Consider the following 60,948-nt stretch of genomic DNA (forward strand, 5'->3'; position numbering starts at 1 on the left):
TGAAATTCCAAATTGTTTTGGCCAACATGCCAGGAGCCCTGTGTGTAACACTCAAGGTTTAATCAAAGGAATTTAGTTCTCCCAATGTTGGGAACCGCCCTGCCTGGTATCAGAAGCTGTAACCCCAGCCAAGGCTAAGGCTGAGGAAATGACCTTGGACCATAAGCCACCAAGGAGACAAAAGCTTATCTCCCTGGCAGGAGCACTGCTCTGCTCCTTTCACTTCACCCTACCTGGCCCCCAATGCTTGGCCGGTCAGCCAATGATGGGTAAGATTCCCCAAGGGGGGAATGACCTAAGACAGGTACGATCTCATGGGAAGCCCCCAAGGAAGGACTTTGGGGGCTACAGCAAAAGGGGGTGATGGACCCTCGCCCCTCGACTTTGACATAGCCTGAGTCCTCATTGTCTGTGAGAAAATCTCCTAATCTCTTGGCTGCCTTACTTCCCTTGCTCCACCTAAGCCTGAAACAATGACAGAGGGTGGTGCAGCTCTGTGCTGGAAAGGGCGGGTTCCCCTGGTGATCAGGCCTAAGAAAGAATATGTGTAAAATCCTGTGAAACCTGCTTTGTTTAGAATGCTCTCAATTAAATGATAAGGGTCCAAGGAAGAAGTAAGTTTGTTCCTTAAAGTTTTTTTACAGCTCTTTAGCTATCTGTCCCTGACCCAAAATAGGCCCTCAGAGTTTCCTGTTATTTGATCCTTACTTCCCAGCAATGAGTAATGAGCTTTACCTGAATTCCTGTGTAAACAAACCCAATAAAACCTGTTGAGGAAAAGGCTCTTGGTCCTTCCCCTGTGAGAGATCCACTACCTTTCCTCCCCAAGAAGATTATGTCTTGGTAGACTTATGGTCATCCATGGTGAATGGGGGGCTCTGTAGGCAAAGCTCCCCCACACTCCTTGTTGAAAAGAAAAATAGCGAATTTTCTGTGGACATGAGGGGCCAAGTCCCTACCACAATTCAACATTTGAGAATTTGGGTTTTCTAATCTAGAGTGGATGCTCAGTCTTAAATTTGGAAAAATTTTAAATGAGGTTATGGATAAAGTACTGGGAGTTTAGTCTTCTGGAACCCACAGGCTTTATGAGGAGGAGCTAGTAAAAATAGGATTCACTGAACTTCCAAGCTGGTGTTTGGGAACACAGAATCTCCAGGAAAATGGTCCCTTCTGTCTAGACCCACAGGGAAATCATGCAGTTAGAGGTTGGAATAAGAAGACAGAAATGTAAGTAATGAGCAGACATAGGAAGCTGCAAATAGCTCCTCATCTCCAGTCTCTCAGCATGTGTGACCTTGGACTGAATGGGAACTGGTTGTTGCTTTTGGAACTGTATGTTTGTGTATGAGAGCAATGCTTGCCTCCTTCCTGCTGTCTTGTCTGAACAGAGAGCTTCTTCCTCCATTACCATCCATCCAGGAGGCTGGCCTTTCTTCACAGGGAATTCATTCTCTCACAGCTAGATCAGGTGAGGGCAAGGGAGCAGCAGGTGCTCCAGGAAAGGGTCAGTGTGAGCCAAGCCAAGCACATTTACCTGAAGTCTCTTGACAGCCATCAGCTTATGGTTGTTTGCTTCCCTGATTAACTAGTTCGTGATTTGTTTGTGAAAATCAAACAAAAGAGTTCACTTCTGTTTTCCGTTCACTCCCTGAAAAGTGAAGTGAACACTGAAGTCAGCAACACATGGGTTATTGCTCACAACTCACTGTTGGAAGCCCAACTGAGGTGGTAATGTTACAGAACAGAACAAGGGGGGCCTGGGACGATATACTATTATTGAAAGAAGGCCCCGGGTCCGTTATGTCCGCCGCCAGAGGAAAGACATCTCTCAATGCCAGAGATTCGTGAAAAGGAAAGGAAATGTTTATTTAATGCTATACAGACTTCAAAGTAGTGACCTAATGTCTTTATCAAAAATCCCAAAGTCCCTTAAAACACCCACAAACACAGTCACAGTCCTTCCTTCCTTCCCCCTTTGCCCAGTCCAGAGTACCGTAATTCAGAAAGGAAAATGAAGTCCACGGCTCAGGCAGTCCTCTGGCTCTTAGTTAGTCCTCCATCTCGACTGGGAGACCTCCCTGGGTTCCCGGCACCCTCAGCTGAGTCGCCAGGATCTCTGCTAAAGCCAGGTGGTGGTTCCCCTTCTAAAGCTGCGGGAGTCTCCACTCTGTCAAGGCCGCATGGTTCTCTCTCCTAAAGCAGCACGATTCTCCCCCAATGGCTGAGGTCCTCCCCATTCTGCTAAAGCCGCATGGTTCTCTCTCTCAGGGCTGCGCATGGCTCTCCTTCTCAGGGCTGCGCATGGTTCCCCCTCCAATAGCCGCCAAGTCTGGGTTTTAAATCCCCGCGGCCAATCTTCCTCTGCAGCCTCATTTCCGACTCCTCCCACACTCAGCTTCACATGCCAGAATTCATATTTTTCCAGCTTTACTGGGCTGCCATCTTGAGTCTGGGCAGGTGTGGCCCCATGTCCTGGAGCCAATCTTCTCCGAGCTCCCACACAGGCGCTGTAGCTTGGGGGGATATGCTCCAGTCACGTGTTGGTGGGGAAGTTACTTCCATTCCCCTGGCTCAGAGATGATCACAGCTATTTAATATATCTAAGCGACCAGCCAAAGGCTATAGATATGTTAAATGACCACGCCAGAGGGTAGCTGCAAGGCTGTTGCTATGCAAAACAGATCTCAATGGCCTTGCTCCATTTGTCCCTTCCCCCCAACCCACACCCTGGGTTGGGGGATGGAGACATCTTAAAATCTCCTGGACACCTTAAGTTCCGGACCCCATTTCAAATGCCCATTTGGGGTCCCCCCTCTTGGCTGCACCCTGTAACAGTAATAGGAGGCATAAAGTATTTCAAGTGAAAGTAGAACAGGAGCAATGAGTTTTGCAACTAAAGGGAGTAGGAAATAGAGTACTAGGTTTAGAGAACTGTCCAGTAAAGAGGGCAGTTCTTTATTTTTATCATGGGGCATATTCAACAAGGTTTCCATATTCATGAGGCAGATCCATATTCAATATATGTCTTGCAAATATTACCTTGCAACAGTGGTCATGAAATGCACATTCCACAGTATCTTCTTTCAGTCTGGGTATTCAATTAGCATGGAAAAGAATTTATTTGATAAGGAAAAAGAGGTGTGCTAAATAGCTTAGCTTTGCCATTGCTTCATTACCTGTGACCTGAATACATTTGTGTGTTAGTTATTCATTTCTTTCCTCTACTGTAAATTGTCTGCAATTTCCTGACATTTGCAGAGTGGGGTCAGCATCCTTAAATTCCTCCTTTTTATTGCATTCTAATCAAGGAATTGGAGGGGTTTTACCCCACCAAGTTTATGTTGTCATTGAGTACTTTTATGTACAACATGTGGAGAATTGTGAGTATTTATTAACTGTGTGGGCTCAAATCTATCACTCAGTCACATTGTATTCTCTTCATTGCTTTTTAACTTTATACTTTTCTTACTGAAAAAAAAATCAGCTGTTACTTTTATATTCTTCACTTTTGAATCCTTGCTATAATCAAACAATGCGAGTGAATGTTCTTCTTTGTGTTTAGCACTAATGAATCACCCTATGCACCTACTGTCAACTTCATTACATCGGCATTATTCTTTATTGCTTGTCTGGCCTTCTGTGGTTAGCTCTATTTTCAAAATTGGCATCATCTACAATCCTCTGTAAGGCACTCTTTATAAAGATTTGACTAAAGGTTATCTGTACCTTCCATAAGATAATTTGAATCCATATTGCTCTATATAAGAAGAAATTATAACTTAGATACTTCTTTCTCTCTGATTTTAAAAGCCTTTCTATAACATTCTTTTATTTCCAGGTCTTTCACAATTTAATCTGGCATCAGTGGCCCATATTGATATTGTTAAGTTATTATGATTTTCTCTCTTAGTATAAATTAATTTGATTCTCACTTAATTATTTTTCATACAATAGTTTTGTGACCAGTATATATAACCTAATTACATTCCTGCTGGTAATCTTTATTCCATAAGGTCTTACTTTCTTTCTTTAAATCTTCTCTTCCTACATTATGTTCACATACACACTCATGGGCTTTTGTACAAATGCATAAACAACATCCTGGCCCATCAGAAATGCTCTTTGTGTGTTGTACAGTTTTTTTCTATGTGTCCACTCTCCCTTCTTACTCAACAATATCTATGGTCTTCCCTTCAGTCAAAAAAGGTTATAAGACGCTGATTCATTATTTCCATGTCTACATAACATTCTGTGGTGTGGCTCTGCAGGTCACACCTGAAATCTAAGGTATACTTTCTCAATACATTGCTATTATAACAATATAAGAAAATATTTTGAGATTGTTACATTAAAATTCTGGTTCTTCACCAGAGACAATACTGTTCACCCAGGATCACTGAGTAATGTTTGGAGACATTTTTGGCTTTCACATGGGAGGTGTCAGTAAAGTCCAGGGATGCTCTGAACATGCTGCAATGCCCAGGAGAGACCACCCCTCAGACAAAGACCTGGTCCAGGATGTCAGTCCTGCAGCAGCTGAGGAGCCCTGCGTTAGAGACACAGGTCCGTGTAGGGTGTGTAGCTGCCTTCAGACTGTTTTCCTGATGTTGAAACACTTCACAGTTCGGCCAGGAGAAATAAGAGCATCCATTTTTACCTGTTTAAAAGTCTGCACCCCAGTCAATGTGACATTTTTCTAAGTTTTTCTCCAGGCTGACAGGTATGAAAGAACTTTTTTGTTGTTTGCTGAACTTCTTCTGATTTTGATCAAAGATTCATATTTGATGTTTTTTGAATAATTGGAACATTACTATATGGTTACTGTTTTCATGGTCAGCCTTTTCAATGAGTTTGAAAAATTATGGTTGTTGGATGTAGAAGAGAGTAAATGTTGACAGAAGGAAACCTGACTTGGGGTGCTGAACACACAATACATTATACAGGTGACATATTAGAGAATTGTACCCCTAAAATATATATAATTTTATTAACCAATATCATCCCAATAAATCAATAAAAGTTACAGAAGTAAAAATAAAAATAGAAAAATTATTATTTCTTAATGACTTTAGGGATGTGTTGGCCATAAAAATGTTTTGCATTTTATTTGTTAAATATGCCTGTCTTTTTACTCCTGAGTCTCTTGACCTGATTAGGGTGGTTTGGCCCACCCATCAATATTAATATATAGTTTTTATTCTGTTCACCTCAGAGGACTGGTTACTCCTCCAGTGAGCAAGCAATCCCCAGATTTCATGTGATGTGACAGAGGTTGGGGATCAACTTTGTTTTCTTCCAGGTGGATACTTATTTTTCCAGCTTTTATTCAACAATCCAACCTTTCCAAATATGTAGAAATACAACCTTACCATGTATTAAATGTATTTTATATACTGAGGCATAATTCCTGATTCTTCCAACAAAGAAAACTGAACCTCTGCTTTGCCACCATGGCCAGGAACATGATACATTACCTTCTGTGTCTGTGCCTTTGTCAATTCAATTGCTAATGTACATTGGTATTTATATCTTGTTTTCATTACTTTTTGATGCTCTTCTCATTTTCTTTAACACAGTTGCTAAATCACTCTGTTTAACTAGGTTTTATTCTCCCTGTCATTCCTTTCATTACTTCACTTTTACTTAAATGGGTTCCTGAATAAATGCACATATATATATACACACACACATTTGTACAATTACAGTGGTGAAAAAAGCAGGTGAAGCCCTGCTTGTTCAGATTTGGCATTGCTTGGTTTTGTTTTTAATTGAGTGGATTTTATCTTTTTTTCAATGTTTTACATTTTTATTTCCACACTATTTTTTTACTATGGTTCTACTACAGTTGTCCCCATTTTCCCCCATCACTCTCCCCCACCCCACTGTGATGGTGAAGGCACAGTATGGTGAAATAAATGTTTGTGTGATAAGGTGGATGGGCTTCCATTGCATGAAGAAAGTTACTCCGTGTGAAAGGATGGATTATCATGGCATGTGCAGGCTTTATTTGTTACATCCTGGGGAGGCCTTTGCATGTTGGATGAAGACCAGAACCAGAACTGGCAGTGCCTACTGATTTGCCAAAAATGAGATCCAAATCCAAAGTCCAAGAAAAAGAAAGAGGCCACATGAGAAAAGTGAGGGAGGGGTTTGTCTCAGCTGCATTTTAACCTTATAAAAACCCACTGGTCAAATAACTATAGCATAGGCACAGGAAAAGCCAGTCTTCCACTACTTGATATTAAAGAGATTTACTTTGGTGAAATACTAGTTTATTTTGTTGGTCAGTTTTTACTTGGGGTAGTCAATCTGCAAGGTGTTTCCACACCATATGTAGGTAACTACCTTTGTGTTTTGGACAAATACATCTTTTCTCCTTTATTATCATGTTGATTTCAAGGGAGTGTAGTTAAGGTTGGAAAGCTGCCAGAAACCAAAGACATTTTTTCCTCATCATCTCTCAGAGATCACCTAAGCTTATTATCAACAGATATTTTTTCTTCCTGGTGTCCATTTTATTCATCTCTCTCCCTCCACATTTACGTTTCTTTAAATACAGGGCATAAAATGGACATTCCAATCTAGAACTCCAAGCTTATTTGTGTGTGCAGGCTTACCATAGCAGTATGGCAGTAGCCTGTCTAAATTCTTTTTGGAAAAGATACCTGATCTGGACAGCTTTAGTTGTATGTACTCATAGCCTAAATAGTGAGTGAGACAAACATGGAGACCACATACATGTGGAGGCCATGGTGTGTGTGTGCACATGTACCCCTAACCTGAGAGCAGTGCTCAGAGCAAGGGTACCTGGACTCATGTATTCCAAGGTGACTTATCACCCAATGAGCAGAACTCTATCAAGAGATGGAACTAAGGAGGAGATTCTTTTCAACTCATGGGATGCCTTTGCAACAAGATTAATAAAGTGCAAGAATTACATAAGAGTGTATAGGGGACTCTGTGTGACTTAAAGTTTCAACAGCAACATGCAGGCCCCCTTGTTTCTTAATATTCTCTGACACCGTGACTCCTGGCCCTGACACACTGGCTCCTTCTGAGCCTTGACTTTCTGAAACAATCATCTTACTCAGGGTCTTTGCACTGTCTGTCCCTGCTGTGTGGAAAACACTTTCTCGCCTTTAGCCTTTTGCTTAGTCTTCTTTGAGGTGCCTGTTATAATGTTGCCTGTTGGCAAGTCTTGACATAAAGAACAACCTCTTTCAACTTTCTCCATTTATTGTGATTTATCTTTCTATATAACATGTTCTCCATTGGATATGTTTGTATTCTTGTTTTTATTTGATTATATTCTTTGTCCATGATTGGTTTCTAGAGACTCTTGTTTTTCATCATCCCACATTCTGAATAGTTGGTGGAACACAATCTAAATTTAATATATGAGTATATTCCTCAAATATATGAACTACTTCCTAAATAAAACAGCAATATACATGGTGTTTGAAGAATGGGTTGACGGTAGAAAAGGAAATTCTAATGAGAAATGGCAAAGTACATGCTTTATGAAGAAAAAGATTCTACACCAAATATGGAAATTATTTTTTGGATTTTAAAATATAAATGTAGCATTTATTTCAGTTTCTAATGCTTGCTAATGTGAAAATTAGTTATTCATTTTTTCCTAGTTTTTGGTAGTCACCTGCACCATATGGAACCAGGCAATGCTACACAAATTTCAGAATTTCTTCTCCTGGGATTTTCAGAGACACGTGGAAAGCAACCCCTTTTATTTGGGCTATTCCTCTGCATGTACCTGATCACTGTGTTGGGAAACCTGCTCATCATCCTGGCTGTCAGCTCAGACTCCCACCTCCACACCCCCATGTACTTCTTCCTCTCCAACCTGTCCTTGGTAGACATCTGTTTCACCTCCACCACCATCCCAAAGATGCTGGTGAACATCCAGACACAGAGCAAAGTCATCACCTATGCAGGTTGCATCACCCAGATGTATTTTTATATACACTTTGCAGGACTGGATGACTTCATCCTTACTGTTATGGCCTATGACAGGTATGTGGCCATCTGTCACCCCCTGCACTACATGGTCATCATGAACCCCCACCTCTGTGGGCTGCTGGTTCTGGTGTCCTGGATCATTAGTATTCTAAATTCCTTGTTAGAAAGCTTAATGGTGTTGGATCTGTCCTTCTGCTCAGACTTGGAAATCCCCCCACTTTTTTCTGTGAACTCAAAGAGGTGGTCCAACTTGCCTGTTCTGACACTTTTCCTAATGACATGGTGATGTACTTTTCAGCAGGGTTGCTGGCTGGTGGTCCCCTGGCTGGGATCCTTTATTCTTATTCTAAGATAGTGTCCTCCATACAAGCAATTCCATCAGCTCAGGGGAAGTATAAAGCATTTTCTACCTGTGCATCTCACCTCTCAGCTGTCTCCTTGTTTTATGGTACTGGCCTAGGCGGGTATCTGGGTTCTGCTGGTACCCACCACTCACAGTCAAGTGCAGTTGCCTCAGTTACGTATACTGTGGTCACACCCATGCTGAACCCCTTCATCTATAGTCTCAGGAACAAGGACATAAAGAAGGCCTTGGAAAGATTCCTTGGCAGATAGGCATTTCAAGGACCAATTGTACGTGGCCGAGGAGTGCCCATGAATCTTCAAAGTTTCAGAGCAAGAAATTCTGACACATGTTAATACAATCTTTGGATCGTAGATAGTTAGAAATTCTCATATATCTCATGAGTTAACATGAATTACATTAACATAATTTATTCTCTTATGACATATATCACTCCAATGTTTATGGAGTTTTACTGAAAAAATAGTGATGGATTATACCACTTGTATGGACTAAACTACATTTGGATACTGAGGTCATGTATATAATTTTGTTGTAGAGGGACATCTGAGGCCACAGTTTTCACTTACATGGTCATCATTATTTTCTATAGCACTACCTTTACTATGCTTCTTGATAATGTAGACTTGAACATGCAGGTAGGTTTTATAGCTGGTCTCCTGGTTTTGTATACTTCATTCTGTTATTCAGCTGTGTGTCCACATGCCTACATAGGCCCTGGAAAAAAGTGACTATCAAATCCATGTTTCCAAGAAGAGTCTACTAAGAAATGTACATTTTAGTAAATAAAGTGATGTAATATGTAACAGATGGCCATACACATAATGAAGCAAAAGGAGCCAGACAACTTATTATTATATAAAATATTTTTCATGCTGCACATCTACTCATTGCAGTGTGGAATATGATGTCCATGTGTGAGGGGTGAAGAATTATGTGGATTGTTTTGTGTTTTTTCCTGAATTGTTTTCATTTTGCTTGAAAACTTTCAGTGTGCTCCAAATGGGACTGCTTCTAGTGCTCTAAATGAAATGTCTCCCCTTTTCCAAATGTTTCCAAATCCACCAAAGGGACAGTGAGTGACCAATATGAATATCATACAATATATATCTCCTTTATGCTCATGATATCATCTGTTTTTATGATCAAACGATGAATCACACAGGCATTAAAATCCTGCCCAGTCATATTGTTACAGGGTGCAGCCAAGAGGGGGGACCCCAAATGGGCATTTGAAATGGGGTCCAGAACTTAAGGTGTCCAGGAGATTTTAAGATGTCTCCATCCCCCCACCCAGGGTGTGGGTTGGGGGAAGGGACAAATGGAGCAAGGCCATTGAGATCTGTTTTGCATAGCAACAGCCTTGCAGCTACCCTCTGGCGTGGTCATTTAACATATCTATAGCCTTTGGCTGGTTGCTTAGATATGTTAAATAGCTGTGATCATCTCTAAGCCAGGGGAATGGAAGTAACTTCCCCACCAACACGTGACTGGGGCAGATCCCCCAAGCTACAGTGCCTGCGTGGGAGCTCAGAGAAGATTGGCTCCAGGACATGGGGCCACGCCTGCCCAGACTCAAGATGGCAGCCCAGTAAAGCTGGAAGGATACAAGTTCTGGCATGTGAAGCCGAGTGTGGGAGGAGTCGGAAATGAGGCTGCAGAGGAAGATTGGCTGCGGGGATTTAAAAGCCAGACTTGGCGGCCATTAGGAGAGAGAACTATGCGTCTTTAACAGAGTGGAGAACCATGTGCAGCCCTGAGAAGGAGAGCCATGTGCAGCACTGAGGAGGTGAACCATGTGCAGCCTTGAGAGGGAGAGAACCATGCGCAGCCCTGAGAGAGAGAGAACCACGCGGCTTTGACAGAGTGGGGACTCTGCCCTTCCCGCAGCCCTGAAAAAGAGAACCATGCTGCTTTAAGAAAGAGAACCACGCGGCTTTGATGGAGTGGAGACTCCTGCATCCCAGAGAGAACCGTGCTGCTTTAGGAGAGAGAACCACGCGGCCTGGACAGAGTGGGGACTCTCCCCTTCCCGCAGCCCTGAGAGGGAGAACCATGAGTCCTGGACAGAGTGGGGGCCCCCACAGCTTTAGAAGGGGAACCACCACCTGGTTTTAGCAGAGATCCCGGCGACTCAGCCGAGGGTGCCGGGAACCCAGGGAGGTCTCCCAGTCGAGATGGAGGACTAAGAACCAGAGGACTTCTTGAGCCATGGACTTCGTTTTCCTTTCCTGAGATACGGTACTCTGGACTGGGCAAAGGGGGAAGGAAGGAAGGACTGTGACTGTGTTTGTGGGTGTTTTAAGGGACTTTGGGATTTTGATGAAGACACTAGGTCACTACTTGAAGTCTGTATAGCATTAAATAAACATTTCCTTTCCTTTTCACGAATCTCTGGCATTGAGAGATGTCTTTCCTCTGGCGGCGGACATGACAGACCTGGGGGCCTTTTAAATACTAGTATATTGTCCCAGGCCCCCCTTGTTGTGTTCTGTAACAATATGAAAAGGGATTACCAATTTTTCTGCACAAATGTGCACATAATTCCACCCTGTCCTGACTGCCTGGAAGGGAACCTCAGTTTACTTGCTTTTATGCAGTTATCTGAAATACATCTGAGTAAAAATATGATGGTAAGTAAGGGTAAAAATATGTTTAATGAGCTCATGTGGAAATTTCACTCTAGAGGGTCAAACCCTCTGAATATGAACACCACCACCACTGCTCCTGGCCTCAGGCTTGCAATTTATAGGCTGAAAATCAATAAAACTTTTCCTTCCAGATTTCTGGAGTCCAGGGACTTAACTCTTGGATTAACAGAGCTAGGGAGCTCTTCCTTTTCTTGTACCATCTCTTTGGGCTTCCTCATGTAGGTAGTGCTTTTTTTTATTGGTCTGCTCTTCACATATTCATAATGATTCCCAATCTGATACTTGCATTTGCTGGGGGTAGGGTGCCTGATGGAAAGAGGTGGCGTTTGAAGTGCAGATACAACAGAGAATGGAATTTGAAAGAGGATGGGTCATGGCTGCATAAATTCCACAGTGAATATCCTGAATGTGAGGGCTGAGAAGAGATGAGAATCTCTGGAGCCTGCAAGGTACCTGTCAGGGAGGGCAGTAAGTGATGTCACAAGTTTCCATCCATGCCAGGTTCCTTTCTGGTGGAGGGCAGGTTCTGTGACCACTAAGTATTTACTTTTGCAGAGAAAACATCTCTAAATTTTTTGTTTCTTCTTTCTATGGCATTTTAGGTCTATATTAATGATTATCTTCTGAAGTCTTCTAATTTCTGAATGCTTTTTTTAAAAGAAGTCCTCACCCTAGGATATGTTTATTGATTTTACTGAGAGAGGAAGGGGGTGGGGAGAGAGAGAGAGACAAACATCAATGTGACACAGCAACATTGATTGGTTGCTTCCTTATGTGCCTCATCCAGGGCCCCGCACTTCACCTAGTATGTGCTGTACTGGGATGAATCCACAAACTTTTAGTGTATGGGATGATGCTCCAACCAACTGAGCCGTTTGTGTGTAGCCATAACAAAAATACAGATACACTTATTACAACAGTGTGTTGACTTTGGGATGGCACTAGGCTTAAAGGGAAGTTCTGCCACAATAAAGACTTCAATAAATTAAACCTTTATTTACTTGGAAATCACAGCTGTAGAGTTAAGGAGAAAGTTCAGGGTTGCTCTGACACTCTCATGATATTGGTAAAGAAATAGTCTTGTTTTTTATGCACCATGATTCCTTGTGTGTGTTTTTTGTCCTCATGATCACAGAATAGCTGCTGTACCTCCAAACATGCAATCTCTCAGCCACATAGGAAGTGTGGGAGAAACTAAGGGCATCAGAAGGGATTTTTCGTTTCTTTGAAGTGCAGCATACATATGGAAAATTATCACATCAAATGTTCAGTGAACTTTCACAAAACTAATATATTCCTTGTAACTGTAACTCAGAACAAAAAATAGAACATGTCCAGCCACTCAGTAGCTTTCTTTGTGCCTAATTCCAGTCACCACTTCTCACTCTCCAGATTTCTAACAGCATAGATTACTTCTTGCCTATTTTGAACTTCACATAAATAGAATGTTGCAATGTGTATTTTCATGCCTGCCATAGTTTGCTCAATGTTATGCTTGCATTGCTCAATATCATGTGAGTTGTATTGATATTTTTTAATTAAAAAATATTATTTAAATGAAAAACTATAGGATTTCCACAAAGTTCCACCTAACAGACTTCCATTGACATGTCTTTGGCCAAAATTGTGTCACATATTGTGGCAGTCAGAACAATGGCCTCTCAAAGATGTCCACCTCCTGAACCCCAACATTTGTGAATATTAGGCTACATGAATTAGATTATAGATGAAATTAGGGTTTCTAATCAGCTAACCTTCAATCAGGAGAGTATCCTTGATTATCTGAGTGGACCCAAAGTCATCATATTTCCTTAACCGAGAAAGAGGAAGGCCAGAGTGATGTGATGCATGAAAGACTTGATTCACCATTGCCGACTTTGAAGATGGGGATGGGGCACCAAGCCAAAGAGTGTTGTCATCCTCCAGAGCCAGGAAAAGGCAAACCAACAGCTTATCCTTTACAGCCCCCTAAAGAGGGAACAGCTCTGCAGACACCTTGACCTTTGATAGAATGAGGCATGTTTTGGACTTTTGACCTTAAGAACTGAATGATAATAAATGTGTGTGGGTTGTTTTTTAACATATAATTGACTCTTAACATTATAGTAGTTCCATCTGTACAACATAATGATTCACCAAATAAGTCAAGTCACCATTCATCACCATACACTGTCACAAAAATGTTTTTTTTTATGATGAGAACCTTTAGTAATTACTCTCTTGACAACTTTTAAATATACAATACAGTGTTACTAGATGTAGTCACTGTGCTGTAGACTACATCCCCAGAACTTACTGACTTTGTAACTGGAAGTTTGTACCATTTGACCTGCTCCATCCCTTTTACCTATGTCCCCATCCTCTACCTGCAGCAACCAATAATCTGTTCTCTGTCTATAAGCTCTTGTTTTTAGACAGAGATAATATACAGTATTTGAATTTCTATATCTGACTTTTTCCTTTAGCATAATGCCTTTAAGTCCAACCATGTTGTCACAAATAGTAAAATTTCATTCTTTTCTGTCACAAAGTAATATTCCATTGCATACATGTACCACATCTTCTTTATCTAAACATCTATTGATGGACACTTGCGTCATGTTTTCTTATTCACTCAGCCACCCTATGACTTTTGATCAGAGCATTTAATCCTTCTACATTTAAAGTAGTTATTGATAGGTACATAGTTATAGCATTCATATGTAAAGAGCAGTGACTTCCTTCTGGGAAGAAAGTGGCCCAAGAGATAAGAACCCCAAGAGGTCTCCCAGGACTAAATCTGGCACAAGTTTGCATTCTATTTTTCTCTCCTAGCTCCAGGCAATTAAATCTCTCAGTGAACAGAAAGACAAAAGAAAATGTCATCAGCGAGGCACATGGGAATTCAGTTCCTCAAGCCACAGAAACCCTAAATACTTCCACTTAGTGCTCTCAAGTGTACTTTACCAATCCCAGATCATGAAGAAACACAGCTGTGTCTACCAGAGGTCTCATGAGTGCTTCCACCTCCTTGCCCTTTCTTGGGGCTATAGAACAGGAACCCCACAACAAATGTTCTATTCCAGAGTCTGGAAGGAGATTCTGGGTTACCAGAGTATCTTCTTTCTCCCATCTGTCTTTTCTGGTGTTAGCCTCCCTTCTGGGGCATCCCTCCCCTTGTTTCACTGCTTCTCATTCCCCACCATGTAGGTTGTGTCTGTTTACCTCACTCAACCATCTGGTTTTGCAGCCTTTGCAAATATTTATTAAGCAATTATTGTATGGTAAGCACTAAAATATATTCTGTGGAGGAAGAAAATATTAAGATTTGTTCCTCCTTTTAAGCTCACAGTCTAACCTTGGGCAAAGTCATGTAAATAAATAAATGCAATACTGCCAGGTGTTACTATAATCTTGCTGAAAGGGTCCCCAAATAGTCAACTCATCCTGCAGGTCCACGAAGACTTCACAGATGAGCCTAAAATAGCATTGAAATCTGAAGGACAAGTGGAGTTATATTCCAGGTGCAGAAGAAAATAAGCACACACCAGAAAATGCTACAGAAAAGTAATTGGGCATTATAATGAAATGTTAAAGTATAGTTAGGAAATGAAAAATAGCTGCTAGTGCATGATGAACAATGAGGAGGAGAGGATAAAAACTGAACCATGAGTCTAGCTATGTGGGCAGCCACCAAATACAAGGTCCCACACTCTGCTTATGGGATTATTGATTAATTCTAAAATTATTGGATAGTCTGTGCAGGGTTTATGGCAAGTGACATCCAAAATCAGTCTCACCCTTTGGAAAGATCATCCTAGTATAACATGGGGAGCAAACTGTGTCAAAGCCATGGATAAAAATGATGAAGTGGAAATATCATGGTGGCACTAGGCAAATCCATAGAGAAAAAGCATTATCTGAGGATGAGGCAAGAGAAAATGACGGGGTAATTGCTTAATAGATACAGAATTTCTATTTGGGGTGATGAAAATATAAGTTGGTGATGGTTGGACATTTTGAATGTACTTAATGTCACTTAGTACAATTTAAAAATCATTAAAATGAAAATTTTATGTGTTGTATATCTAACCATAATAAAAAGAGAAAGAAAATGTATAGGAATATATGGAAAAATTACAGGGGTACATATCACCTTTGTTAATAAACATTTTCAAAATTTTTAGGGCAGATACCCAGAAGCCCAGTTGCTGGGTCATATGATTACTTTCTTCTTATTTTTTTTGAGGAACCTCTGTACTGTTTTCCATAGTGACTGTACCTATACCCACCAGAAAAGTTAACCCTCATTGGTATTCCATAAGTGGAACTTCATGAGGGTCCCCTTTTCTCCATAACTTTTCCAACATTTTTTATTACTTGTCTTGTTGATAACAGCCATTCTAATAGGTATGAGGTGGTATCTCATTGTGGTTTTAATTTACATTTCCCTAATAGCTAGCGAGGTTGAACATCTTTTCACATATCTTTTGGCCATTCATATGTCTCCTTGGGAGAAATGTCTGTTCAGGTGTACCTTTATGTTCATTGCAGCATTGTTCATGGTGGCCAAGACATGAAACAGCTGAGGTGTCCTTTGATAGAGGACTGGATAAAGAAGTTGTGTGACATATATACAATGGCTGTATATATGTGTGACATATGTTCAATGACATATATACTACTCAGCCACAAGAAAAGATGAAACAATACCATTTACAACAACATGAAGGGACTTTCAGAATACCATGCTAAGTGAAATAAGTCAGACAGAAAAAGTTAAGAACCATATGATTTCACTCATATGTGGTATATAAAACTGAAGGCAACAAATGAATACAAGAGAAACAAACAAAAACTCATAGACACAGACAACAGTATGGTGGTTGCCAGAGGGAAGAGGGGTAGGGAGGTAGCAAATGGTAAAGGGGGTCAAATATATGATGATAGAAGATGATTTGACTTTGGGTGGTGGACACACAATGCCATATATAGATCATGTATCATAGAAATGTACAATTGAAACCTGTGCAATCTACTAACCAATGTCACCCCAATAAACTTAACTAAAGTATTATTAAAGTCTCTTATCTTTTACTCCGTAATTTGCAAGTCATATTTTATTAGAAAGAAAACAGGGAAATGCCTTATGGAATTTTGAAAGAGATATAATCATCCCCTCCCATGATACACACACAATATAAGGGAAGTTTGTCATCCATCATCAAGTCTACATGTTATCAGGGTGTGGAACTATGGTGGACTGGCAGTCAGCATCCACTTCTCTCTTCTCTGGTCTGTGTCTCTGTGCTGCAGAAGTAGTAATTGGGGAAGTGTATCACCAGTCTCACTGGAACCTTGCATTTCATATGCAGTTACTATGATATTGTTCAGATGTACACACGGTGGAGTCAGAAGGCAAAAGTGAGGCAGATTCCATGCTTCATCCATTCTGCTAATTGGAAAGGTGATGGGTCATTTGAAAGGAGTGGAAGCAAATTTCCATGTGAGTAGCTTCATTGGTGCTAAGAAGTGAGGTACCTGTCCTTTATTCAATAAGTGCAGATTAAGCAGCACAGTGAGTCTGAAGCTGACACTTAGGGCAAGTGCCTCCTACTACCTAGATTTCAGAAAATGTGGTATGTTAATGGAGTCAACAATTTCAGTGAAGTCCTTATGATTTCACCACCTTTCTGAGGATAGCAGAAAAAATTTTTTATTATTTTTCTTTCTTTCTTTATTCTATATCTCTATTACTCTCTTCCTTCCATCCATCCTTCCTCCTTTCCTTCCTTTCTTTTTTATTTTTGAGATGCATATTTAGAAAATACAAGGTTTGCAATTGGTAATATTTGCATTGCTTTTATGATTTGTAAATGAGGGTTATTACAGTAGGAACTGACAAGGGATATGTTCTAAAAGTAGCCTCTGCATATCTAAACATATCTAGGAGAATTGTATAGATAAGAGACAAAATAATGGAAAAGTCACAGATTGTAATTTTTATTTTTATCTTCACTGAGCTTATGTTTTTAACTCTACTAAAGAAACTTAGATCTTGGAGACTAAATGCAAATTACTATAAGTTAACTAGATGTTGATTTCAGTTCCACATGTGATGTCATCCTGAAATAGTTAACATTGACCTTCGCAGTTGATACACAGTCTTTGGTATGGCAAATTCTTTTCTTCCTAAAGCAGATAATCTGAGAGGCAGCTACTTTCCTCTGACACGAGCAACAAATACCTTCATTCCTCCACCTTTCCTATAATTTAATAAATACTAAATCTCCTGTATTAAATATTTTACTGCAGAAATTCAGGGATTAAATGTATTTTCTTTTTTTAACTTTTTTTTATTGTTGTTCAAGTACAGTTGTCTCCATTTTCCCCCCACTGCTTCCCCACACCCCAACCATCCCCACTTCCCACCCTTGATCCTACCCCTCTTCGGTTTTGTCCATGTGTTCTTTATTGATGCTCCTGAAAACACTTTCCCCTTTATTATCCCTTCCCATCTCCCCTCTAGTTACTGTCAGTTTGTTCTTAATTTCAGTGTCTCTGGTTATATTTTTCTTGCTTGTTTGTTTTGTTAATTAGGTCCCACTTATGAAATCCTATGCAGCAGAAAGAAAGAAGGAGCTCCTACTCTTTGCGACAGCATGGATGGAACTGGAGAGCATTATGCTAAGTGAAATAAGCTAGGCATTTGAAAGACAAATACCATATAATCTCACCTATAAGTGGATTAAATGTATTTTCTACACTCACAGAACACAATCAGGAAACACAACTTTTTTGTAAAATAAACACCAAAGAAGTGGTTATCTATAATGTATTAAAAAAAACCCTAAGAGAATAGAACATGTAAATAAGATACTCACAAATATTTCTACAAATTGATAAAAGTGTTGTGATTTACTAATTTCAGTACTTTGAGCCATTAAAAATGACCAGCTGTCTAATCTGAAACAAGACACTGAATGTAGAGAATGTTTCTCAGCTGAAGAGTCTTTTAAGGGCCTATTTTATGTCTTTGTTTTTAAGACTGTGGTAAAAGGGTTCAGCATAGGTGTGATCATGGTGTATGTCACTGAGGCTATGGCGCTTGTCTTTAAATTTTGGGTAGCAGTAGAACCAAGATACATTTCAAGGCTCGTACGCCTAGAACAAGAAAACAACAGAGATGTGAGACCCACAAGTAGAAAATACTTTGTACTTGCCTCCAGCTGAGGAAATTCTCAAAACCGAGGTTATAATTCTATAGCAAGAGAAAAGGATACCAGTAAGTAAAATAAAGCCCAGAAGTCCAGTTGCAAAATTCATCACTAGGTCACTGAGGAAGGTGTCAGAACAGGCAAGTTGGACCATCTGATTAAAGTCACAGAAAAAGTGAGGGATTTCCATCTCTGTGCAAAAAGGCAGTCACAAAATCATTAAGCCCTGTAATAAAGACTCCAGAATACTCAATAACTACGATGACAGAAACAAGATGACACAGAGCTTGGGGTTCCAGATGACCATGTAGTGCAGGGGTGACAGATGGCTGTAAATGGGTCATAGTTATCACAGTCAAGCGGAAGTTGTCTAATCCTCCAAAAAGCAGGCAAAAATACATCTGTGTGAGGCAGCCTTCATAGGTGATGTCTTTGCTCTGTGTCTGGATGTTCACCAGCATCTTTAGGATGGTGGTAGAGGTTAATCAAATATAAAAAGAGGACAGGTTGGGGAGAAATAAGTACATGGTGATGTGGAGGTGGGAGTCAATGATAATGGCTGAGATAATTGAACATTCCCAATGAAGGTGACTTAGGCACATGGGTAGGAACCACTCAAAGAGGCAAGGCTGCAGTAATACCTCCTCTGAGAGCCCCAGAGGGATAAATTCTGAAACACCTGTTTGGTCTCTGGTTCCATGTTGCTGATAGAATTCACAGGGAAGAGACAAATACATGCAAATTTACACAATAATCAACATTTAACAAATAACAGAAGTGTTCTTACTTATCTTTTGCATACATTTTATTAATTCATATAAATTATCTATCAACATTAAAAGCATACTAGTGAGTGGTATCCTTTAACAGGGAGGAGGCTGGGGGCTGGGTGAAAAAAGTGAAGGGATGAAGAAGTCCTAACTGGTAGTTACAAAATAATCATGGGGATGTGTAATACAGCATGGAGAGTATGGTCAATAATATCATAATAACTGTGTATGGTCACGTGGGTACTTGAAATACCCAGGGATAATTTTGTAGCAAGGGTGTCCAACATGCAGCCTGCAGGCCACATGAACCCTGGGTGTCTGTGAATGTGGCCCAATACAAATTCGTAAATTTACTTAAAACATTATGAGACTTTTTTGTGATTATGTGTCACAATGTATTTAATATGTAACCCAAGACAAGTGTTCTTCCAGTGTGGCACAGAGACACCAAAAGTTTGGACATCCCCGGGTACATGATTGTACACTATGCTGTACATCTGAAATCAATACAAAATAGTGTTGAATGTAAACTGTGATTAAAAAGTAAAGTTTTATAAAAAGGAAGGGAAAACTCATTTTTACTGTTAATAATAGCTTGGATGGAATAGTCTAATAAGTCACACTGTAAATAATTTTTCATCTCAAATCCAACCTTTCTTCTTAGAATTCTCAGTTGAACCAATAATCACCTCCTTTATGGTTTACTTTAATAAATCCATGTCAAGAAATGACAGAATATAAACAAACAAGGATACCTCTACCAATGGGAAAGGAGAAGCAAAAATACTAGAGGATATGTTGTTGAAACAGGAAGGCCCCATCTTGAATGCCAACACCAAAGGAGACAGGTGAGAGCAAGAAAGTGTTTTAGTGCATCTGAAATTACCTCCGGCATCTGAGACTTTAACTCGGCAGAATTTCATGTCACCAGTCTTTCCTGTACTTGCTATTCCTCTGTAGTACCTAAAGTAACTACCAATAAAAACAGTCCTATATGTGTATATCATACCACATTCCTTAATGCTTTAAAAGATGCTTTGGAAGAGCCTGAGTTCATTGATGCAGTTTAGCCTATGTGTGATTGATGAAGTTAGACGTTCTTCCTATTTTTTAAAATACATTTTATTGATTATGCAATTACAGTTGTCCCATTTATTTCTCCTTTTTATTCCCCTTGGCCCTCTACCTGCCCCCCGCCCCATCACTCCCCCACCTTAGTTCATGTCCATGGGTCATATATATAAGTTCTTTGGCTTCTACACTTTCTATACTATTCTTAACCTCTCCCTGTCTATTTTCTACCTACCATGTATGCTACTTATTCCCTGTACCTTTTCCCCCATTCTCCCCCTCACCCTCCCCAATGATAATCCTCCATGTGATTTTTATTTCTGTGATTCTGTTCCTGTTCTAGTTGTTCGCTTAGTTCATTTTTTTTTTTAGGTCCAGTTGTTGATAGTTGTGAGTTTGTTGTCATTTTACTGTTCATAGTTTTTGATTTTCTTCATTTTCTTGATAAGTCCCTTTAACATTTCATATAATAAGGGCTTGGTGATAATGAACTCCTTTAACTTGACCTTGTCTGGGAAGCACTTTATCTGCTCTTCCATTCTAAATGATAGCTTTGCTGGATAGAGTAATCTTGGATGTAGGTCCTTGCCTTTCATGACTTCAAATACTTCTTCCCAGCCCCTTCTTGTCTCTAAGGTTTCTTTTGAGAAATCAGCTGATAGTCTTATGGGAACTCCTTTGTAAGTAACTGTCTCCTTTTCTCTTGCTGCTTTTAAGATTCTCTCCTTTTAAAGAAGAGATTCTCTCTTTTTAATCTTGGATAATGTAATTCTGATGTGCCTTGGTGTGTGCTTGCTTGGCTCCAACTTCTCTGGGTCTCTCTGAGCTTCCTGGACTTCATGGAAGTCTATTTCCTTTGCCATATTAGGAAAGTTCTTTTTCATTATTTTTTCAAAGTTTTCAATTTCTTGCTTTTCCTCTTTTCTTTCTGGCACACCTATGATTTGGATGTTGGAATGTTTAAAGTTGTTTTGGAGGTTCCTAAGCCTCTCTTCATTTTTTAAAATTCTTATTTCTTCATTCTGTTCTGGTTGAATATTTATTTCTTCCTTTTGCTCCAAGCCCTTGTTTTGAGTCCCAGTGTCCTTTCTGTCACTGTTAGTTCCCTGTACATTTTCATTTGTTTAACTTTTCATAGCCTTCACTTTTTTCTCTATTTTGCAACCATACTCAACCATTTCTGTGAGCATCCTGATTACCAGTGTTTTGAACTCTGCATCTGACAGGCTGACTATCTCTTCATCCCTTAGTTGTATTTTTTCTGAAGATTTGATCTGGTTTTTCATTTGGGCTACTTTTTTTTTTTTGTAACGACGTGTCTGTTATACAGTGAGGGGTGGAGCCTTAGGTATTTACCAGGGTGAGGCAACCCACATCACTGCATTATGGTGCTGCATGTGAGGGTGGTGTTAGAGAGGGAACAGTGCCACTTGCTCAGCTTTTGGCCAGCTTTCAATCACTTTGTCTGCTACCCACAAGCAAATTGGGCCCTTCTGGTGCTGATTCCCAGGTGGGTGGGCTTGTGTACATTCTAGGACCCTGTGGGTCTCTCCAATAAACTCTCCTGTGAAGCTGGGAGTTTATCCCACTGCGGCAAACCCCACAGGTTTTTTCAGTCAGGGATTTTGAGGCTTTATTTCCCTGTGCTTGAATCCTGGGTTGCATAGTCTGTCTCACTCCCCAGTTATTCCTCCCAGTTTATCTGCCCACTCTGCCAGCTGCCACCAGCCACTCTGTCACCCACCCTTGTCCTCCAGCTGCTGCCTTGCCAGGAGTCCTCTCCACCCCAGCTGCCCATCTCCACCCCTCCTACTGGTGTGGATGAATGTTTCTTCTTTAACTCCTTGGTTGTTGGACTTCCATACAAGTTTGATTTTCTGGCAGTTCTGGTTATTTTTTGTTTTTAAATTTGTTGTTGTCCTTCTTTTGGCTGTATGTGGAGGCAAAGTGTATCTATCTTCACCTCCATCTTGACTGGAAGTCAGAAGTTCTTTCTCTTATAATGGCAGGCAGATGGAGCCATTCATAAGACCTAGGGAAGAAGCAATTCTGTTTTCTATTATTTGAGATTAGGAAAGCAGACTTGAAAAGATGTAACAGAAGAATTTATTTTTTATTTTAAGTTACAATTGACATGCAATATTATTTTGTATTAGTTTTAGGTATACAGCACAGTTTTCAGACAATCACATACTTTACAAAGTATTCCTCCTGATATTTACAGTACCCACCTGGCACCATACATAGTTATTACAATATTATTGACTATACTCCCTGTGCTATAGTTTACATCCCCATACTATTTTATAACTACCAATTTGTACTTCTCAATTGCTTTACCTTTTTCACCCAGCCATCCATCCCTCTCCCCTCTGGCTACTGTCAGTCTGTTCTCTGTATCTATGAGTCAGTTTTAATTTTGTACGTTTATTCTGTTTTTTAAATTCTACATATGAGTGAAACCAGATGGCATTTGTCTTTCTCTGACTGGTAAGATTTTGTTCTTTTCATGGCTGAGTAATTTTTCATTGTATATATGTACCACAGCTTCTTTATCCATTCATCTATTGATGGGCACTTGGGTTGCTTCCATGCTTTGGCTATTGGAAATAATGCTGCAGTGAACATAGGGGTGAATATATTCTTTGGAATTAGTGTTTTAGGTTTCTTTGGATATATACCCAGAGGTGGGAGCATTTAGAGTTTATGTGGCTTTAGGTACTGAATTCCCAAGAGCCTTGGTGATAAAGATTCTTTTGTCTATCTGCTCTCTGAGAGATTTGATTCTTTGGAGCTAGGAAAGAAAAATAAAATTCCAGCTTGTGCCAGATTTGGCTCTGGATGTCTCCTTTGGCATTCTTATCCCTTTGGACTCTTTCCTCCCACTGGGATGCCACCTCTCACTAGGTATTGTCTCTAGCAAGCAGAGAACCTCATTAATAACTACTCCATTTATGATTCTAGAGGAAGATTCTGGATACACTAAAATATCTTCTTCCTTTTCCTGCCTGTCTTCTCTGGTATCAGCTTGCAGTTAGGGGGTTTCCCTTCTTGAATAGCATTTCCCCTTGTTATTTTTCTTGTTCTAATTTTTTTCTCATGTTGGAATTATCTGTTTACTCAACCATCAGGTTTTGCAGTTTTCTGGAAACTTTTCAAGCAATTACTGTAAGGTAGGCACTAAAATATATTCTGGGAATGAATAAGTAGTAAACCACTGTTTCTCTTCATAAGGAGCTCAGAGTCTAAACTTGGGACAAGATGTAAATAAGTGCAATATAAACATGGCACTGTAATCCTGCTACATGGATTCAAAAATTACCACTTCTTGAGGAGAATAATAAATTACTTACAGAAATCTATCATTATACTGAATCTAGAAGGGAGATAGGAGTTATTTCAAGTAGAGAAAGGATAAGTGCACACCAGGGAGAGCCCACAGAAGATTAAAAGTGGGGATTAATTAAACGGTAAGGTGAACTTAGAAAATGAAAAAATAGTTAGTAAAATATGAAGAATAATACAGGGTAGACAAAGAAAATTGAAATATGGGTCTGGCCACGTGTGAAGCAGCCAGATAACAGAGTCTTGTGTTTAGATTTTTTACTTTCATTTTATTTATTTTAAGTGGAACATAATCAACAAAACAAACAAGCAAGCAAAATATAACCAGAAACATTGAAATGAAGGACAAAATGACAGGAACCAGAAGAGAGCGGGGAGAGGGATAATGGGAGAAAATATAGGAAGGTCCATCAAGGGACATGTATAAATGACACATGGACAAAGCCAAAGGGGGTAGATTTGAGGGTGGGAAGCAGGGATGGGTGTGGGGGGGCATGATGGGGTGAAAATAAAGACAACTGTACCCGAACAACAATAAGAAAATAAAAAAATTAAAAAAATTTATTGTTGTTCAGTTACTGTTGTAACTGAACAACAATATTTCCCCCCCATTTCCCGCCCCCCATACTCACCCCTGCCCTACCCACCTCCCACATTCAATCCTACCCTCCACCCCCTGTTGTCTTTGTCCACAGGTCCTTTATACCTGTTCCTTGACTTGACACTCCCTCTTCTTTCCCCCATTATCCCCCTCTTCCCTCCCTTCTGGTTACTGTCAGTTTGTTCTTTATTTTTATGTCTTTGGTTCTATTTTGCTCACTTGTTTGTTTTGTTGATTAGGTTCCACTTAAAGGTGAGATCATATGGTATTTGTCTTTCATCACCTGGATTATTTCACTTAGCGTAATGCTCTCTAGTTCTATCCATGCTGTTGTGAGTGTAGGAGCTCCTTCTTTCTTTCTGCTTTGTAGTATTCCATTGTGTAAATGTACCACAATTTTTTGATCCACTTATTTACTTATGGGCACTTAGGCTGTTTCCAGTACTTGGCTATTGTAAATTGTGCTGCTATGAACATTAGGGTACATAGGTTCTTTTGAATTGGTGTGTCAAGACCCAGTAATTTTACTTTCATTTTATTAACGTGATGTGTCATATTGATTTTTTAATATTGGAAAGTATTTTTATTTTTTAAAAAAACTTTCTTTTTGATTTAGAGAATTTTTTATTGTTGATGCTATTACAGATGCCCCATTTGTACCTCCTTTGTCGCCCTTCACCCAGACCCTCCCACCACCTTCTGTGTCCATGGGCTATGCATATATGCATGTATGTTCTTTGGCTAATCTCTTCCAGTCAGCCTACACCCCTGCCCTCTGAGATCTGTCGTCGTGTTCCATGTAGCCATGCTTCTGGTTTTATTTTGCTTGTCAGTTTATTTTATTCATTAGATTCCCATATGAGTGAGATCATATATTATTTGTCTTTCTCTGATTGGCTTATTTCAATTAGCATAACAATCTCCAGGTCCATCCAGGCTGTTGCAAAGGGAAAGAGTTCTTTCATTTGTATAGCTGCGTGGTAGTCCATTGTGTAAATTTGAGATTTGCATATGTTGAACCATTTTTGCATTCCAGGGGTAAACCCCACTGGATCATAGTGAATAATCCTTTATTGTACTGCTAAATTTGGGTTGCCAGCACTTTACTGAGAATTTTTGTATCTATATTCATTAGAGATATTAACCTATAGTTGCAAGAAATATTTTTAACAATCAAAAGTGTAGTTATATAACTTACCAATTTAAAAATAAGATATAAGACTTTTAAGTCATGTAAGTGGGATATAAATACCAGCTCTGTTTATCTTGGGAGTCTGAAATGGAGACAAGTAAACAATTTTATGGAACTTAAGAAAATTAAAAGCAAAAATTAAGTAAGGTAATATAATGTTGGTAGAATAATGGAAATAACTAAATTTGCATGATTAGTTGCTTTTATGTATGAAAATATGAAGGATATTGTTTTTTAGGTATTTTAGTTGACCATATAATGTGTCAGGTGCTTTGTCTGTTTTATGTCATTGAATTCTCCTGACACCTTGGTGAGAATAATTATTCCCATGTTAAACAAATCCTAAGGGATGTGTGTGATATGATAAAATCAGTAACTGGAAATTCTCTCACCTTCCTATTACAACAAATTCTTGTTTAATGGGAATCACTAGAGTGAAAGCAATAGGGAAAAGCAAGAATGAAAAAGAGTAGCTCATATGACTCAAGAGCCAGGATGTAGAAGGCACTCAGTGAATATGAGCTAGGCAGTAGTCTTACTCTTTCTCAAACAGTACTGGATTGTATCAGGGCCCAAGGGCCAGCATATTTATTATACTACTGTAGAAAGACCCTCTAAGTAGAGTAGTATCAGTCTTTAGTCATCAGGAATTAATAAACATCAGAAAGAAGGCTGGCAGTCCAAATGGTAGTAATGCTAAGCAAAGAATAAAAAGCAGAACAGAAAGATCTGATAAGTCTAAATTCGGGGGGGTGAGAGGGGAAAAACCATCCTGGCTAGCTCTTTCCCAATTCAGTTCCTCTAAGGCACACATTATTTGCTTCAACTGGAAACATTGATTCACAGCTCAAGATAAAATTCCCTCACTGCTCAGACTTCATGTTTCTGCACAATGAGGAGCAGATATTGTGCATTTTATCCAAGTAGGTATAATTTAATGAAAACCATCTGAGTGTTCTTTATCCCTTTGGAGAAACTTCTGTGTCTTCTGCATGATTCTTAGCTTGCTGTTGCATAGTCCCTCAGAAGAGTAATAATAAAGAAGTGTAGTTTGTTTTGTTCTGTTAGCCTCACAGAGAAGGAAGTGGTTTGAACTTGCAGCCAGGGGAAAATTGGGGGCTTATTTTGGGGTCTCTCAATTTATTATCTATAACATTTTGCTATTATTACCTATAAATATTTTTGTTCTTAGAATATATCCTGAAAAGTAATAGGATGCCTGTAATTTGCTTCCAAAAAGTCCAGTGGGGGTAGGAGTGAGTAGAGGTGTAGATGAAACAAAAGTTGTCATACATTTATTATTGTTATAGTGGGGTGATTGATACACAGGTGTTCAGTTGTCTGTTTTTCTACTTTTTAGTATGTTTGGAATTTTCTACTAACAGTTAAAAAATTTTTGAAGATCCTGAACTGTAAATAACTAAGATTGGTATCTGAGTAAGACAGCCAGATCCAAGAAGTTTCTTCATAAGATGTATCTTGTAAAATGGATGAGAATAGATGATCTAGTATGTGTGCCTGTTGTTTTCTATCTGTGTAAATTTTGATCACTACACTAAAAGCCTCTTGCTATCAATGCCTGGGAGGCTTCTGGAAGATAAAAGGGAAAATCTTTCTTCCCTGGGGTCCTGTGGGAAAGTCCAGGAGCCTGTGCAGAGGGAAACACCAGGATGCTGCTAGAAGCCATGAAGCTGTAAAGGGATGGGGGTCCACTTCACCATGTGGTCAAAGCTATTTCTGTGGGTGCTCTGGATCTCATTTCTGAGTCATAGCCATGTCCTCTCTGTCTCTGTTTTAGGGCTCTGGGTCCTGCTAATATCATGGGGAACTATTGCCCGGAGGTCTGGAAGTGAGTATATTCAAACAAACCCCACCCACCACCTGGAGCCCAGGAAAGGAACTTGACACTAACAAGGACTTATCCTTGGGAATGGTCTTCTTAGGTTTTGAGAAAGTGATCCTTCTTTTTCAAACTTCCAGTCTATTACCAAGGGCTCTTGTTTGTATGAAGACAGGCATCTCTTCCCTTTCCTTCCTCCATCTCCTTGTTCCCAACTGGCAGCTGGCATCTTCTGAGGGAGCTCAGACCTAGATGTCCATTTCTCACAGCTCCCTGTGCTCGGTGCCCACGCAATGCCCATTGTCTCAATGCCACTTCCTGCTGCTGTGATCCTGGATTCACTTCTCTGTCTGGAAAGACCATCTTTAGCTCTCTCTTGGAAGTCTGCACAGGTAAGAGGCTGAGGTAAAATAGAGGGGGGTATCAGAAATTTGGGGGCATCTAAAGTCCTCAGTTCTTAAAGTAGCATTAAGATTCTTTGCCAAGGGTAGGAGAGAGGAGTCAAAAAGCAGGGCACTCAGTTCTCATGGTCAGGGGTATAGTGTTCAGAGCTCAGGTTTCAGAGCTGGCTATCTGAATTCCAGCTGTATTACTGACTAGCTGTGTGAGTCCGGGTAATTTGTCTCACTTCCTGGCATCTCAATTTCCTTATCTGTAAATCAAGGATAATAATAATATCAACTCATCTAGTTGCTTTAAATTAATGAATACATATTAGTGGAATCCATGGAGACAGAAAGCAAAATGATAGGTACCAGATGCTGGGGAAGAGGGGAATGGGCAATGACTAATTAATGGTGATTACTTTTAGAGAGATAAAAATGTTTTGGAACTAAGTAGAATTGGTGGTTACACAGCATTGTGAGTTAAATACAACTGAATTGTTCAGTTTAAAACAGTTGATTTTGTTATGTGAATTTTCATCTCAATTAAAAAAGATAAATTAATAATGTAAAAATAAGACACTGCCTTTCACCTGACAAGTCGATGCATGTTGTTGTTGTTGTTGAAGTGTTGTTGTTATAAATTGGTCAAGGGTAGAGGCACCATGGCAAAGGAGGAAACTCTGGCGAGGACCACACAACAACCACATATTTGCAATGTTCCACCAACTCTAGCACTTGTTTGCAGAAAAGTCCATGTAAGTCAGAATCTCAGTTCCTCCATCCAAAAATAACCACTGTAATCTCTTGCCAGTATGGCCATTTTCCATCTGTACAGCACAATTTCTGAAATTAAAATTAACTTAAACCACATGCTATCTAGATGATACTATTATTATCCCCCACTTAGGAGGAAACAGACTTTGGGAAGTAGCTTGCTCAGGCTCACCCAGCTGGTTGTACACTGGAATTCAGACAGGGTTAATATGAAGATGAGGAAGCTCTTAAACAATGTCCCATAAGAGGCTCAGAGCAACTCCTTGAAAAGTAAATAGAAAGAAGGAACTCCTACCCTTTGCAACAGCATGGCTAGAACTAGAAAGCATTATGCTAGGCAAAACAAGCCAGGAAGTGAAAGACAAATACCATATGATCTCACCTTTAATAGGAACCTAATCAATAAAACAAACAAGCAAAATACAACCAAAGACACTGAAATTGAGAACAGGCTGACAGTGACCAGAGGGGAGAGGGGAGAAGGGAGGGAATTTCAGGGGAAAAGGGTGAAGGGTTTGCAGGAAGAAGTATAAAGGACACATGGACAATAATGGAGAGTGGGGTGTGGAAACAGGAGGAGGTGGGGAGGGCTGGGGGGGTTAGCGGGGGTGGGGTAAAAGGCAGAAAACTGTACTTGAACAACAAAATAAAGAATTTTAAAAAAGTAAATGAGAAACCTTGGGCCTTGAGAGGTGAAGTAACTTGTCCAAAGCCACACAGCTAGAAAGTGGGAGAACATGGACCACATCTCAAACTACAGTTTTCTGAGTTGACCATGAGTTAAATAAAATATGAAATATTCTTACTATGGAATATTCTATAGGCATGAAAGTTATCTATTATTTTGATATGAAACAGTTGTCACAATATATTTCACAATCCTGGAAGAATTTGCATAAGCCTAAGCTGTGCTGTGATTCCATGGGAGGTGGGTATAGATGAAAAAGTAATGATCCAGTCTTAATGATTGGTGAAGCTGAGCAATAGGTATATATTCTCCCCTTTAAAAATTGTTTCAGTGATTGCATATCTGTGTTCCTTGCATATTCTGCTTTCCCAGTTTTCTCCTGCAAACACATTATTTTGTTTAAAATGAAAACACAATGAGTAGAAGCATTTAAATCTGGTTTCTACAAATTCTAACCAGAATTTTGGCCCATCCTAGCTGTTCTCACTTGTGTTTCAGATATCAACGAGTGTGGTCCACCATTATACGTGTCTTGTGGAAATTTTGCAGATTGTCATAATGTGGAGGGAAGTTATTATTGTGAGTGCATTTCTGGGTACGAGCTCGTTTCAGGGGGCACCAAATTCAAAAATGAGACAAACACTTGTCAAGGTAAGTAGTTACCCATGTCATGTGTTCCCTTTACCTGTCTCCCCATGCCACTCTCACACTCAAGTTCATCCAGTCAGTTTTAAGACTCTCTTGGAACAGTTAATTACTAGATCTGAGAGCCCAGGAGAAAGCCCACTTGGGTCTATTTAGGGGCCCATTCCTCCCATTTTCCATTCTTGTTCAGACTTGCAACTCCATGTTAGGGTACATTTAGAAAGTTCTTTATAGCAATATAATATGCAATAGTTAAAGATTGGAAACAAATGACATGACATTCAGTAATGTATTATGGTAGAACCATACAATCATAAACTTAAGAACTTTTTCATGACTTCTTTTTTTCTTTTTGGTGGACAGTTCTATGAATTTTAATGCATGTTAAAAACTTGGGTTACCACCACCATTAGGATCCAGAATAATTAGTTCCATTATCCCAAAGTGCTTCCTCATTTTGTCCCTTTATAGTCACCCTTGCCTCTATCCACTGACAACCCTTAATCTGTTATTTTGCCTATAATATTGTCTTGAGAATACCATATAGAAACAGAATAATGCAGGGTGTTTGAGTCAGGTTACTTCCAGTCAGTGTAATGGTTTTGAGGTTCATCCAGTAGTTCCAATAGTTCATTTCTTCTTATTGCTAAGTAATATTTTATTATATGGCCATACCACACTTTGTTTAACCATTCACTCACTGAAAGACATTTGGGTCACTTCCAGTCTTGGATGATTATGAATAGAATTAAATGAGAAAGCTCTTGATAAACTAAATTGAAATGCTTCCCAAGTTCTGTTTTCAAAATTTTTGAAGTGCTGCAGAATTGTTCCTATAGTATGCCAATAGCTTTTCTTCTCCCTGATCTTCCTTTTTGTTCATCTCCAGCGTTTCTTTATAAATACATTTTTATCTTAAAACTCTTCAAGTCTCTTTTAGTAGTATTAAGACAATAATTTCATCATAGGTATGGTTTGATTTCCTATCACTGCTCTGGGCTGCACTCCAGGGCCTGCAAATAGAACTGGGAAGGATAGCCCCATATCCTGGAGTTTCCTCTTCAGTGGGCAGAGAGACCTGAAGACAAGGGCAACATAAATCAAAGGGCATGAAAAGGAGTAGTGTCTGTGCATAAACCACCCACTTCATGGGTAGATAATGTCCTTCTCACCACTGTGTCCCAGTGCCTGATACATGGAAGGCATTTAAGAAATATGCATAAATGAATCACTTGAAAGAGCTCTGTTGTTACAATAATCAGAACCACCTTGGCCCTGATATTTGACCTTGGTTTTGGCCAAGTGTTTTGAAATTTCTGGTCCTGGGTTTTTCATGTATAAGTTGGGAATGATAATACCTACTCTTGAAGAGATTAAGTTTTTTTAAAAAATATATTAAGTTATTTATCTTATAGGATAGAGTTCAACACTCTTTAATTAAAGTATAGTTGACATACAATATTATGTTAGTTTCAGGCACACAGCATAGTTATTCTACATTTATATACCTTACAATGTGATCACCATACAAAGTTATTATGATGTTATTGACTATATTCCCTGTGCTGTACACTGCATTCCCATGACTTAATTTATTTTATAACTGGAACTTTGTACCTCTTATTTCCCCTACAACCCTACCCTCTGGCAACCATCAGATTGTTCTCTATATCTATGAATATGCTTCTGTTTTATTTTGTTGAGTGTTTTTTTAGATTACACATATAAGTGAGATGATACAGTATTTGTCTTTCTTTGTCTTTGTCTTATATCACTTAGCATAATACCTTCTAGATCCATCTATGTTGTTGCAAATGACAAGGTTTCATTTGTTTATTGCTGAATAATATTTCATTGTACCGTACAATACACTTTAAATAAAGTTTAACAGACTTAAATTAATTAATGACTTTTCAATGTATTAATTATTTTGATACTATCTATTTGTATTATTTATATAGTTGTTTGAATAATGTTTTAAAGTATTTGAAATAATTTAGAGATGGAGGTATTTAGAATTTACAAAGAGAAAAGTAAAATGTTAAATCTTTCAACAGCCCTGGCTGGTGTGGCTCAGTGGATTGAGTGCTGGCCTGCAAACTCAATAGACTGAGTGCCAGCCAGTTTGATTCCCAGTCAGGGCACAAGTCTAGGTTGCAGGCTATGTCCCCAGTAGGGGGCAGGTGAGAGGCAACCACACATTGATATTTCCTTCTCTTTCTGTCTCCATTCTCCTCTCTCTAAAAATAAATAAATAAATTCTTTAAAAAGTAAACCTTTCAACATTAAGAAATATGACAGCAATATATTTGCTTTAAAATGTTTTTTGAAAGATTGATTTAAATTTATTGGGGTGACACTGGTTAATAAAATTATACAGGTTTCAATGTACACTTCTATGAGACATTATCTGTATGTAAACATCAATCTTGTTGGGAGGATTATCTATTTCTAAGCTATTCACCAGCCCTGAAAGAGAGAAACCTCCAACCTTCAGGGCTCCTCTCACTTCATTGTCTGGGTTACAGACAGAAAAAGTTATACTTAAATATTGTCCAAACTCTACTCTCCTGGTATCTAAGTTAGCAAAAGAGGGTCCAATTTCTCCCCTAATTAGAAAAGAGAGAAAGATAAGTTTAGAGCCAAATAAATTTGAAGATACCCACATTTACTCAACACTGTGACCACAGTCACATGGCTTCCTCATTTCTCATCCACAAACTTCTCTAGAAAGAAGGAACTTCCTCTGAGTGAGGTGATTGCACAAATACCTGAGATATCCTGAGGCCAAAATAAGTTCCTTCTAGGTGTGGCATTGAGAACAGACCTACCATCCACCCCATAGGTTGTGGGCAACCCTGAGGCTGTCCTGGAGTGTAGACCTGTGGCTGGAGCCATAGGAGGTTGAGGAAAAGCATCAGCCAGTGGCTGGGAGCTTTGTGAGCTGGCTAATCACAGCTCAGGTTACCCATCAGACTCCTGAAGCAATGCTAAGAGCTGATTCCAACACCACTTGGCTGGAACCCATTCTCAGGTTCCTGAATGGACCATTGTACTAGTTTCCTATTGCTCATATAATGAATTTCCACAAACTTAGTAGTTGAAAACAAAACAAATATATTCCCTTAGAGTTTGGGAAGTCAGAAGTTTTAAACAGTTTCTTCTAGAGGCCCTAGGGGAAAATCTGTTTCCTGCCTTTTGGCTTCTAGAGTTTACCTGCATTCCATGGTTCTAGGCTTCTTTCTTTCTCTTCAACACCAACAGCATATCTATCATCTCTTTTCCTCTCTGACCTCCTCCTCCACTCTCATAAATAGGACCTTTGTGATTACACCAGGTGCACCCTGCTCATCCAGGATTATCTGCCATTTCAACATCCTTAATCACAAAGCTCAAAAATTCTTTTGAATGAAAGGTAACATACTCATACATTCCAAAAATTAGAACTTGAACACTTAGACATTTTGAAGAGGCCATTGTTTTGTCTACCATACTCACCACTCACCAAGCAACTCTGATGAAAGATATAACACAAATGCACTCACACTCACACTCACATAGTTCTTGTCTTGCCCACCTTGCTTGAATATAGAGACCAGAAAACTCCTTCTGTGAAGGGCCACATAGTAAATATCTTAGGCTTTGGGGACCAAAAGGTCTCTGTCACAACTACTTAATTCTGCCATTCTAGTTTGAAAGCAGCCATAGACAACATATAAATAAATAGGCATGACTTTATTCCAATAAAACTTTATCTATAGATACTAATATAAGTTTAATTTTATAAAATTTTCATGTGTCATAAAAGATATCTCTCTTTGACATTTTTTGGCCACTTAAAAATATAAAAAAACATTCTGAGCTAGCTCATGGACTGTATAGAAACAGGCAGCAGGTGGGCTTGGCCTGGGACCATAGTTTGCCAGCCCCTGCCCTGAGGTGGTAGGACAGCAGAGAGTGCCACCACAAGATGGTACCCATTTTAGCTGTGATGGACTCCTTGATGCCTGCACTTGAGGAAGGTGGTGAAGGGTAGTAAGGCTGGGATTGGCAAGTAGAAGAGAGGCCTTAGCAGGGCTGGGCTAGGGGACTGATCCTCTTTTTTATGTCTCCAGATGTGGATGAGTGCAGCTCAGGACAACACCAATGCCACAACTCCACCCGCTGCAGGAATGTGAGGGGCAGCTACAGATGCTACTGTGATCATGACTGGGTGACCAGGTCCAGCCCTCTGAATGGTCTAAACACCACTGTCTGTGAAGGTATATTGTCTTGACACACACACACAAACAGACACACATGTGCACACACATACATGTATTCAAGCCACATTACTGTATGTGTGCACAAATGTGTGCACAAAAAACAAGTGCACACATGCATGCACACATATGCACACTCACAAGGTGCACATGCACACACATACCAATGGTGCTCCTGCATCTTTTCCTTGCAGAAGCCCCCTTCTCCTCTTGGACACCACCTTCTGGAGTCAAGAGTCAGGTGAGTGAAGACTCAGAAGAAGACCAGGAAGCAGAAAGATTCTTGCCAACACCATCCTGTGTCTCTGTCCTCTCCTCAAGTTCCCTCTTCAGGATCTCTGATCAACCTCCATGTTTGGTCTCCCCAGAGCCTCACCCGCTTCTTTGACAAAATTCAGCAGTTATCTCAAGATTTCAAGCCAGCCTTGGCTGAGAACACCATCCAGGTAAAGCCAGAACCAAGAAAGAGGCAAGATATGGAAATCTCATAGAGACTTGGGTTGCTTTGGTAGCAGTGCAGCCAAATGCCGATATAGTAGACACTGCAATTGGCCTCTCACCCACAGTGGGGAGAAGGCTGGGACACTCAGTTATCTAGAAGCACTTTTAAAAGCACCCAGGTGCACTAACTAACTTATGGTTCTTTCCCTATTGCTGGCTTTGGACTTTGGGTTTATGTCATCCTTGGAATTCCTAACCCAGGTTGACCTCTGTGTGGCTAAGATCTAAGCAGCAAAGGCCATCAGAGGAATCTAATTCAGTGCCATTGTTATTCTCCAAATAGATGGTTTCTAGGGTCTGTTTTCTGGGGCTAAATAATCAGGGTCTTCATGAAGCTCCTTTGGTCTGTTACCCACTATCTTGTATCCCCATTGTCCCAGAACCTCATGCAGGAGGTGGATGAGCTGCTGGAGACCCCTGGGGACCTAGAGACCCTGCCCCACTCAGAGCAGCGCTGTGTAGCCACTAACTTGCTCAGTGGCCTGGAAGATGTTCTGAGAGGGCTGAGCAAGGACCTGTCCAATGGGCCATTGACTCTGCATGCTCCTGCAGGCACAGGTAAGCACCTGGGTCTACCTCAGACTCCTGCTCCACCTGTTCACCATTCCTCCTTCTCCCTACAGATTGCCCCAGTGGAACCAAGTGACCACACTCACATTTCAGGGTTTTATTTAAAATAGAATATTACTCGTACAAGAAAATAAAGCCCTATGAAACTAAGTTCTTCATTTGTTTCAAGCACAAAACTTAAATTTAAAAAAAATGAGAAGCAAAAATAAATATATACAAATCATCAATAAGTATATCATTATATTATTTATATAATTATAACAAAATACCTGCAATTATATTAATAAAAATAAAATGTTCAAAAATAGACACTTCCCCAAGGAGAGGATGTACAGAGGGCCAAAGACATATGATAGGATGCTCAGCATCACTAGTTAAAACCACAATGAGATACAACTTTACACCAGTCGAATGGTCATCATAAACAAACCAACAAACAAGTGCTGTTGAGGTTGTGGAGAAAAGGGACCCCCTAGTCCACTGTTGGTGGGGATGCAGACTGGTGTAGCCACTATGGAAAACGGCATGGAATTTCCCCAGAAAACTAAAAATGGAACTGCCTTTTGACCTGGCAATTCCACTGCTGGAATTATACCCTAGGAGCCCTGAAACACCAATCCAAAAGAATCTATGCACCCTAATGTTCATAGCAGCACAATTTACAATAGCCAAGTGCTGGAAGCAACCTAAATGCCCACCAGTAAATGAATGGTTCAAAAACCTATGGTACATTTTCACAGTGGAATACTACACAGCAGAAAGAAAGAAGGAACTCCTACTCTTTGTGACAGCATGGAGGGAACTGGAGAACATTATGCTAAGTGAAATAAGCAAGGCAGTGAAAGACAAATACCATGAGATCAAATACCATGATCTCATTTTTAAGTGGAATCTAATCAACAAAACAAACAAGCAAGCAAAATATAACCAGAAACATTAAAATAAAGAACAAAATTACAGGAATCAGAGAAGAGGGGAAAGAGGGAAAAAAGGGGAAGGTCTATCAAGGAACATGTATAAATGACACATGGGCAAAGCCAAAGGGGGTAGGTTTGAGAGTGGGGGGTGGGGATGGGTGGGATGGGGGGTTGTGGTGGGGTGAAAATGGAGACAACTGTACTTGAACAATAATTAAAAACATAAACACTACTTGCAAATGAAGAAAATGCAATTAATCTTGAAATGTTGAAAATTACGAAATATTTTATCTGTTTTAAGTACAATCTTAAATAACATTACATCAATGGTTTCACTGTGGAAACATGTCATTTTTGTGTAATTTTCTCAGCTCTTTCAACACCTATACTGCCCAGGAAGATGGTAAGAGAGGATTAAACACTGGTTAAAATTATTTCCCTCTGACTCCTTCATCCTCAAATAATCTTGGTCATTGTAATCATTTTATTAATGGTTCCATCTGTATTTCAAAGAAAGCATTTACAGACATTTTTTAAAACTTCACCATATGTAGGTGGCAGTTATCAAGCAGACTTAACCTTGATCAGGTGTTTTTTGAGAGTATTTTTAGGATATAATTTATACACCATAAACACAAGTGTATAAGTCAATGGTGTTTAGCATAGTCACAAAGTTGTGCACCATCACCATGAAATAATTATGGAACATTTTCACCACCTCAAACAGAAATCCCATATCCATTAGCAGATATTCCCATTCCTGGAACCCTGATTCTGTGGAAACCACTAATCGGCTTCCTATCTCTGAAGATTTACCTACTCTGGTCATTTTGTATAAATGGGATTATATAATATATGGTTTCATACAATTGGCTTCTTTCACTCAGCATGATGTTTTTGAAGTTCACTCATGTTGTAGCACATATCAATATTTCATTTCTTTTTATTGATGACTAGTATGCTATTGTGTGGTTATACACATTTTATCTAGTCATTTGATGAACATTTAGGTTGTTTCTGCTTTTTGGCACTTACGAATTAACATTCATGAACAAGTATTTGTGTGGATGTATGTTTTCATTTCTTTTGGTCACATAACTAGGAGTGGAATTGCTGGGGCATATACCAACTCTCTATTTAACATTTTAAGAATTGCTAAACTGTTTTCCAAAGTAACTGCACCATTTATATTCCCACCAGTAGTGTATGAGGGTTTCAATTTTGGCACATTTTGCCAACATTTGCTATTTTTTTTAGTTTTTGATTGTAGCTATTCTACTAGGTATGAGGTGGCATCTCACTGTGGTTTTAATTTTATTTACCTAATAACTACTGATGTTAAATATCTTTTCATATGCTTATCATAACTTTCTATAACCTCTTTGGAGAATTGGTTACTCAATCTTTTATCTAATTTTAAACTGGGTTATTTGTCTTATTACTGAGTTGTAAGAATTCTGTACGGGGTGGGCAAAAGTAGACAGTTGTGAGTACATAAAGCAGAGTTTATTCTTATATTATTATGTATTAATTATTATACTTATTAGTATTATTATTACTAATCTACTTTTGCCCACTCCTGTATATCCTGGGTACTAGACCTCTGTCAGACTTTGAGTTGCAAATGCCTACATCAGATTTAAGAATAGTGTTGTATGCATTTAAATTTTTAAAATCTTTGAACTAGAGTTAGAATTGTCATTGCAATGGAAACCTTGTCTTGTTTGAGAGCATTTTCTTCCTTTTCTTAAGATACATTACACAGTTTTAGTAGAGTGTTTTCTAAATAAGCACAATTTTTGGAGACACTGGTTTTAAGCTTTTAAAAATGCTAAAATAACAATCTTACACCAGCCACACTACTCTTTTTATTATTACTTAAATTTCATGTCATTTACCAACACACTGAAAAAGCCAGTCCCAAATACAAGAAGTAACCTGACTTCTCCCATCTCTCATGCTGTCGACACCACTACAGAACTGTCTCTGATGGTGCAGGAGGAGCAAGGAGTGGGAGCCGTCACCTTGGGACAGAGCCAGGCAAAGATGCAGTTGGACTGGAATGTGGTGCAGAAATCCAGTGACTTAGGTAATGACTGAGGTGGGGAAGGGAAGGCCACTGAGACCTTGCCATGAAGCAAGACAGCCAGCATGAGACACAGAGGATTATTAAAGATTAAAAAATAACATGTAGGGTGGGTAGGCCCACCAGGGAGAGTTCATATGAGAGAAAGTCGCCCTGGTGGGCACCCTAAGATGTCAGCCTTGGCCTCATTCTGCAGGTCCTTCTGTGGTGGGCCTTATCTCTACACCAGGGATGGGCAAACTGCTGGCTGAGGCCTCTCTGGTCCTGGAGACACACAAAGGCTTTCTGCAGGGGGTCTCACCCATCCTGGTCTCAGATGTCAACTCCGCCTTTCTGAGCAACAAAGACACCGAGGACCTCAGCTCCCCAGTCACTTTCATCTTCTCCCACCACGTGAGTTCTGGTGGGACTGGGCTGTAGGTGTGGAAGGAACCTGAGTCCTGGACACAGTCTTGCTGCTCAGCTCAGGCTAGGGGTTCAAGTGGCTTCCCCCACAGGTGCATCATCTCCCCAGGAAAGTCAGCCTTTCCAGAGTCAGCTTTGAGTCAGCATCTCTGAGCACGAGAACCATTAGCCAGCTCACACCTGTGCCCTATTCCTACAGCCGATGATCCCTGGACCCAGGGAGGAGGTGCTGTGTGTCTTCTGGGATCATGGTCAGGATGGATGTGGTCGCTGGGCCACTAAAGGTTGCAGGATGGTGGACACCAGAAACACCAGCACCACCTGCCTGTGCACCCACCTCAGCAGCTTTGCTGTCCTCATGGCCCAGTATGAAGTGCAGGTGAGATCCCAAACAGCCAGGAGATAGGGATACTTGGAACTGAAAAGACTTGAAAGAGATCCCATCAGAGGGCAACCAGTGAGAGCAGCTGCATCAAGGGCCAAACTCTTTGGCCATATGATATAGTTACTTTCTCTGGGGGATCACCAGGAATTGAGATTCACCCACATGACATAAGGTAATGAAGATCCACATGATGAAAACTCTTTTAGTTAAATGGTCAGGCTGCATGGGCATTCAGAAAAATTCACCTCCCCCCCAAAACAAATATGTTTCTTCCTGCTACTTTGCTATAGAATAGAATACATTGTGTAAGTTTTCTAATTTAATTTTTTATTTTTATTTTTATTATTTAATTTAAATTTTTGAAGATATAAAAATATTAAAAATTGTAAGGTAACAGAAGGGATAACATTGAAGTATTTTCCCCACCCATGTTCCTCAGTGATCAGGGTCCTTCTTAGAAGAAATCTCAGTTTCTTCTGAGCTCTCTTAGAGATATTTTATGTTTAAATAAGCACATACACATAATGTACACTTTTGTTTTCACTCACACCCTTCATACTGTATTCACTCATGCATTTTTTTTTATTCAGAGACAGAAACACCAATATGAGAGAGAAATGATCGGTTGCCTTCCATATGTACCCTGACCAGGGACTGAACCTGCAACTCTTTGGTGTACAGGACAATGCTCCAACCAGCTGGGCCACCCAGCCAGGGTTATTATTCTCACTTAAAGTATTTGAGAGATTCTAAACCAGTATATACCAAATTTTCTCATTTATTTTTATATTTATATAACTTTCTATTCCATGGATGTTGTACACTTTAACAAGTCTAATGATAACCATTTTCTTTTTAGTATTTTACTTCTATGATAGAGTAACATTGCTGGGTTGAATTTGTAGTTGTAATTCTGATAGATATTGCCACATTTCAACACATTTCTGTAGCTTCCCAGTAAATACCTTTAAACTTTTTTCCTTGCAGACAGAATTATTTATTTATTTATTTATATTTTTAAGTTTTTTTTATTGATTATGCTATTACAGTTTTCCCAATTTTTCCCCCTGTATCCTCCCTCTGCACCCCCAACCCTCCAGCATTCCTCCTCCTTAGTACATGTCCATGGGTTGTATATATAAGTTCTTTGAGTTATCTGTTTCATATGCCATTTTTATCTCTCTGCATCTATTTTATGACTATTAATTATGCTTCTTCTTCCCTGTACATTTTCTCCCCTATTCCTCCCTTCCCCCTCCCCACTGAAATCCCTTCATGTGATGTACAGTTCAAATCTGATTCTGTTCCTGTCCTAGTTGTTTGTTTAGTTTTTGTTTTCATTGTTTTTCTTTTCCTTTAGGTTCATTTATTGATAGTTGTGAGTTTGTTGTCATTTTATTGTTCATATTTTTTATCTTCTTTTTCTTAGATAAGTCCCTTTAACATTTCATATAATAAGGGCTTGGTGATGATGAACTCCTTTAACTTGACCTTATCTGGGAAGCACTTTATCTGCCTTTCCATTCTAAATAAAAGTCTTGCTGGATAGAGTAATCTTGGATGTAGGTCCTTGCCTTTCATGACTTCAAATACTTCTTTCCAGCCTCTTCTTGCCTGCAAGGTTTGTTTTGAGAAATCAGGTGATAGTCTTATGGGTGCTTCTTTGTAGGCAACTCTCTCCCTTCCTCTTACTGCTTTTAAGATTCTCTATCTTAATCTTGGGTAACTTAATGATGATGTGCCTTGGTATGTTCCTCTTTGGGTCCAACTTCTTTGGGACTCTCTGGGCTTCCTGGAATTCACGGAATTCTATCTTCTTTGCCAGATTGGGGAAGTTTCCTTCATTATTTGTTCAAATAAGTTTTCAATTTCTTGTTGTTGTTCTTCTCCTTCTGGCACCCCTATAATTCAGATATTGGAACATTTCAAGTTGTCCCAGAGGTTCATAAGTCTCTCTTCACTTTTTAAAATTCTTGTTTCTTCATTATGTTCTGGTTGGATGTTTATTTCTTCCTTTCCTTCCAAATTGTTTCTTTGAGCCCTGGTTTCCTTCCTGTCACTGTTGGTTCATTGAATATTTTGCTTTATTTCATTTTGGGTATCTTTCCTTTGTTTTTCACATTTTTGACCAAGCTCCATCAGTTCTGTGAACATGTTGATTTACAAGGACTTTAAATTCTCCATCAGAGAGCTTGGCTATTTCCTCACTGCTTAGCTCTCTTTCTGAAGCTTTGCTTCGTTCTTTCACTTGGGCCCTATTTCTTTGTCTCAGAGCACCTGCTAAGTTGTAAGGGGGTGGGGCCTTAGGTATTCACCAGGGGAGGGCAACCTGCCTGTTGGGGAGGGGACAGAGAGGGAACAATGCAGTGTACCTGCTCATCTCTAGTGCACTTTCCAACAAACTCTTGTGTGAGACCGGGAGTTTCTCCCACCTCAGCAACCCCTGAGGTAGTCCACAGTCAACTCTGAGTCTCAGTTTCACCTTCAGCCCACCCCACCTACATGGTCTGCTGCTTTGTTGTGTGTTCTTACTGGTCTGGTTGTTCTGGTTGATTTTTTTCTTTAATTCCTTGGTTGTAGGAGTTCCATGCAGTTTGATTTGCTGGCCCTTCTGGCTGCTTATTGATTTTAGATTGGTTGTCATCCTCCTTTTGGTTGTGTGAGGAAATGAAGGGTTTCTATCTACGCCTCCAACTTGGCCAGAACTCCAATACCTTTAACTTTTTCAGTTTGCTAACTGTACTTTCATTTTTGAATATTTCCCCACCCACCCATGCAAGGTGTTTATTTTAAGTGTATAAATTCAACTTTCTTCTATTTTTGAAAAATATGTCTTTAAATCTAATTTACAGATTTTGAGTTTGCTCTCATCGATTTGGTTTTCTTCATTGAAGACTCCAATTATGTATTTTGTGGCTCTCCTTTGCCTAACTCCCATGTTTTGTTCCCTGATTCTTTTTTTTACTCTTTTTAATGTTAATTTTACTATTTATTTTTTCATTCTCATTCTCTATGTTCCTTAAACCAAGTTTCCATCAGAGTTCATTCTTAATACCTCCTTAAATTGTGACTTAATTACTTGTTGGTTTTTTTCCTTTCATTTATTTAATGAGCTTTTCTAATGTACAGTTTCACCAGCCCTCCCTTAATGAGTGAGGTCTTGCATCTTTGCTTTTATTTGTGGGTTATAAAGGCAGTGTTTCCTTACCTATTGTGATTCATGGTCAGTAATGTCACAACTTTCACTTGATCTGTGGTAACAGTTATCTGGTGAGTCTTCCTTCCTTGATTTTTTTTTCCCTTGTAATATTTTCTATAGATATTATGTTTATTCTTTTGATTACTTGTCTAAAAACAGGACTTTTCCTGGAGGAATTATTTCCAAGGTATTTCCGTAAAAACATGGTCAGGGCTATATTACAGAGTATCACAGAGATTTTACGTGGGTTTTGAGATTTATCCAAGCAAACTAAAATGTCAGCAATGAGACTTTTTTGTCACCACTGAGCAACTCGCACAAAGAGCAGAAATTCATTTCTTAATTGACTTTACTGGATTGCAATATATTTGCAATAAAAGCCAGGTGATAACCAAACAGGTCATGAATTTTGATAATAGTAAACACACTGTAACCACGAATGCGACTGAGATGCAGACCCTTTCTCAGGCCTCGCAAAGCCCCTCGTAGAGTCCCAGGCAATGCTCTCATGCCTGCCCTAGGAAAGCAGGGTCTGATCTTTTTCTATTTTTATATAAAACAAGATATTTTTCTTTATTTTTATTATTGACAATATTACAGATGTCCCTATTTCCTCCCTCTTTTCCAACTCCACCCAACCCCCAGCCCTGTATTCCCTCTGGCCATTGCCACACTGCTGTCTGTGTCCGTGGATCATGCTCATAGGTTCTTTGGCTAATCCCTTCCCCTTTATCACCATAGTTTACTTTTGACTGCTCCAGAATCATGCAGTAGAGTAAAATGATTCTCCCTCATGTCTGCTCCTTCTGTTCGTCATAGTGTCTACGAGATTCTCCCTTGTTATATTGTCCGTAACCAGAGTTCATTCATTTTTAATGCTGTATAGCATGCCAATGTATGACCACCCTACAATTTGTTTATCTGTTCTCTAATTACTGGACATTTACATTGCTTCCAGTCTGGGCTGTTATGCATAAAGCTGCTATGAACATTCTTAAACATTCTTTTTATGAACTTTTTCTCATTTCTCTTGGATAAACTCTCAAATATGGAATTTATGGGTCATATAATACATGTATGTTTATAAGAAACCACAAAAATCCACTCCAGAAGAGGTTACCTCTTACATTCTCACTCAGCAGTGTATGAGAGATCCAGTCACTCCATTTTGCCCACACTTGTCACCATTTTTTGTTTGTTTTGTCATTCTAATCTGTGTACTTTGAAAAACACAACTGTACCCCAGAGCAGAAAAATGTGACTGAGATCTCTTTGCTGGGTCCCAGGAGGAGGATCCCGTCCTGGCTGTAATCACCCACATAGGGCTGAGCCTCTCTCTGCTGTGCCTCTTCCTGGCAGCCCTCACCTTCCTGCTGTGCAAAGCCATCCAGAACACCAGCACCTCCCTCCACTTGCAGCTCTGCATCTGCCTCTTCCTGGCCCACATGCTCTTCCTCACGGCCATTGACAGAACAGAGATTAAGGTACTGACATCCCCAAGGACCCTTGTCCTGCCCAGGAGATGTAGAGTTCATGTGGCCATGCTGCATTGGATGCCTTAATAAAATGTCCTTGGGTTCTGGGAAGGTTAGAGTTGTGAGTAGCCAATTTCACATTGACTGATGCAACGGGATGACAGATCCTCTCTCGACAATTCCTTCATAAACAGAGTTCTCTTTGAGGTATAGGACAGGTCCTAAGTCCATACTCCACCCTGACAATCCCATCTGGTGACTCTGACTTCTCCCCCAGGTGCTGTGCGCCATCATCGCGGGTGCCTTACACTACCTCTACCTGGCCTCCTTCACCTGGATGCTGCTTGAGGGCCTGCACCTCTTCCTCACTGCACGCAACCTGATGGTGGTCAACTACTCCAGTGTGAGCAGATTCATGAAGAAGTTCATGTTCCCTGTGGGTTATGGAGTCCCGGCTGTCATTGTGGCTATTTCTGCAGTGTCCCGGCCTCAACTTTATGGAGCATCTGCCCGGTAAATTAAAGTTCACACTAGTCTCATCTTACCTACATGAATGGTCATCTTCTCCAGATGAATAACCAGCAGAGAACCAATGTAGCACTATTATTTCATGAGAACATGAAAAACAGAGGAAAACTCAGTAATCACCTGCAGATGTCTTTTTGGTAGAAGACTGTGGTCATTAAAGTAGCTGTTTTTATGTCCTAGAGATTTAATTGTCTTAAATGTTAATTACATTGTATATAAATAATTATATATTTATATAGTATTAATTGTGTGTAATACTAATAATATACTAACATATTGATTATTAATAATTATAAATTAATATGTAGTTCAAATGATTGAAGTGACTATTTTTTATCTTTTAGATTTAATTATGAATAACAATTATATATTATATTAATAACTACTTATTGGTATAATATTAATTCTACCTTGTAATTAGTGAATATATATGAATATCATTCATTGCATTAATTGATGAGACTGAGTTTTTGTTTTTTGTTTTTTTATTTTAATATATTTAATTGATTATGCTACTGGAGTTGTCCTATTCCTCCCCTTTATTCCCTCCACCCTGCACACCCCCTCCCACCCACATTCCCCCACTTTAGTTCATGTCCATGGGTTTCACAAAGAAGTTCTTTTGCTTCTACATTTCCTACACTATTCTTAACCTCCCCCTGTCTATTTTCTACCTACCATTTGTGCTACTTATTCCCTGTACCTTTTCCCCCCTCTCCCCTTCCCACTCCCCCACTGATAATGCTCCATGTGATCTCCATCTCTGTGAATCTGTTCCTGTTCTACTTGTTTGCTTGCTTTGTTTTGTTTTTTAAAATTTGATTATTAATAGCTGTGAGCTTGTTGTCATTTTATTGTTCAGAGTTTTGATCTTCTTTTTCTTAGACAAGTCCCTTTAACATTTCATACAATAAAGGCTTGGTGATGATGAACTCCTTTAACTTGACCTTATCTGGGAAGCACTTTATCTGCTCATCCATTCTAAATGATAGCGTTGCTGGATAGAATATCTTGGATGTAGGTCCTTGCCTTTCATGACTTGGAATACTTCTTTCCAGCCCTTTCTTGCCTATAAGGTCTCTTTAGAGAAATCAGCTGATAGTCTTATGGGAACTCCTTTGTAAGTAACTGTTTCCTTTTCTCTTGCTGCTTTTAAGATTCTCTCCTTATCTTTAATCTTGGCTAATGTAATTATGATGTGCCTTGGCGTGTTCCTCCTAGGGTCCAGCTTCTATGGGAGTCTTTGAGCTTCCTGGACTTCATGGAAGCATGTTTCCTTCACCAGACTGGGGAAGTTCTTCTTTATTATTTTTTCAAATAAGTTTTCAATTTCTTGGTCTTCCTCTTCTCCTTCTGGTACCCCTATGATTCTGATGTTGGAACATGTAAAGATGTCCTGAAGGTTCTTAAGCCTCTCTTCATTTTTTAAAATTCTTGTTTCTTCATTCTGTTCTGGTTGAATGTTTCTTTTTTCCTTCTTGTCCAAACCACTTATTTGAGTCCTGGTTTCCTTCCCATCACTGTTGGTTCCCTGTAGATTTTGCTTTATTCCACATAATGCAACATTCATTGCTGCCTGGGCCTTTTTTATGCTGTTAAAGTACCCAGTGAGTTCCTGGAGCATCTTGGTTACCAGTGTTTTGAACTGTGCATCTGATAGGTTGGGTATCTCTTCATTGCTTAGTTGTATTTTTCCTCAAGCTTTGATCTGTTCTTTCATTTGGGCCATTTTTTTTTTTTGTCTTGGCATGCCTGTTACATAGTAAGAGGCAGAGGCTTAGGTGTTCACCAGGGAGGGACAACCCACATCACTGAGTTCCTGTATGTGGAGGAAGGGTCCTGTATGTGGGGGAGGGGTCCAAGAGGGAATAGTGTCGCTTGCTCTGCTCTCTGCCGGTTATCAGTCAGTTCCCCTGCTACCCACAATCAAATTGAACCCTTCCGGTGCTGATTCCTGTGTGGGTGAGTTTGTGTACATTCTGGGACCCTGTGGGTCTCCCCAACAAACTCTCCTATGAGGCTGGGAGTTTCTCCCGCTGCTGCCTCCACCCCCATGGGTGTTTTCAGTCAGACGTTTTCAGGCTTTATTTCCCCCTACTGGAACCCTGGATTGTGTGGTCTATCTTGCTCCCCAGTTGTTCCTCCTGGTTTATCTGCATGCAAATGTGGGACTACCCGGTTTGCCATCCATCACCTTGCCTGGTCCACCAGCTACCACCTTTTCCTCCCTAGTCTTCCAGCAGCTGCCTTACTGTGAGTCTTCTTCACCCAGCTGCCCATCTCTGCTCCTCCTGCTGGTCTGGATAAATTTTTCTTCTTGAACTCCTTGGTTGTCAGACTTCCATACAGTTCAATTTTCTGTCAGTTCTGGTTGTTTTTTGTTTTTAGATTTGTTGTTGTCCTTCTTTTGGTTGTGTGAGGAGGCACAGTGTGTCTAACTATGTCTCCATCTTGGCCAAAAGTCAGAGACTGAGTTTTTTGTTTTATTTATTTATTTAAGTATAGTTGGTATACAATATTATATTAAATATATTAGTTTCAGGTGTACAATATAGTGATTTGACATTTTTGTACCTTACAATATGATCACCCCACTAATTCTACTAATTGTCTGTCATCACACAAATTTGTAACAATATTATTGACCATATTCCCCTTCACCACTGAAGGGGCTGTTTCAAAACTTCTAGAAAGCAAAATTGAATGAAAGAATGGCATGGGTATGTGTAACCCACTTCCCCTAATTCTAGAAGAAATGGAAGATGATTTCAATGAGGAAGTCATTATTACTCAAACTAATATTTATAAATGAAACTGATATTTATAAATTAATATCTATATACTTATGAAATGCAATCGCTGTTTTAATATGTTTTATGTATAAACTCAAATCATCCTCCCAACAACCTTCTGAGGTGGAAACTAGTGAAATGTGAGTTTTACAGATGAGGAAACTGAGGCACAAAGATGACTGGCCATGGTCATACAACTCAGCTTGTTGGTGGCAGAGCTGGAACCAAACCCAGGCAGTCTGGCACTCACAACATACTCTCATGCTGACAGAATGAATGAAGGTTCACCTCCATCAGACAAGGCCTGACCAACTGGCCTTCCTACACATCTTAGCATAAAAGTCAGCAACTTTTCCTATAAATGGCAAAAGACTACATCTTTTCAGCTTTGTGGCCATATAATCTCTATTGCAACTACTCAGTTCTGCTCTGGTAACATGAAAGCAGCCACAGACAATATGAAAATGAATGAGTATAGCTGTTCCAGTAAAACACATTTACAAAATCAGGTGATAGCTGAAGTTGTCCCACAGGGCACAATTTGCCAACAGTGCCTTAGTAGTGTTTGTTTTTAGTTTTCTGGTGGATCCATATAACTCCATGGTCCTCGCACCTCCCAACTCATTCTCAAGCATCTCACTTGGCCTTGAATTACAGACTGTGTTTCCTTGAGCATCAGATGCCTGACCTGTCATTATCTGAATCTGTATGTTGTCCTAAGAAATAAATTATGGGATGTACGTGAGCCGTGCTTTAGTGCTCTGTCAGGTCACAGTCATCATCTTTTTTTACCATCATCTTACATGTCCCAGACTTTCTCACCTTCTTTATACCTGCTCATATTTTATATCTCAAAATAAACAGAATAAGTTCTCTCAGGGTCCTTCCTTACTAACCTCCTATACCCCAGACTAGGCTACTGATCCAGCTATGTGTTCTCATAGCTCTTCACACTTGATCAAAAAACTCATCATCTTGATTGTTTCTATTGTGTAATTGGTAACCTTCCTACCCAGCTGGGGCCTCCCTGAGGACTGAGACCAGCCTATCTTTTTTAATACTCACCTGAGGATATTTATTGATGAGATAGATAGTTACATAGATAGATAGATAGATAGATAGATAGATAGATAGATAGATAGATAGATGATAGATAGAGAGATGTGAGAGAAAAACATGGATCTGTTGCCTCCCATACACGCCTCACTGGGGATCAAACCCATAACCTAGGTATGTGCCCTGACTGGGAAATCAAACCCACAATCTTTTGGTGTACAGGATGATGCTCCAACCAACTGAGCCATGTGCAAAGGCTGAGACCAGTCTATCTTAATTGCAATTGGATCTTCAGACCAAGCAGAGGTCCTGGTTCAGAGGAGACACAATATTTGCCCAATAAACCATAATTTTTTAAAATTGAATTTATTGGGGCAACACTAGTGAATAAAACCATACAGGTTTCAAGTGTACATCTCAATAAAACATCATCTGTACACTGCATTGTGTACTCACTACCCAAAGTCAAGTCTCTTTCTTCCACCATTTATTTTCCCTTTGCCCACTTCTACTCCCCCTCCCCCCTTTCCCTCTGCTATCACAATACTGTTGTCTGTATCTATGTGTCAAAATATATATATTTTGCAGCCCTGGCTGGTGTAGCTCAGTGGATTGAGTGCGGGCTGTGAACCAAAATGTCGCAGGTTCGATTCCCAGTCAGGGTACAAGCCTGGGTTGCAGGCCATGACCCCCAGCAACTGCACATTGATGTTTCTCTCTCTCTCTCTTTCTCCCTCCCTTCCCTCTCTAAAAATAAATAAATAAAAAATCTTTAATATATATATATATATATTTTTTTGCTAATCCCTTACCTTTTTTCACCCAGTCCCCCAGTACCCCTCCCCTCTGATAGCTCTCAGTGTGTTCTATATATCTATGATTCTGTTTTTATTAACCATAAATTAATTTGCTGCTTCTATTTATTTCTGCAAGCATTTTGGGGGCCCAAAACTTAGCAGAGATTTTTAAAAAGAATTTAAAATTTTAAAAACCACTTTATTAAGGTTAGGTGTTTGATGTGTAAAAAGTTGTGCATGTTTAATGTCTACAATCTGATGAGTTTGGGTATAAGTATAAACCCATGAAACCATCACCACCATCAAAGGAATAAAAAGGTATCAATATGAAAGATAAATAAGTTTGGGAGATCTGTAGACCATACACAGATTTGTAGTATCTATAGCTAACAAATTGTATTGAATACTTATAATTTACTAAGAGGGCAGATCTCAAAATGTTCTTACCCACACCCAAACACAAATAATAATAAGGAGTCACAGAGAAACTATGGGAAGTGAGGGATATGTTTATTTATTGATTGTTTACCCACAAAGGCAAACAGATTATTCAATTTCTTTCCATCTCCCTCTTAGATGCTGGCTCCATGCACAACAGGGATTTGTATGGACTTTCCTTGGCCCTGTCTGCATCATCATCTCTGTGAGTAAAGGATGGCATCAGAGAATCCCTTCTACTCAGCTAAGGGTCAATCAAAGGGCAGGTATATAAGGAGGGCTATAGGCAAGGTGAACAATCAATCAGTTTCTCCAGGACTGAGGGGGCTCCCAGGAGGTACAGTTACAGTTTTGAATCAGGACAGATTGGATTTCTAAGACATTGGACTTTTGGTGCTAAAACTCAGAAAATTGGGATGACTTGGTCACCCCAATTAATGGACAAGAATGTGCCTGAGTTAACTTCTTTTGGGATATGGTTTTCTATGACTGCTATGAAATACAAAAGCTTCTTACCTGCTGGGTTAGGTGTTCAATGAGCTAGGAGGAAGCTATACACATGTGGCATGTATTCAATTTGCCTTGTGGGGTTTCTGCAGATTAACTGGGCTTTCTTTCTGATGACCATCTGGATTCTTAAAAACAAGCTCTCCTCACTCAACAGTGATGTGTCCACCCTCCAGAACACGAGGTGAGATGGGTCAGAGGGGCACACTGCCCCACACAAAGCAGGGTTCAGGAGCAAGGCCCTGCGGTTCCAAGCTCCTGGTGTCCTTTCATAGGGATTCTGAGGGGGCGGGAGGAGAAAGGCAGCCACCCTCCCTGGAAACCTGCTCAGATACTGTGCTTTGCTAACAAATGCAAGCCAGAAACTTTTTATTTCTTCGTAAGTCCAGCATGAAATTACCTAGTTACAGAGATATTGACTTCATTCTGTTAAATGTGGATTACTTCCATGGCCCTATGAAAATATCCAAAAAACATTTACATCTTTATAAAACTCGTAGGAAATCACCTACCTGTTCCCAGAACCCAGCACTCAACTTCATGCCCACACCTTCATGGAGCCTCTTTCCTCTGTCCTCTTCACTCCTACACCTGCTAAAATCAGGTTCTTTACGCACATACCACATCTTCTGAAAGGCTTGGGATGTCCTTTGCTTTCCCCAACTTTACACAGAATGAATGGTCTCTATTCTGAGCAAAACATACCTGGGGGTAGCTCATGAAGAGAGAGAAGACAGGACCAGTACTGGATGGGACCCAGGCAGAGGTACTTTACACATCACAAATATTATAAGTGGCCATTTCTTCTATGAAACTGCAAGGTCTGTGAAGACAGAAATTGTCTTTCATATTTTTTAAACCCAAGACCCAGCACAGAGTCAGGTACATAGAACATCGTCAGTAATGTCAGTTGAATGAAGTTGGGGGCATTCATAATACATCATGATCATTTTGAAACCCATATTATGAATTATCACTACTTCAGTCCAAGTCAAAATACCATCACAGTTCCTAATTGCATTTTTTTAGAGAATCATTGAGAGTAAAATCAAAGTGGGTCACAATTCAGTCACATGCATCCATGGGGTGGAGATGAGAGTGGCCTTTATTCTGTTGCTCTGGGTGCACCATGGGCTGCCCTTCTCCTTCTACCCAGGATGCTGACATTTAAAGCAATGGCCCAGCTCTTCATCTTGGGCTGCACGTGGTGTCTGGGAGTCCTGCAGCTGGGCTCAGCTGCCCGTGCCATGGCCTATCTCTTCACCATCATCAACAGCCTGCAGGGCGTCTTCATCTTCCTGGTGTACTGTCTCCTCAGCCAGCAGGTACCACAATCTGACTTCCACCCAGCACCCTTTCTATTCTCAGTCCTCTCAGTGAGCTGACTCAGAGCATGCTTTGCCTCTGCAGGTCCGGGAACAATACTGGCAATGGTTGAAAGGGGCCAGGAAAACAAAAGCAGACTCTGAGAAGTACACCCTCTCCAGCAGGGCTATGTCAGATGACCCTAAACACAGTTTGGTAAGATCACTCATCGCTCCCAGAGCACCTCACTAACTGATTGCATTGAGCTTTCATGCCCATCATACTAGACAACTCAGGTATACAGCAGGGGATTCCCTAAAGTAGCCCACACTGGGTTTACTCCTAGACTCACTCAAAAACATTTTCCTGTTATGAATGGAACTCTTCCCCTACTATCACTCACTGTGTTTCTATGCTCATCTTAACCCTTGCAAACAACTATGTTCTCATTCCCCATGTGTGTAGAGCACCCACTTTGTGTGACATGGTGCATGTTATTCTTAATCTTACTGAGTGAGAAGACACAAAAAACTTCGTCATAGGCAGAGAAAATCTACAGTCAATGAGCAGGAACTAGTGATATGAAGCTGTGATGTTCAAAGTGGACAGTCACAGCACCACCCTTTGTCCCAAGTCATTCCATGCTGCTCTCTATATGAAGACAACAAACGCATGGTACATGTCATCATAAAAGTTAATAAAATAAGTATTAAGTTGGATTTGACTTTCTTTAAAAGTCTGCAATCATTCCTGTTACTATCAGCACATACATACCTGGGAAAATCAGGGAGGATAATTACAGAGGGCAGAGGAGAGATCCTGGCAGTGTGAATCCTACCAAGCATTTTTATGTTTGGGTTTACAAAACTATTTTCATATTTTTTCTTCATATATATTTGCATTTGCACTTGAAGGTAAGTGTTATGTTTCCTCTTGTAGATGAGGGAAATGAGGCCAATGGGGTTCATATGAATTGTGCAAAGACTTCAACTTTCCTCAACTTCCATGTACCCACCACACTGCCTGGCAAGCCTTCTGCATTTTTCTCGGCTTCCATATTCACCCTCCAAAACTACTTCCCAAACTCCCTACTCCTCCAAAGTCTCATTCGTCTAACTCCTTCCTTTTCCTACCAGATGTTCCTACCAGCTTCTTCACAGAGATAATACAAGTCAGCAGGGTGAAACAAGGTCAACTTTGTGCTCTGAAAAACACCAGCTATTTGACATCTGGTTCATTCTCTTCTTATTCCATTTTATTACCACAGAGAAGATGTGCTTCCTATTTTTTAAAGCAAATTCTTCAACATGTACTTTGCTTCTCAACCCTCCTGACTTCTCAGTAAATTTATATTATTGCTTTTTCAATAATATGAATATAATAAATAAATATAATAATAAATATAATAGAGATTTCTGTCTATTTTAATCAGTCTCATGTTCTAACAGCACTGTTTTTACTTTAATTGCAACATGCTCTCCCATAATAAATTATTAATTGATTCCTCTCTCTTCTGCTACACACTCAGAAATGGATTTGATCTTTATTATTCCACCCAAAGACCTCTCTCTTAAGCCTCCAGTAATCTCCACTTGGTCCTCTTAGCAGTATTCAATGCTTTGGTTCCTGCCTCCATTTTAAATACTACTCTTGTGTTCCTGACTCCCATGTCTCAACACCTCCCAGAACTATTGCTATCTCTCTAGCTGACCTTTCTTTATCTCCTTTGTATTTCAACCACACTATCTGTCTTGGTTCTGAAAGCATTTCTATTTTAATTTAAACCCTCCTCACAGGCAGTTTTGTCCATAAGGACTTAATGTATCCTGCAGAAAGAAAGAATGGCCAAATTTTTTTCTTTAGCACTAAATTACCTATGAGCTCCAGACCACTATATTTTTCAGTCGCCTACTTCACAACTCTACTTAGGTATCTCAGAAGCAGTCCAACAAGGTCATAAACAAGCATCATTTTTCACCAACACAATCCTCTTTGGGATTTCACATCTCAAATGCATCTCTCTTCTTGCACCTGGAACATCAGGGACTTGAAGCATCTTTGACATTATCCTGTCCCTACTATGCTCCATTCCAAACCAATCCATTGCTAAATCAGCCTACAATTTCCTTTTCACTATATCACAAATTGGTCTTATTGACACCATCTCTATCACCTTCTCCCTAATTTCAGCTGACATCTTTCCTTGGCTAGATTGCAATGTCTTCCTAATGGGTCTCCCTATATATTCTTCTCCTACCTCCAATAGTTTTCCACATAACAATGGTTTCCCATTGCCCCTAGGAACAATACCAAAGTATACGAGGGTTCTGATTTCCTCCACATTCTCCCAAAACTTGTTAATATTTGTCTCTCTTATTCCTTAGGGTATGTGAAATAGTTTTTCATTTTGCTTTTGATTTTCATTCCCTCATGTCTAATGATGCTTAGCATCTTTTCATGTGGTTATTATCTATTTGCATATTTTCTTTGGGGAAATATCTAGTTGAATCCTTGCCAATCTTTTATTGAACCATTTTCCTTTCATCAATAGGTTGTAAGAATGCTATATATGTCTGAATACAAGTCCCTTGTCAGATACACAATTTTCAGTTATTTTCTCCCATTCTGTAGTTTTACCTTTACTCTCTTGAAAATGTCCATTGATACACAAAATTTGTTAATTTTGATGAAGACCAAGTTATCTATATTTTTATTCACTTGTGCTTTGGGTATCATATCTAAAAAAAGATTGTTTAATATGAGGTCAAAAAGGTTTAAATACTTTTTCCCCAAGACTTTTATAGTTTTAGTTATCATGTTTATGTATTTGATTTATCTGGAATTTTTTGAATGTTGTGAGGTTTTTAATATGACATGAGATGCACATTCTTTTACATATGGATATTCAGTGGTCCTGTCACCATTTATTGAAAAGATTGTTCTTTCCCCCAGTGAATTGCCTTGATATCTTATCAAAATTAATTCACTGTAAATGTAAGGGTTTACTTCTGGACCCCTGATTCTCTTCCATCATCTATTCTTGATTAGAGTAGCTTTGGAACAAGTTCAAAATTGGAGAATTGATTCTACGGATTTGTTCTTATTTTTCAGGATTGTTTCAGCTAGTTTGTGCCCCTTGAAGCTCCATATGAGTTTCAAGCTGTGCTTGTTAGTTTCTGAAAAGTATTTAACTGAGATATTAAAAAGGATTGTGTTGAAGCTGTAGGTCAGTTGGGGGGGATATTGCCATCTTAACTATATTAAGTCTTCTGATTCGTGAACATGAGTTATTTTTCTACTTCTTTAGGTTATTTCACTTCTTTTGACAATGTTTTATAGGTTTCTGTGTACAATAAGTCTTAACACTTTTTAACCCTATCATTGTTACACTTTTCTTTTCAGGAAGAATTATAACAAACAGCTAAAGTTGATGATCTTGACTCCTAGAATATGAGGAAAATTATGAACTGTAATACTTTGGGCAAAGTATATAGAAAATATTTTTTTGTGTTTGTTTCAAGTAACTTTTCTTGGCATCATTATAGGAGGGCATATGCAGGAAATGTTTGACATTCAGTTGCTGGAAAATTGGGATTTTCTGGTCCACACAGCATGCTCAGCTCACTCCCATAATAGTCAGGGAGCTTTGACCCAGTTCCTCAGTTGCCTTAGATTAATCCCTCTGCACCAACCATTCTTCTACAAAGGTGTCCCTCAAGTTGAAGATATTTAATAAGGAAAATTCAAATGGCTTTTTAAAAATAGCATAAAAGAGAAAAGTAATGTTCAAATACCTGCACATAGGGCAAACAACTAATCCCAGTTCTTCAAGACTTCCCAGTTTTAGAATCAATAGTCCTATGTCCTAAGAAACACCTGAGTTACAGGCAACTAGCACGGTTGGTCTCCCTACCTGCTTGCCTCAATTTATCCACTCTTCATTTCTAAAGACTTACTAATTTATTCACTCAAAAATTATATTTTTATTACTCACCATGTGTTGCATTCAGATTACAACAGATCTAATTTCTGATTTCACAAAGCTTACATTAAAAAAACTCAATAGAGTAAAACCGTTAATAGAATACCTACATCTTTATAATTTATAATGTAGTCTGTAGTAAAAGGCATGTATTGCTACTGCACATTTTGTAACATGTATTTATACAAATCATATCATTTCATCCTCAGAATGTGAGCTAGGCAAGATCTAAATCTAGAGCAGTTACACCTAAAAGAAATTCCCTATGGGACCCCATTGCCCAAATCTCCACCAATTGAACATCAAAAAAAGTACTGTAAATGATTACAACATATTAAATAAAAATGCATGATACCTAAAATATCAGCCTGTAAATGTAGAAGATATGCCAGAATAAGAACAATTATGATTTTTTTCAATATTCAGTATGGCCACTAAAAGCATAGGGTATATAACAAACTAATTAGCCTGGACTCTTCTAAAGGTATCATTTTAAAATGCAATATACAGATGATGTATTATAGAATTATACACTTGAAACCTATATAATTTTATTAATTAATTCCACCCAATAAATTTAATTTTTAAAAGTGGCTAGAGGCTGATCTAGATTAAAAGAGACAAAAGGGATATAAAATAAAATTCAATGTCAATTTTGGTGAGACTCTGGTTCATGTATATAGTTAAAAACGACATTTTGGAAACTATTGGAATAATTGGAATATGTATTGTACATTAGAAGTTATTATAAAATTGTTAATTTTCTTGAGTATAATAATAGCATTTTGGTTATGTAGGAAATATCCTTTAAATGTTTTAATATTTGTTGAAGAATTATTAAAGTGTCATAATGTCACCCAATGAGCATAAATGCTTTAAGAGACATTGAAATAAATAAAGAACAAACTGACAGTAACCAGAGGGGAGGGAGGAGGGGGATAGTGAGGGGAGAAAGGGGAAGGATTGTCAAGGAACATGTATAAAGGGCACATGGACAAAGCCAAATGGGGGTAGGATCAAGGGTGGGAGGTGGGGATGGGTCGGGTAGGGCAGAGTGGTGTGAATAAAATGGGGACAACTGTGCTTGAACAACAATAAAAAAAGTAAAAGAAAGTATGTATGTATGTATATAAATTGAGAAAAATTTTAATATGGTAATATGTTGATAATTGTTGAATCTAGATGGAGAAAATAAAAGTATTTATTGTCACCATTCTTCTAAATTCTCTCTATGTTTAAATATGGTAAAATAAAAAGATGTGCCAAAAATAAATGAATAAATAAGTTATTAATTCATTAAAGTAATACCCTCATAAATTCCTAGATGTATGTATCAAATGCTTTTACTCTGCATAAATTATATAATAGATATTTTATAAAATTATGAATTCACATGACTATAAGCTGATGGATTTAAAGTAAAAATAAAATTATTAAATTATTAGAAGATAATAGAGGGAAATCCCTATTTCTGCCTGGGAGATAAAAGTGGAAATGAATATCTCTCCCAACCTAACAATAAGAAAAATTCACATTAACAACAAAATCATTATTATTCTTGAACCTGTAGGAGAACTAAGGGAACAGTAACCAAAAATCTAGGAAGATAGGCTCATCCAAGGAGAGACCATCAGGAGCACTGAATCAACTATAGCAGAGCATAGAAGGGAGAAATCTGGATGCTAGACAAATAGTTAAAAGGAATTCACCTACATTTTTAATGAATTGCTTAGGGCCCAGTGGGAAATCAGATAGTACAGAGTCTCTGAGGGAATGGAAGAAATGTGGAGAGATCCCCTCTGAGATGCAGCCACACTGGGAAAGTTTACATCTGAAGGTGGGGCAATGAGAAAAAAAAAACCCTCTATCAAAGTAGCCCCAACACAAGCACAAGATAACAAGGTCACACGAGAACAAAATGAAAGCCAGGGTGAAATATCTCTCACTAGGTAGATTCAAACTCCCTCAAAAGCAGTCTAACAGAAGAATAGCTATGCCTATTGCCAGTAGCATTTAACCAAAAATTATAAAACATAAGCAAAAGCAAGAGTAAGGAACATGAAGAAATCGATAGAACCAGACTTAAATGAACAGACACTGAATTTTAAATAACTATGATTAGTATGTAAAAGGCTCTAAAGCAGTGCTCACCTGGGGGACAATCTTGTCCCAGGAAATATTTGGCAGTTTCTGGAGACATCTTTTGTTATACAACTGGATGGGTACCAACTGGCATGTAGTGAGTGAAGGCAAGGGATTTTGTTCAACACTCTACAATGCACAGGACAGCCACAGTTAAAGATTTATACAGCCTCCAAATGTCAATAATGCTGAGCCTGAGAAACTCTGTTCTAAATTCCCTTACATTATACAGATGCTAAAAACAGGTGTCTTCCTTTTCACTATAGAAACAGGAAAGTTTCTATAACAACATGTAAGATAGAAAGAGAGAGTAGCCCTGGCCAGTGTGGCTCAGTGGGTTGAGTGCCGGCCTGCAAACCGAAAGGTCACTGGTTCAATTCCTGGTCAGGGCACATGCCTGAGTTGTAGGCCAGGTCCCTGGTTGTGAGTGTCAGAGAAGCAACCAATTGATCTTTCTCTCATACATCAATGTTTTCCTCCCTCTTTTCCCCCCTCTCTAAAAAATTAAAAATTAAAAAAAATTAAGGAGAAAGTACACTTCAACGTGAAATTTTATGTTCTTTTCTGTTACCCCCAAGGTTAAGAAAACCTGTTTTACTGAGGAAAGTGGACATTATGAACATATGGCAAACTTCAAAAGAAAATAGAGGCCACAATTTAAAATTTCATTAATAACATTCTTTTAATCAAAATCCAAAGTCAAAGAAAAAGATTTATGAGATTTACTACTTAAATGAAAGTATCTAGGTGATAAGACACCATTTTAAAAAGTCTGTAGTGACAGAAGATGAGATGGCTTTCAGTGATGGGCACACATGCAATATACAAATTATGTGTCATAGAAGTGTACTCATATACTCAAAACCTATGTAATCTTATTAATCAATGTCACTGTAATAAATGGTGGGGTGAAAATGGAGACAATTGTACTTGAACAACAACAAAAAATTTAAATAAAAAATTTTAAGTCTGAAGGTAAAATATTTGCTTGTTAGTAAGAGATTCATCATCACTTCTCAGCTTTTTGACTAAGATCAAGTGTAATAAGAGATTCATATCTTCATCATACAAAGAAATTCTTAAATTCAATGACAAACTTATGATAAAATATTGGAATAGTATAACAGAGTAGTCCTTCCCATTTCCTGATTCTCCAGTTACTTTCCAAGCTCTACATTCTTTCAGTTTCTCACATCTGCCATTCATGGAACTTGAATTTTCTGAGTTCTCAGAATCCCAAATGGCTAAACTTTGGATTCCTGGACAACAGATACCACAATTTCAATTCTTTTCTTTTTAATACTTTTTTTATTGTTGTTCAAGTACAGTTGTCTCCATTTTCTTCCCACCACTCTCCCCCACCCCAAACATCCCCACTTTCCACCCTTGATTCTACCCCCTTTTGGTTTTGTCTGTGTGTCCTTTATAGATGTTCCTGAGAATCCTTCTTCCCCCTCCCCCTCCATTATCCCCTTCCATTTCTCCTCTGTCAGTTTTGTTACTGTCAGTTTGCAAACTCTGTCAGTTTGCAAACTCTCCATTTTGCAAACTCTGTCAGTTTTGTTACTGTCAGTTTGTTCTTAATTTCAGTGTTTCTGGTTATACTTTGCTTGCTTGTTTGTTTTGTTGATTAGGTTCCACTTACAGATGAAATCATGTGGTATTTGTCTTTCACCACCTGGCTTATTTTACTTAGCATAATGCTCTCCAGTTCCATCTATGCTGTTGCAAAGGGTAAAAGTTCTTTCTTTTTCTCTGCTGCATAGAATTCCATTGTATAAATGTACCATAGTTTTTTGATCTACTCATTTACTGATGGGCACTTAGGTTGCTTCCAGCACTTGGCTTTTGTGAATTGTGCTGCTATGAACATTGTGGTGCATAGGTTCTTTTGGATTGATGTTTCAGGGTTCCTAGGGTATAATCCCAGCAGTAGAATTGCTGGGTCAAAAGGCAGATCCATTTTTAGTTTCCTGAGGAAATTCCATACTGTTTTCCACAGTGGCTACACAAGTCTGCATTCCCACCAACAGTGCTTTAAGGCTCCCCTTTTTCCACACCCTTGCCTGCACTTGTTTGTTAATTTATGAAGGCCCTTCTGATGGGTGTGAAATGGTATCTCATTGTGGTTTTAATTTGCAAGTCCCTGATGGCTAGTAATGCTGAGCATCCTTTCATATGTCTCTGGGCTCTCTGTACATCTTCCTTGGAGAAGTGTCTGTTCAGGTGTTTTGCCCATTTTCTAATTGAATTTTTTGCCTTCCTGGAGTTAGTTGTAGGAATTCTTTATTTATTTTGGAGATCAGTATGAAGTATTGTTGGCAAATATATTTTCACATATGGTTAGTTCCCTTTTCATTTTGCTGATGTTTTCTTTAACCATACAGAAGCTTTTTAATTTGATGTAGTCCCATTTGTTTATCTTTTCCTTTATTTGCCTTGCCCTAGATGTATCAGCAAAAATATTGCTGCATCGAATATTTGAAACTTTACTGCCTATGTTTTCCTCTAGGACTTTTATGGTGTCTCAGCTTATATTTTTGTGTTTTTATCCATTCTGAGTTTATTCTAGTATATGGTGTAAATTAGTGGTGTAGTCTAACATTTTTGCATGTACCAGTCTAGCTCTCCCAGCAGAATTTGTTGAAGAGCCTATTTTTACTTCATTTTATGCTTCTTCTCTCTTTGTCTAATATTAATTGACCATAGCGACATGGGCTTTCTATTCTGTTCCATTGATCTCTGTGTCTGTTCTTGTGCCAGTACCAGACTGTTTTGATTAGAATGGACTTGTAGTATATTTTTGTATTAGGTATTGTGATCCTTCCTACTTTGTTCTTCTTTCTCAAGATTGCTATGGCTATTCAGGTCATTTTCGGTTCCATAATTTTTGAAATATTTGTTCTAAATCTGTGAAGTATGTCATTGGTATTTTATGGATATTGCATTGAATCTATAGATTGCTTTGGGTAGTATGGATATTTTTATGATGTTGATTGTTCCAGTCCATGAACATGGTATATGTTTCCATTTGTTTGTGTCTTCCTCAATTCTACAGTGCTGCATAGTTTTCTTAGAACAGGTCTTTTACCTCCTTGGTTAGGTTTATTCCTAGATACTTTATTTTTCTTGTTGCTATAGTAAATGGGAATTTTTTCCTAGTTTCTATTTCTGATATTTCATTGTTGGTGTATAAAAATGCCTTCAATTTCTGAATATTGACTTTGTATCCTGATATTTTGCCAAATTCACTTATTAGGTTGAGTAGTTTTCTGGTGGAGCTTATAGGCTTTTCTATGCACACTATCATGTCATCACTGGCAAACAATGACAGTCCCATTTAAATTTCTAAAACAAAACTTCAACAGTAGCTAGAAACATTAATACAAGAATGTATAAGCTTAGAAAGAATTTTTATCAGGGACCTAAAATGATAGACATGGGAATCTAGCTTTATTTAGCATGTTAAATTACATGGGAAGCATTGTCAAATAAACATTGATTATAAACTTTAGTTATATGTATATGGATGTTACTGATATAGGTAATCTAGAAATTGAAGCTCATACACATTTGTCAATATTGTCATTGTCTAGTTGTTAATTATTATATGCCATGAAAATAAATAAATTTTCTTAATAAAGGGGAAAAAAGAAATTCACAAAGTCCTCAAGGACAATACTATAAAGTGTAACTGAAAAAAATCATAACCTACATAAAGAGAATTATACTGAAGTGATAGAAAATGTTAATGTTGTAAGAAACTATTAACTCCACATAAATCTACACTGTAAGTGCAATCACAGTGAAAGTCCCAAGACATTTTTTACAGAACTTAGTAAACTATCTACAAGGTTATACTGAAGAAAAATGTGAAAGGAGAGACAGAACAGTTGTAAACAATAATAAGTAATCAAGTGTCCACCTTATCCATTGCTTTTTCTCGGCCTTGTTTTGACCGTACTTAAATCAGGCTTCTCTTTTCATACAGGCCCCTGAGCTCTGCCTACTCCAAGTCTGACCAAGCACACACACAGAAAGTGTAACGTGCCCTCTCATCAGTTTCTCTTGGGAACTGGCTGACCACAGAGATCCCCA

The 60,948-nt window shown here is 39.0% G+C and overlaps 1 protein-coding gene and 2 pseudogenes across 3 annotated transcripts; 2 read left to right on the forward strand and 1 right to left on the reverse strand.

Moving 5' to 3' along the window:
* Positions 1-7,669: 7,669 nt before the first annotated feature.
* LOC123828385 lies at positions 7,670-8,595 on the forward strand (annotated as a pseudogene).
* Positions 8,596-18,002: 9,407 nt separating this feature from the next.
* On the reverse strand, positions 18,003-18,670 carry LOC123828541 (annotated as a pseudogene).
* Positions 18,671-25,955: 7,285 nt separating this feature from the next.
* On the forward strand, positions 25,956-55,981 carry LOC123828471 (adhesion G protein-coupled receptor E2-like). Of its 3 annotated transcripts, none has more exons than XM_045853482.1 (18): positions 25,956-26,093; positions 26,969-27,019; positions 27,280-27,402; positions 29,357-29,509; positions 33,619-33,765; positions 33,960-34,006; positions 34,134-34,211; positions 34,647-34,824; positions 37,732-37,842; positions 38,036-38,232; positions 38,444-38,623; positions 43,115-43,312; positions 43,581-43,816; positions 49,053-49,119; positions 49,514-49,605; positions 50,578-50,746; positions 50,832-50,942; positions 54,129-55,981. In XM_045853482.1, exons 1-18 carry the CDS (start codon positions 26,063-26,065, stop codon positions 54,138-54,140), a joined length of 2,181 nt encoding a protein of 726 aa, XP_045709438.1. In that variant the 5' UTR covers positions 25,956-26,062; the 3' UTR covers positions 54,141-55,981. The 3 variants fall into 3 exon arrangements, with proteins under 3 accessions (XP_045709438.1, XP_045709437.1, XP_045709439.1); XM_045853481.1 differs by lacking the exon at positions 54,129-55,981 and adding an exon at positions 51,863-52,132; XM_045853483.1 differs by lacking the exons at positions 38,444-38,623; positions 54,129-55,981 and adding an exon at positions 51,863-52,132.
* The last annotated feature ends 4,967 nt before the right edge of the window (positions 55,982-60,948 follow it).

Source organism: Phyllostomus hastatus, unplaced genomic scaffold (genome assembly GCF_019186645.2).
Source record: "Phyllostomus hastatus isolate PE091 unplaced genomic scaffold, TTU_PhHast_1.1 phas_contig_98, whole genome shotgun sequence".
NCBI lineage: Eukaryota > Metazoa > Chordata > Mammalia > Chiroptera > Phyllostomidae > Phyllostomus > Phyllostomus hastatus.

What these genes read in the sequence shown, in the direction of transcription:
- LOC123828471 (XM_045853481.1), top strand. Translation starts at nt 26,063, where the DNA reads ATGAGGAGCAGATATTGTGCATTTTATCCAA. An exon ending in CTTCTGGAGTCAAGAGTCAG is followed by an intron (nt 34,007 to 34,133) that starts GTGAGTGAAGAC and finishes TGGTCTCCCCAG; the next exon opens with AGCCTCACCCGCTTCTTTGA. An exon ending in CTTTCATCTTCTCCCACCAC is followed by an intron (nt 38,233 to 38,443) that starts GTGAGTTCTGGT and finishes CTATTCCTACAG; the next exon opens with CCGATGATCCCTGGACCCAG.